Source organism: Phycodurus eques, chromosome 15, assembly GCF_024500275.1.
Source record: "Phycodurus eques isolate BA_2022a chromosome 15, UOR_Pequ_1.1, whole genome shotgun sequence".
NCBI lineage: Eukaryota > Metazoa > Chordata > Actinopteri > Syngnathiformes > Syngnathidae > Phycodurus > Phycodurus eques.
The window spans coordinates 11129552-11201640 of NC_084539.1; the positions used below are offsets into that span (position 1 = coordinate 11129552).

At 41.5% G+C, this 72089-nt stretch overlaps 1 protein-coding gene across 5 annotated transcripts; it reads left to right on the plus strand.

Moving 5' to 3' along the window:
* Positions 1-2468: 2468 nt before the first annotated feature.
* Positions 2469-49411, plus strand: rai14 (retinoic acid induced 14). 5 transcript variants are annotated; one of them, XM_061698698.1, is made up of 21 exons: positions 2469-2697; positions 5193-5269; positions 26036-26166; positions 28384-28472; positions 29058-29122; positions 29240-29297; positions 29676-29746; positions 34773-34879; positions 35818-35999; positions 36222-36247; positions 37421-37501; positions 37760-37846; positions 38743-38847; positions 39336-39437; positions 41000-41683; positions 42693-43159; positions 44602-44770; positions 44911-45078; positions 45156-45314; positions 45394-45459; positions 48112-49411. In XM_061698698.1, exons 2-21 carry the CDS (start codon positions 5234-5236, stop codon positions 48196-48198), a joined length of 2940 nt encoding a protein of 979 aa, XP_061554682.1. In that variant the 5' UTR covers positions 2469-2697; positions 5193-5233; the 3' UTR covers positions 48199-49411. The 5 variants fall into 5 exon arrangements, with proteins under 5 accessions (XP_061554682.1, XP_061554679.1, XP_061554681.1 ...); XM_061698695.1 differs by lacking the exon at positions 2469-2697 and adding an exon at positions 2706-3564; XM_061698697.1 differs by lacking the exon at positions 2469-2697 and adding an exon at positions 2706-3564 and having other exon boundaries at positions 41090-41683.
* The last annotated feature ends 22678 nt before the right edge of the window (positions 49412-72089 follow it).

Here is a 72089-nt window from a genome sequence, read left to right on the forward strand (position 1 = left end):
GCTATCTGTGGATTTCGGAGTATTACATGACTTTGGCCCAAGACTACGGTGGCCCTGAAGTGCAAAACACAAAACAATAAGGACGCACAATAGCAAATTAAAAAAACTCCCGATGATCCTACGCCCATGGCGCCCAAAACAGGGCCGAGTTGAGTGACCAGACAAAGACGGCTCACACCAATGGACCGAGGTTTCTCTTGCCCAGATGTGGGACACCGGGGCCCCCTTCTGGAGCCAGGCCTGAGGGTTGGTGCTTGAAGGCGAGCGCCTGGTGGCTGGGACCGCACCCATGGGGCCCGGCCGGGCACAGCCCGAAAAGGCAACGTAGGTCCCCCTTCCCCTGTGGGAGGGGCCAAAGGGTACGGGTCGGTACCGAGCTGGGTGGCGGCTGAAGGCAGGGACCTTGGCGGTCTGATCCCCGGCTACAGAAGCTGGCTCTAGAGACGTGGAATGTCATCTCTCTGGCAGGGAAAAAACGCCCGAGCTGCTGTGTGAGGTTGAGAAGTTCCGACTTGATATAGTCGGGATCACCTCCACGCACAGTTTGTACTCCGGTAACAGTTCTCTTGAGAGGGGTTGGACTCTTTTCCACTCTGGAGTGACCCACGGTGCTGCTGGGGGACTTCAAAGCTCCCGTGGACAATGACAGTGAGACCTGGAGGGGCATGAGCGGGAAGAACGGCCACCGACCAGAACTGGAGTGGTGTTCTGTTATTGGACTTCTCTGCTTGCCATGGATTATTCATAACGAACACCATGTTCGGACATAAGGGTGTCCACATGTGCAATTGACACCAGGACACCATAGGCCGCAGTTCAGTGATCGACTTTGTGATCCTATCATCGGACTTGAGGTCATGTCTTGTTACACTCAGGTGAAGAGAGTGGTGGCGCTGTCAACCGATCACCACCTGGTGGTGAGTGAGCGCCTTTGGTGGGGGAAGATGCCGGTCCGACCTGGGAGACCCAAACTTATTGGAAGGGCCTGTTGGGAACGTCTGGCAGAGTCTCCTGTCAGAAGGAGCTTCACCTCCCAACTCCGACAGAACTTTGCCGATGTCCCTGGGGAGGCGGGGTACATTGAGTCCGAGTGGACCATGTTCAGTGTCTCCATTGTTGACGCTGTTGATTGGAGCTGTGGCTGTAAGGTTGTCGGTGCCTGTCATGGCGGCAATTCCAAACCCGTTGGTGGACACCAACAGTGAGGGATGCCGTCAAGCTGAAGAAGGGGTCCTATCGGGCCGTTTTGGCCGTGGGACTCCGGAGGCAGCTAATGGGTACCGGCTGGACAAGCAGAACGCAGCTTTGGTGAAACAACGGGCATGGGAAGAGTTCGGCGAGGCCATAGAGAACGACTTCTGGACGGCTTCGAGGAAATTCTGGTCCACCATCCGGCATCTCAGGAGGGGAAAGCACCGTCAACACTGTGTATAGTGGGGGCGCTGCTGAACTCAACTCAGGACGTTGTGGGTGGGTGGGCCGAATACTTCAAAGACCTCCTCAATTCCACCTACATGCCTTCCCATGAGGAAGCAGAGTCCGGGGACTAATTCTGGACACAGCCACATCCCCACTTATAAGAGGGGCATGCACCCTTGTGCAACCACATTATCCCAGTTAGTTCTACTTCCCCTCTCGATATTCCCCCCCGCCCCCCAAATGATTTGTACAGGATATATGTCAAATTATGGAGGAAAAAGTTTTGTTGTTTTATCATGGTCTAATTTTTTATGTATCACCAAAACTTGGCATTTCAACAGTGTTGTGTAGACTTTTATTTTCACTGTACAGCTACGGGCATGATCGCGGAAGGAATTAAACGCTGAAGTCAAGGTACCATATTACAGTGTAGACCACTGGTGTCAAGCTCAAGGCCTAGCCAGATATGGCCCACTACATCATTTTACCCGATGTGGCCCGTGAAAGCAAATCATGTGTGTCAACTTTCATGATTCTTGCTAAAATCTCTATCAACATTTGTAACTTTCATATTTAATACATATTGTTGAGACAGCTGAACAAACTAATAATTGTCCTTGAATTCTGATTTCAATTATTGCATTATATGATGAAGCGATTTACCATTTATATGGTTTCACAGTCGTAACGACCCACTGAAGGCAACCGGTAACTCCAATGTGGCCGGTGAAAGAAAATGAGTTTGACGCAGCTGGTATGTACTTTTTTGTGACATTCTGTTTGTTTGGTGATGTGCCATATTTTTCTACAGTGTATCATGTAAAATATGTGCCTTGGCTCAATAAAGGTTGGGGAAACTCCGTTGTAAAGCGAAGCAGCAAATTCCCCTCAAGCAGAACGTGAATGGAGCACAATGGAGGGCACGAACGCCCCCCAGCCACCGGGCCCGCCCACGCCCCCCCACTCCTCGGTCACGAGAGCCCGTGTGACGTCACACTACAGAGGCGGCCAGCAGCCTTGTGTGTGGAGGGAGGGAGGGGGAGGGGGAGGGGGAGGGGGGCGCCAACAGCCCCAACAGCCCCAACTTTGAATGTATGCCGGCCCAGTGTGTCGCTCGGTCCGCCCGCACTGTTTTCGTCTGCTTTCTCTGCATCCTCCCACTCGAGCGGCGGCAGAACAACGACTCGCTGTTCGCTCGCTAATCCGCCTTTTGGCTCCTAAAAAGAGAATTCCGCGACTCCATAAAAAAAAAAAAAAAAAAAAAGAAAACAAGAAAGGGTAAGTAGATGCATTGAATCGTGAATGAAATGAATCGCACGGAATTCGGACGTTCGTTCAAATTGTTTGCTGCAGTCTCGTACTCGTCAAGTGGTTCGGTCGCGGAGATGCACGCTACTTTAGTCTTATTCGCCTTCCAATGGGAAACTCTTCGTTTACAACTCTTAGCTGGCAGAATACAAAAGGAAGTTAACTTTAACCGGCTTGTGGATTCTTGGGAGTACATAGATCTGCAAATATGTTCATAATCAGATAAGAGGGTCAAACGATCGGTGTGCAGTCTGTTTCGAGTAACATTGTTACATTATCAATTGTCACACAAGTACAAGACGTTAACCGGTGAAGTAAAGCAATCCATCTTTGTGTATGCACTGCTAACATCAACTTGATGCATAGTTCCCTTTAGCATTCTTAACTGTCATACAAGTTTAAAAAGAAGTTAACCTCTTTATATTAATAGGTAATAAGCAAATTGACTTAATGCATATTGCTTTTAATCTAGGGATGCAAACGGGTGGAAAATTCCTTGTAAATTTCTGTAAAGTTTTAATTTCAATGGAAAGTCAAGCTGGGGAATTTTGGAAATATTCCAAATTGGAAACTTTCCATAGGAACTATGACATTTTAGGAATTCATTCCCTTAAAGTCCCATTCATTCCCACAGCTAAATTAGAACTCTGAATTTTGCAATTCTAGTTTGAATATGGCGGCGCAGTGGACAACTAGTCAGCACATCTATCTGCCTCACAGTTCTGAGGACCCAGGTTCAAATCCGGCCTCCCTCGTGTGGAGTTTGCATGTTCTCCCCGTGCCTGTGTGGGTTTTCTCCAGGTGCTCCGGTTTCCTCCCAAATCCCAAAAACGTGTGGTAGGTTAATTGAAGACTAACTTGCCCGTAGGTGTGAATGTGAGTGCAAATGGTTGTTTGTCTATGTGTCCCCTGCGATTGGCTGGCGACCAGTACAAGGTGTACCCCGCCTCCCACCCAAAGATAGCTGGGATAGGCTCCAGCACGCCCGCGATCCTAGTGAGGATGAGCGGTACGGAAAATGGATGGATGGTTTGAACATTGTGTACAAAGAAGTCACCAGGTGAAGTACAGCAATTCATTTGTGTACTCACCGCTAACGTTGATTTCATTCGTAGTGTGTTTTAGCATACACATCTGTCAAACAAGTGTAAAAAGTAAAAGGTGAAAGCAAGTCGACTTTATGCATAGTGCGTTTAAACTTTCATAACTGTCACACAAGTGCTATACAGTCAAAAGTTCTCCAGTGAAGTAAAGCAATACATTGTGTACACTTCATTATTATTATTTACTTACTGTTGCCATATTGTATTGAGATGCATGCACTCACTTTCGAACATTGCAACTATTTTTTCCCAAAAAGTTTAATTGCCGCTAAGAAACAGACAATAAGCAGAATCCTTTTCACGTTGTTTCCCAAATGACAAGAAAGGAGTGCAGTGGAAGGCAATCACAGAGTCAATCGTGCGGAACATTTCCAAAACATGGTGCCCATGTATACGCTGGAGAAGCAGAGACATGACAAACCTTTGACCTGATGTATGTGGTTCCAAGCTGCAAATATTTTGCCAAGGTCGCCTTGCCTCACCTGTAAAACGCTACATAAGCGCGTGAGAAAGCTGGGGTGCAGAGTTACTGTCGTACATATGGACTAGCCGAGCCATGCAGTTTGACATTTCATTTATGATGTTAAATTATTTAAAATGTTAATTCATCAAGAGTCCTGTTTACACACATTACATGTTTTGAGTAAAGGGAAGAATTTCCAAGAGGAAGTATTCTTTATTTTTCTTGATTTTATTATAAGGGCATATCACCCAGCTTTACTTTACAGCCATATTTTTCCATATAAAACCTCTAATATATAAAAATATGTGGTCCCCAACATCAATGTGTGTCTGCTCCTCTAATACGCAATAAAATGCGACCATATTCTCCCCCAGCATTAATTTAAAGAGCCAAACACTGGCAGGTAACTTACATTCAAATAGCCGAGCATTGCACACATGCTTGAAATACAAGCAGCTGCAGGAGAGCCTGGAAACATAATGAAGTAGCCTCGTTACAAGGATGCAATGCTCACCGGGATACTTTCAGAGGTAAATCATGGACAAGGTCATCTCGGCCAAGAAAAAAATGGCGCTTGCTTGAGGGAACTCAGGCAGAAATACAGTTGCCAGACATCCTGAAGGGTTTGGAGGTGATTTAAAACATCGGAGGAAACCATAGAAAGCTGGAAACCATTTGCAGGGAGGTTCAAATTAGAATAGCATGTGCTTTGTCTACTTCGGAATTGCCTGTTGCTTGGGGAATAAGTCAAATGTAAAAGTGGGATCAAATTTAAAATGTTGATTTACTTCGGTGCTGCTGGACACCTCAAATTAAAAGATATGTTCGAGAAACAACCTTTCAAACGAGTCGGTGCTTCAACATCTGTGTGTCCCCCCAACCCCTCTCCCTTCTTCCAGCTGGAAGTGAGCAAGCAACTACATGGACTACTAGACCGAACATGAAGAGCCTTAAAGCCAAGTTCAGGAAAACCGATGTAAGTAGTAAAACACATGCTCGTGACTAAGAAAGAAGTGCGCGTACACGCGTGCCCACATGGCGGAGGTCTTTGGTGCACGTCTTTGGCAGCTGTGGATGATTTATGGCAGCCTCTCTTGACCTCTGAGCTGCACAAATGATTGATATTTAAGAAAAACAAAAGTAAACCAAACAGTTTTGAATCATAGTATGAGTATAATCCATTTAGCCCCCCCCCCCCACATCCCTAGCCCCTTGTGTGCTTCTTGAAAACAGAAAACACATGGGAAAAGCTCAGTGTGACATGGTATGCTTTGACATCTTTAATTGGCAGTGCCATGAGAAAGGTAGCTCTTCGAGAAAAATAAGGTCACAGTCAGGAGATGAGGTCGAGAAGCCATGATTGATGGCGTTGGAGCGGTGTGAAACAAAAACGCAGCAGAAACCATACTTCTCTGATAGTTACTCACTTAAGAGGACCACAGTGTGGGAATGCTGGGCTAAATTCCAGCAAAGGCCACAATTCCGCAGTTCTCTACTTGCACATTTCACCCTGCAGATGATTAATCCATCTTTTGGCAAGAATGCATCTGTCTCTGCCTCGCAGTCTAACTTATTGAACACTCACAGGAAGTGAGGCGTCTCCACTTGTCTGACTCATCCGCTGTCATCGTGGTGTTGACGGCAACAGTGCTAAACAGCAAACAGGAAAAGTCTGGAAGTTCCTGGTTAACTTGGATTCTCAAAGGAAGTTTACGAAGTAGAGGATTGGTGAATGGAGTCAAGAATGTTTACAGCGTGTGGTTGGGTAATGTGATGAGCACAATAGAAATGAAGAGTCATCTTTTCTAGGGTTGTCCTATTCGGTGGAGTAATTTTCCACCTTGACTTAGTCATGACCAGAGGTGGGTAAAGTAGCCAAATATTGTACTCAAGTACTATTAATTTATAATAATAAGACTCAAGTAAAAGTCAAAAGTAGTCCTCCAAATATTTACTTGAGTAAGAAAGTACTTAGTGAAAAAACTACTCAACTAAAGAATAACTAATGAGTAACTTCCATTCATCCATCCATTTCCTACGCCGCTTATCCTCACTAGGGTCGCGGGTATGCTGGAGCCTATCCCAGCTAACTGCCGCCAGGAGGCGGGTTATACCCTGAACTGGTTTCCAGCCAATAGCATGGCACTTATAAAGAAACAACCATTCACACTGACATACCTACCGAGAATTTAGAGTCTTCAATCAACCTACTATGCATGTTTTTGGGATGTGGGAGGAAACCGGAGTACCCGGAGAAAACCCACGCAGGCACGCTCCTCAGAACTGTGAGGCAGATGTGCTAACCAGTCAGCTACCGTGCCACTATTTATTTATTTGTTTGTTTGTTTATTTATATTGGAGTCCACACAGGTGGAACGGTGGACGACTGGTTAGAGTGTCTGCCTCACAGTTCTGAGGAGCAGGGTTCAATCCCCGGCCCCGCCTGTGTGGAGTTTGCATGTTCTCCCCGTGACTGTGTGTGTTTTCTCCGGGCACTGCGGTTTCCTCCCACATCTCAAAAACATGCATGCTAGGTTAATTGACAACTCTAAATTGCCTGTAGGTGTGACTGTGAGTGTGAATGGTTGTTTGTTTGTATGTGCCCTGCGATTGGCTGGCAACCAGTTCAGGGTGTACCCCGCCTCCTGCCCGATGATAGCTGGGATAGGCTCCAGCACGCCCGCGACCCTAGTGAGGAGAAGCGGCTCAGAAAATGGATGGATGGATGGAGTCCACACACACTTGGCACTGTCCAAAAACCAAACCGAAAAGCCCTACAGAAACTTTATTTGCTTTATTCACTTAAATGACTGAATGAAGAAGCTGGTTTCTGACTTATTGATAGTGTGTGTGTGTGTGTGTGTGTGTGTGTGAGAGCGAGAGAGCGTGTGCCAGAGAGAGAGAGAGAGAGAGAGAGAGAGAGCAACTACTTACCGCAAGGTGTTTTGTTTTCTCAAATTAGAAGTGGGCTGAAGTATCCATGTTTGGGCAGTCATAATTTAAGACTACACTGCATGACAAAGCTGTTGTTTTTCGGAGTCTGCAACGTAAACACTCGCATGGCTTTTTTCCCCCCAAAATGAGTGACTTTGATTGTCCCACGAAGGCTTTGTGTACGGTCATGTGACTGCCTTGTGCCGTCTGATTGGTGAGTTGGAGTCTAATGACACTAGTAATCACGTTGGATTGGCGTAACGACACGATGATGAAGTCTAAAAATATATCGCACACGCAATAATGAACAAATAAAAGTAGCGAGCGGCATGTCGATCATTGTAATGGAGTAAAAGTATCGATTCTTCTTCACATAAATCCATCCATCCATTTTCTGAGCCGCTTCTCCTCACTAGGGTCGCGGGCGTGCTGGAGCCTATCCCAGCTGTCATCGGGCAGGAGGCGGGGTACACCCCGAACTGGTTGCCAGCCAATCGCAGGGCACATACAAACAAACAACCATTCGCACTCACAGTCATGCCTACGGGCAATTTAGAGTCTCCAATTAATGCATGTTTTTGGGAAGTGGGAGGAAACCGGAGTGCCCGGAGAAAACCCACGCAGGCACGGGGAGAACATGCAAACTCCACCAAGGCGGGGCCGGGGATGGAACCCGGGTCCTCAGAACTGTGAGACTGACGCTCTAACCAGTCGTCCACCGTGCCGCCCTTCACATAAATACTCAAGTAAAACTAAAATGTATGTTACATTCAAACTACTATGATAAGTACAATTTATCCAAAATGTTACTTGAGTAAATGTAACAAAGTAAATGTAGCGCGTTACTACCCACCTCTGGTCATGACATCCATTTCAAAACTCCTCTGTGGAATATCTAATGTACAGCGGAGGTATTCCCATACTGCAAATAATCCAAATGACGTTCTCTCAATCCCCTCCGGTCTAGATAAACATGAGCTCCATAACGGTGGAACCCGCCAAGGTTGAAGGCAAGCTGTTTGTCAAAACCTCTGATTTGTTCAGATTCATTTCCAGTATTTTCTCATAGGAAATCATGTAAATGAAATTCATCCATTGCACCGTTAAAGACTGGCTATAAAGGAAGGGATGCACCGAAACTGGTGCCAATACTGTACATCTGTACTCTTACTCTGACTCATAAAAATGCATGTCATATACATTATATAGTATTCTGTCGACCCTGAGTATACAGTTTACAGTTGAGCAAATGGTAAACAGTTCTTCAAAAAGAGTCAAAGTGTGTTTGCTTCGTGCTGTTTATAGACACTCCTGTTGAAGTTTACTGTAAAACTAAACACACAATAAATAGAATTACACACGTCGTATATTCAAACAAGCACATATTTCTTCTTACAAATGGCTTCATCTCCGCTCCCTTAATACTATAACACATTAGGCAAAACAAAGTATAAACCTTTAAAGGTCCCCTTCCAGTCATTTCTTTCTTTTTATGTGTTGGACGACTGGTTAGCACATCTGCTTCAAAGTTCTAAGGACACGGGTTAAAAACTGGCCTCGCCTATGTGAAGTTTGCATGTTCTCCCTGTGCCTGCGTGGGTTTTCTCTGGGTACTCCGGTTTCCTTCCACATCCCCAAAACTTGCATGGTAGGTGGATTGAAGACTCTTAAGTTGTCCAAAGGTGTGAATAGGAGTGTAAATGGTTGTTGGTTTATATGTGTCCTGCGATTGGCTGGCGACCAGTTCAGGGTGTACCCCAACTCTCGCTCAAAGATAGCTGGGATAGGCTCCAGCACGCCCGCAACCCTAGTGAAGATAAGCGGTATGGAAAATGAATGAATTAATCTTTAATGCCCTTTCATCAGGTTTGCAAGATTATTTGGATTGGAAATGCCCAGAATGTCCCTTTTCAAGATATTCTTGTTGGTAGAGTTTTAACATAAAAATACATTTTTTATTGAAATTTTAACATAAAACACAATAATAACAATAATAATATCAAGTGTTATACTTATTGAAATTAAATTTATTCTGTATATAATATTAAATGTTTTTTTTTAAACACAATATTTGATTGCATGGAAAAGGTGTGTTACATTTGATTAAAACTTTTGTCATGTTCAATAAAAGTTTGTATTTTTGAACAATAGTTGAGTAAAATAAAAGACATTTTCATCAAAATTGCAAGGCATAGTCTTGTGTCAGTATGCAGCAACGGCATGTACCGTAATTTCTCTTGTAAAATGGGCATTTTTTTTCCCCCCAAAAATTGTCAAGTGCGCATTAGGGTAAAATGAAAAACATATGAGCACAACTGTGTTTTCTCATTTACTAAATAAAAGTAGGGCTGTCAATTTCAAAACAAGAGCAAGTCAACAACAAGAAAGTATTCAAATAACTTCAGAATAATTCTATGAAAAAAAACTAACAAAATACAGATAATACTTCATGTTTTGATCATATGGGTAGAAGCAAAATCATGCATTGTAAAAATCCATTATACATAGATAGAAGGGTTTTTCCAGAATTTTGAGGTCAATTTTGGGGGTGCGTATTATACACGAGAAATTACGGTGCTCAAATATAAGTACTTGGACACATACAGTATCAATACATAAAACTTTATGAACTGTACAGATAATGTTAATTTAAAAAAAAGTACTACTCAACATTTGCTGACGCATAGCATGCCGAGCAGTGGAAAGTGATGCTTGCTATCAATCGATTGATCGCTTGATACAGAATATAATTTTTTTTTAAACATTATTAAGAGTCTTAAGTATAAAAAGCTAATTGCTTTGTAAGAAACCTAAAACTACACACCCTCAGATGAGATGTGACAGACTGTGTAGACAAGAGGGAGGATGGTGGAATGAAGTCAACTTTGTGCGTCATGCTTTTTAACATTCTTAACTGTCATGCAATTATAAAAAATAATTTAACCGCCCTACAGCTAAAGTTGTTTGCTCATCCTTAAATTTGACAATGTGTGGCAGAGGGTGCATTACTGCTTGTGCTTGCGAGGTGAACCTCTTCATTAGGACTAAACACAGCTCGTGTTTATTCCATTTTACTTTTATTGATATCAACTTGTTTATTCATATTGTATTGAGCAGCCTAGACATAGATTTGTCATTCTCACTGGCAAAACACGTGAAGTTAACATTTAGTTGCTCACCGAGCTGAAGCCTCGAGATATGTTGATGCTTTGCTTGAGGGTGGTTCTGAAGACTTTAGATGCCTATTTTTCCGGAAATATTTGGGTCAAATTCCACATTGCATGATTTTAGGGGCATTTGAATTTGGGGGCTCCACTGTACAATGGTCCATTCAGAAGCACCATTTTCCTAGCAGTCATGTTTTTTTGTGTGTGTAGCAATAGTTGATCTTAAGTCATGGATAAGCTAATGAAGGGAAACTATCAGAGCGGCCTCTGCTTTCTTTACAAGATACATTTCCAATTAAAATGATTTTAGTTCATAAATATTTTTAAATTCCATTACTGTAAAATTAAATAAATTGAGGTACAATGCCCTAAAGGTTAGCACATCTGCCTCATAGTTCTGGGGTTTGGGGTTCAAACCTTGGCACTGGCCTTCCTGTTTACAGTTTTCATGTTCTTCCCATGCTCGTGTGGGTTTTCCGCAGGTACTGCAGCTTCCTACCATATTCCAAAAATATGCATGTTAGGTTTATTGAAGACTAAATTGTTCATAGGCATGAATGTGAGTGTGAGTGCTTGTTTGTCTATATGTGCAATGCAATTAGCTGCTAACCAGTCCAGGGTGTAACAACACCATAGAAACACCATACCCACATTGAAGCATCAGCATCATGCGTTGGGGCATTTTCTATTAAAGTGGAACTGCGGCTTTGGTCAAGGTGGAGGGAATGATGAACAATTCAAAAGACTAGTCAGTGTTAGCACAAAACCTGGAGGCCTCTGCTAGAAAGCAAAAAGTCAAGGAAAGCCTACTAGAACAACTGAAAAAATATTTGGACTTATTCAAAGGCACTTTAAATGATGACAGGTATGTGCTGACTCCAATTTAACATGAATTTGAAAGTGATTGATTCATTCTGAACATACCGACATACCAGTTAGTAGAGGGTGTGCACAGTTAGATTTTATAAAAAAAAAAAAAAACTGCAAAAAAGAAACAAAAATCTATTATATTTCAATTGGGTTATACAGGTTATACGTCACATTTGAAATGATATATCTTACTGTAATTTTTTTACATTACAAAAACCTGGCATTAGAGCAGAGGTGTGTAGAATGTTTATATCTACTGTTCATCTTCCTGATCAAATGAGATTCTATACAAAATAAGAATGTCAACTTTTTTTCTTAACATTTTTTGTATTGATTATTGTGACTGTAGTTTGCAATAGTGTGATGCAGTGGAGTTCTACGAGACTAGTTTTGTGTGTTCTTGTAAATTACATTCCACATGATGTTACAAAGTATGTGGAAACAGAGCTCTAGGGGAATGGAATCGATATAAAATTTGACAGACGTCCTTGGTATTTCTTGCAAACCCAAATATGAATCACTGTGATTTTGGCTGGGCATACAGCCCGATGCAAGTAAATGATTGCTAATTCAGTCTGCTATGTGGGAGAGAACAACCACGTTCATTGTTCAGAAAAACGTCGCGTTTGGTGTTGAGCTCTGCGAGGTCTCAGCAGTGGACTGTGTCAATCTGACCTTTTTGTACCAGCCTTAAAAAAAACTGTATTTACAAGAAGAGGTGTACATTGTCTGAGATGGATGCTTTGTAAGCATGTTGCCCATCTTCACTGCTACGTCAGCCAGTTGTAGGCACTGAGAGGAGAAAAAGACGAGTCGGGATTTTAAGGTTGCTTAGAAACACGAGCAAAGCCGTTTGCACTTGTGTGTGTCTTTGCACACATCACTCCCACATTCTATTGAGCACTTTGATTGGCCTACTTTCGTTCTTCCTTTCACACTCTGTATCACTGTCCATTGCTTTGCATTCAATTAAAAGAAACGCAAAGATGAAAACTTTTCCCCCTCCAACTGTTAGCATGCTTTGCACAACTGTTGGATTAAAACAAATGGTGGTCATTAAGTTATGTCAAAAAGAATGTTACATTGTTTAAACCATGCAGCCAAAAGTCATTCCATTGCTCCTCATACCGACCACAATAGAATTAAAATACCTCCCTGGTTCTATTTTGGGTTTTGGTTGTCAGTGACAGTTTACCAAGGAATGTTCTCCCCCAAAGCCAGTCCTTTATTTTCAGTTTTATGATTTAACACAAAGCTAATTCTTTTTTTTTTTTTTTTTTTTTACAAATGTTTTTTTTTTTTTTTTTTTTTACTTATGTTGCTTTATCATACTTGGTCATGCAAGGTCAACATGAGTCAGAGTCTGGTAGACTGTAATGTGTTTGTCTTTACGTTTGTGTGTGTGTGTACTACACTTTGTGTTTTTTTTTGTGTGGATTATGTGGGCTACTCAACTGTAAAATGTGTATAATAAGGTGTTTGTGTGTGTGCATGTGTGTGTATGTTAGGGCAACCAGACATGTAATCTGGGTTTATGGGAAAAAGGTTTGACAAACAGCCACAATGAGACAAACACATGAACAATCACACGGCAGAAATCATAATGGCAAATTGCTATTTTCTGGTAATACATTCTAAAAATGACTCTCATAGAGTCATGTTCACAAATATAGCGGAAGCTTTTAGGTCAAAGCCATTCTGGGATATTATATATATTTTTGGGGGGGTTGAAGCTATTTTTCTTTCCTCATGCAAACCTTTATTAACTAGAGAGGCAATGTCTCTAGTAATAGTTCAACATTCTTAACGTTCAGAAAAGTGTAATAAGAATTTAACATCTGTACAGCAAGAAAATCACTTACCCTTGTACCGCCACAATGTTGCATTGCTTTTCCTCCATCACAATAACCCACAATCAAGTGCATTTCTAGTGTGCTACTCTGTCAGAACTTGTCAACAGCAAGCTGTTCGGATTTTGATGCTACTGTGACATCACAGTCAAGTTAATTGAAATAATACCACCCTCACTCTGACCTTCTACAACTATGACTTGGCAGCTCGGACGGAGAAGATCTGCCTTTTTCTTTTTTCAGAATCGACAGCCGGACAACACGAAAACACTATCAGATGAGAGCCGAAGTGTTGTTGAATGAACAGATTAGCATTAGATTCTGAGACTCGGCACATAAACATACTACTTGTATGAAAGCCGGTAATTTTCATAGACTATAGCCTTCACATTCAGGCCCGTTATTCCTTTTAACATGAACTATTTTGCACACACTCGCGCGTAATACATGCAACTTTTTGTTGTATTCTGTGTATATGCTATTGTTGATAATAGTGCCTCGCACAGCCCTGCGTATATTGTCACGACTTAAAAACTGCTCCCACAGCTTCCAGTCTAGGTAGGATTAAACCCCCACTAAAAACCGCTCTAACTTCCATGTACAGTACATCATATCCACAATGTGCTTGCAGAGACACAAACACACATTTAATTGACGCACGGATTACATCTCCTCTCACTCCACACATCTGTTCCATGGCGTCAATTAATCCGGATGGAGGGGGGGTTGGACATAGCACGGGAACCTGATTGAACATGTCAAAATTTTTGCTGCGATTCCGCAATATACATCATCTAATTTTAGCTGTGTAAATATTGCAGGAATGGTGAGCTCCTTATCAGGCGTGGTGGAATGTCTGCTGTGTTAAATACAGCGGCACTGCCCAAGCACTCAGTCGCATGCTGTTCATCTGAAAACATTTCTACAGAATCCTTTGTGCACTGTGGGGATAAAAGCATTTAATTACACTGTTCACGGGGTATAGTACATTTTGTGGAACTATAGACCACATAGATTGAATTCCTTGCGAAGCAAAAAAATGTCAATCTTAACATTTTGGCGGCTTAATCCTTCAGATGTTGACGATTTCCTATACAGCTGAAGCGTCTCTCTGGTAGGGAATGTTTTATTTGGCCCAGTCTGACTCGATGTGGCCAGTCTGAGTTTATTCTGGCTGGGTGCAGCAAAAGGGTATTAATACTGGGCGTGACAGTAAAGCCTCAGGGAGAGACCCTTGTTAATCCGGGGGAGGAAGGGCGGGTGTCTGTGTTGACAAATCTGAGCCAGGGAGAGATGTCCTCATTCAAACATAAACTAGCCGGATACACTCAGTGTCAGCATTAAAGGCAATGCAATAGTAGTATGCAATAAATCCCCCATAACGAGCGCTGTGGGTGGGTTCGCTTAATGTGTGAGAATCCATGCCCTGCTAAAAAAAACATGTTTCTTATGCCCAGCCCTACTCGTTTGAGCTGTGGAACTATATCCGCTTCAAGCCTCCGGTGGTTAGAATATATCCCACCTCGTCGTCGCCGCGACGACAGGCGCAAGCCACCAGCTAGCTCACGAGCTAACGGACTTCCGGGGCTCCTCTTTGTCGGCGGACAGGCAAAGGGCTTATCCGCGGCGTCTCCTTGTCTTTTGGGAATTAAAATAATGACACAAGCTGTTCTGTAAATTGCAGAATCCAGGGAAGATGTATTTCTGGAGTGTAGGCGTAACTAGCTAGCCAACTGCACGCTGTAGTGATACAAAGGCCTAGTAATGATAACTAAGTAACTCAATTGCACCAGATAACCACTGATGCAAATGAAGGCGCTCAAGTTCTTATATAGTGGGGGAGGGGGACTCATGCAGGACGTTCAAGCGCGCGCGTCACTGGGCGGCGTTTTAGTCACGCCCCCCCAAAAAATCAGGAAAACAAATTGTGAAAAAACAGTTTAAAGCTTTATCTCCACAATTCAGTACTACATTGTACATAGTTCTCAGCTATAGCACATGCTTCAAACATGCATAATGTATTCAGAGGCAAATCATAAGGCATACTCACTAAGTAGTGTTTTTCATTTGATTGTTTTATATTTATGGCCTAGAAGTGCTTTCAGCGGCACGGTGGACGACTTGCTAGAGCGTCTGCCTCACAGTTCTGAGGACTGGGTTTCAATCCCCGGCCCCGCCTGTGTGGAGTTTGCATGTTCTCCCCGTGCCTGCGTGGGTTTTCTCCGGCCACTCCGGTTTCCTCCCACATCCGAAAAACATTTGTGGTAGGTTGATTGAAGACTCTAAAATTGCCTGAAGGTTAGAATGTGAGTATGAATGGTTGTTTGTTTATTTGTGCCCTGCGATTGGCTGGCAACCAGTCCAGGATGTACCCCGCCCCCTGCCCCATGATAGCTGGGATAGGCTCCAGCACTCCCATGACCCTTGTGAGGATAAGCGGCTCAGAAAATGGATGGAAGTGTTTTCATACAAATATTTGCTGTAATTATGTTTACTTAATACCTCCTAGGTTTTTTTTGTTTTTGTTTTGTTACCATGGGTGTTTTTGTTTGGGTGGGTATATTTATTTAATCAGCGCATTGTGCTAAATTCTGGCTCACAATGACAGCCTATATCTGATCTGTCCGCTTTCGTTGCTGTCTAATTGGAAGACATACGATTCATATTGGATTTTTATCCACATATAATCGAGACTTGATTTGCATGATTTGAGGCTATCCGATTCGTTGTGTTCTTTCAGTGCATATGGGAGAGAAAGTACTATCAGAGTCGTAACAGAAGTCTATTTCACAATGCGTATAAAAGGAATTTTCTGCCTTTTTCTCATGATACTGTTCTGTGAACTGCACAGACTCGTAATGGGAGTGTCAAAGCCACGGCTGTATGGGGGAATAGCAAAGTTGCAGGGAAAAGGGAGAGCCGGAACCGGGTTGTCACTTCTTCCTCACCTGACCTGATGTTGGCCACATTGCCCCGCATGTAGTTATGATTGCAGTCAGCAAAGTCACTGTAAAAAGTGCACCGTTTTGGGATTATCCCACCTTTGGATTCTGTGTATCAAGCAAAGGTGACAATGATAATTTTTTGCTACGTCTCTGATTCTGGCGTTTTGCAGGATACAGAGTGCGCAGTGGGATGTTCGTTTGCTAATAAGTGATAGAGCCACTGTGTCCCCTCTCCGGGAGGTCCCGGAGAGGGGACACAGTGTTATCACACAACAGTCCAAGAGACTTAGGGTTTAAGCATAGATCCAATTAAAGGGAGACAGGGATCTTCCTTCCAGTTATCCCTTTTTACCTCAACTCTAGAAAGCTCAGAATCGAAAAATTAACAAGACACTCTGCATTGTAAAATGATCATGTCTCTCTACTAGAGTTTTCACACTTTTATGAATTCATGTTTGTTGGATGTTTCTTATGAATGAATTCCCTCTTTAGCGCAACAAAATCAACTGTGGATTATGATAAATTATGAATCAATAAGGTTTTCATCTTAAACTCCTAAGGGAGGGCCACATCTCTGTCAATAGCCTCTTTTTCCATGTTGCTGTTTTGTATAAACAGCACTGATATGGAATGGAGGGCCATAATTGTCCCATGAATATTCTGCATTCGGCAATATCAGTACCGTAAGAGGCGGGACAATGCCTGTATTTTAGAGAATAAGGGGAAGGCAGGACAGAGTTTAGCACCAGACAGTCCCCTGCTGGACCTACTGTTAAGGTTCCGATGATGCTATTTTGCAGGACCTTTATGCAAATGAAGTTATTGAAGGAATTTAAGACATAACCATCGCTAACCTTTGGTCAGGTGCCATTTAGGCAGTGAACTAATTGGGCCGACATTTATTGCAACCTGGCTAGTAGTTGCCAAAGAGTGGATTCTATTGGGCCTTCATCGGTAAGGACGTAACATTTTCCCCAAATGTAATTTGATCAATAGATTATGCCCATCCCTTGTTCTGATCAAGGTCTGGTTGTAACGTGTCTGAACTATTGTTGAACAAAGTTTAATGGCACCGCAAGGAGTGAGCATGACTCGCTACTCTAACTCCATTGTGAGCATGAGGTCGTACTGGGAGCGGTACTAATCGTCTCTAGACAAAATGGCCAGGAGCAGATAAAGAGGCTGAGGGAAGTCAAAAGACAGCTTGTGGAGAGGGGATCGCAGCAAAGCGATGCCTAAGTAAAAATAGGAAATACCTTAAGTGGGGTGCATCCCACAAATAATTACGGGATATAAAAATGTGTGTGTGGTGTACTTTGAGATGACCAACAAAGCACCCCCCACTTAAGCGCATGTTCACCAAAAGGCAAGAGTCTCGTCCCCCAAAATAGAAGTCTCGCGCAATCAAACGTAACCTGAGGTAGTACCCGGCCTGACCTGAGAGACACAGAAAGGTCTTGCGCAGAATTCGGACTGCTGGAAAACACAAATAAGCAGCACCTTGGCTAGTTGTTAGCCTTCCTGCTGACTCTTCTCCTTGTTGTTTCAGTGGTGGAAGGCTTTGCCATAACTTGTTTGTTATGCATCTATCTGTTCAGTCAGCTCGATTACTGATCAGCTATATCGGTAGATCCGATTCACGTAACAATCACAAAGTTTGTGGCTTGTATGTTCTTGGCTTGTTGACTGGAAATCTCGAACATGTCTAATTTAGGTCAACATCTATTGTCTGGGAGGGTGAAGTCACTCTGACCATACCTCACACCATGGAATAATATCAGGATTATTCACAGCCATCAGATAATCAGACTTTTGCTGATTTGGTTGGCGAATCAGGCTAAAAAGCAGACGGATTATGTCTTTATTCTTTATTTACTTGAATCGGAGGAACAATCTGGCTCCCTGCTTTATGTTTGGTTCAAACATATTGTTGAGGTTGGCCTGTTTGGCCTAACTGGAACATTTTTATCAGGCTAGGATGTGGATGAAGGAAGGGTTCGTCTCAGTTCACCTGAAAAAAATGAGAAATTTCCTTCATGAGAGACTTTTGGCTGGGGACCGTTTTGATTTGTGGCTTGTAATGTTTTTGCTTCCCAGTAACCAGGCTGCGTATTTAGTTGAACCCTATGATTTAAGTACTAAAAAAATGATAGATTTACAGCTAAAGCATATCAAGTGACCAAACGAAGCCTGTTTCCTGTTTGTGCCCGACTGCTTTGAGTGTGTGTGCTGATGAATGTACAGTAAATGAAGCGTCAAAATAGCTTTGAGTCATAGTTGGTTTAATCAGCAAACCTTCTTAGTGATGCCGTTTCATTTCCAAGTCCAGCAGTGTTTTATTTATAGGGCAGGAATAGCTATTAGTAGCCCAAGGAAGTGTTGCATGATGACTATTTTTAACCCGGGGTTGTCTTGACTTGGAGCCACAATGCCGGACATGTGCTGTTATCTTCCGTTTTGCTGAAATGGAATGGTTTGTGACTCCAGTTGCAAATCACACATACAGTACATAGTTGCAGTAGTAAGATGAGAGACTTTATGAATTTTTGATAGATTTATGATGTTTGCGGCGGCACGAAGACTGGCTGGTTAGCACATCCGCCTCACAGTTCTGAGGACCGGGGTTCAAATCCCGGCCTCGCCTATGTGGAGTTTGTATGTTCTCCCCGTGCCTGTGTGGGTTTTCTCCGGGTACTCTGGTTTCCTCCCACATCCCAAAAACATGCATGGTAGGTTAATTGGAGACACTAAATTGCCCATAGGTGTGAATGTGAGTGTGAATGGTTGTTTGTTTATATATGCCCTGGAATTGGCTGGCGACCAGTTCAGGGTGTACCCCGCCTCTCGCCCGAAGATACCTGGGAAAGGCTCCAGCACGTCCGCGACCCTAGTGAGGAAAAGTGGTACGGACGATGAATGAATGAATCTTTAATGTAGTTTGCTACAAAGTTGCAATCTGAATGAGCACAAAAAGCTTGATGATTTGTTCCTGGAACTGCACCATTTTTTAAAATAAAACGTTTGGATGCTTAAAAATAAAAGCTTTGGCTGCTTAAAAATAGAGAATGGTTTTGTATAGTGAATGACTTAAGCTTAAAGTATGGTTTATGGTATAGATACTGTACAGTATACAGTCTATGTTATGTTAATACTTGGGGTCCAGATCATAATTATCCATTATGAGCCTCTGGATTCTGATTCCAGTATGTGCGTGCGTGGGTGTGTGTTTTTCTCACATTCATGTCTTTTTGCTCAATGAAGTTGTGGTAAGATCGTTTGTCTGTGCCTTGACAAAAAAAGGACGCATTGTTTGAAGACATTCGAGAACATCTGCTTTGTTGCAGATAAGGCGTTCGCTGTTACAACCCACGGAAGATCAAAGGCCAGGAATATTGTAAACGTGTCAGTGTCTGGCTTTACTTCTACATTTTTCCTTTTATTCTTCTGTAGATACACCCGTCCTGTCATCCTTTTCCTGTCTTTTCCAAACAAAGCAAATTCCTGTAAACTACAAGGTTAACCCCATTGGAGTTAGTGTTGTCTTAGAAGTCTGAGGGTTGTAGTCCGGTTCAGTGATATTGCTTTCACTTTTACATATAAGAGAAAGATATTATTGCAGTTTAGTACTTACTTAGATGCTATTTGTCTTCCAATCTAACCAGGTAGCATCACACGTCTGAACTCAACTGTTCACCGACAGGTTATTTCGGCCTTAATCAATAGATTTCCTGTGAAATCATTTGCAGTGACAGATATAGTTGATTCATCAATCAATGAAGATTGAAGATCTGTGTAAAGGCGTTAAAATATAACTTTAACAATTTCAGTTGGCTTTCCAACTGGTGTAAATAAGGTCCAAAGTCCCTAACTCGTCCACCTAAACACTTTTATCCATATATCAACAAAAACAGCTTTACCTATATTTTGTAGGGAAATGTCGAGTGTTTGGAAAGTAAATGTTTGCATGTCTAGCTCTGTCTGCTCTCAGTGACTGTGGCACTGTAAAAAAAAAAAAAAAAACACATCTACGCCGTAGGAAGTCCTGTTTCCAGATCAGTGTTTGTTTTTCCTTCATGGAGTAAAGGAAGTTCAAAGAAACAGAGAAATCACTCTTGGCGGACATGTTTGACCAAAAACCAGTCGGTAAACAAACATCCACGGATGCTTTACCAAGTGTGTGTTTTATTTGGAATGTAACATCAATGTGCGGTTTGTACATTAGGTGGAGAAAGAGTTAGAGAGGTGAAAAAGCTAATTTTTTTGTTATACCGTTCCACATTCCTTTTTCAACTTGCCTCTTCCTTGTTCCCTATCTCTTTAGTTCTTTTTCTCTCTTGTCCCTGCCGCCAAGCTCTGGCCTGGACAAACAGGAAACTCTTAGTGTTATCAGCAAACTCTCTGTGTGTCTTAATGAGCATCTGGCTAAAAACAGCGAGGGGAAGCTGGACCAGTGTCCACACCCTGTCGCATTTACTAAGTCAACTGAAAAAGAAAGAGTTTGAAACTGAGAGCTCCAGTTGGGTTGTTCGACTCCACTGAAAGTTAGAAGGGAAGTGAGGACTATTCCATTTCCCAGCACACACAGAAACAATGACGTGACCGGTTTACAGTATCATTGCGGGATTAGTGGCCTTTGACGCACTGCCTGTGCAAAGCAAAGTGGCTAAAGACCTTAAATGTGCCATCTAATACCGCAGAAAGTCATAGATAGATACAAATTATGAATCCCAAGAGGTAAAACAAACCAAGTCCATAATTCGACAGTATGACAATCAATGGCCCACAAGACAACCATTCAAAGCAAAGCTCGACCTTTTAATAGTCCGGCTCGCCATTGAATTTTTAGACAAAACAAAAATTTAACTAAAGTCTTGTTTTATTAGCCACAGATTAAAACTAAAATCAGTCAGTTACAAAAATATATATATTGTCCTCATGTGGACTATCAGAATAAGTCTCTCACATGAAATTTTCAACTTCATCTTTTTCAATAGAAAAAATAAAGCAAGGTAAAAAAAAAATATAAAAATAATGAATAACATTTATCTGCCAGGCATTATGCGCTATTCATACAGGTCTTAAACATGATCCTTGCTGCTGCACGTAAGCACTTGTACATACACTCAATAGTGCTGTTATAATGACTGACATGTCTCTTGTCCAATGACACATTTGCAGTAACTGAAAAGCCTGCTAGTGGGGCTATAGACAGGCAGCAGGACGGTGGGACTTGTTAGCTTAATATGACAGCAGGACATTTTATTTATAAGTGATGAGACATCGTCACAAGGTTAAATTGCAATGTTCTTGAGATAATACTATACTGTATTACCAAAACTAGGAGTGATGCCTTACATTACTGCAATACAGTGAAAAGTAATGGAGTTAGTCTTTTGTTGTTAGGAATGTATAATTGATGTAGTCGTTAGACCTACTTTGTCTTAAGATATGCTCTTAAAAGGCCCATGACATATTTCTGTTCCAGTGCCTTTAATGCCAACCAGTACACCTTAGTAGCACCACCATTTGTCTGCGTGGGACCACTTTGGTCACTTTTGTCAGGGGCTGAGTCATGCTCTCTGCGAGCACATGATTATTTCATCGGCCTCCCCACCATGACGCTACACGGGCCTGAAAGTAGAGCAGCGCATTCCGCTCCACTTCAACCTGTCTATGACAATGTCGTCTACGGCTATCGGTGTCACGCTGCTTTCACTTTTGTTTAGCCTATTAACAACCGAGCGGCCACCGGTCTGTGGATCAGTATTTTCTTCACAAATATCCTCTCCTCGAATGCTGCCATCTAATGTATGTAGGGAATGGTGCAAAATCCATTACATTCTCGTGTCCTATGTGAGGATACCTAAAAGAACCTTTGTCAACAGTATTATCACTTTGTAAAATGCTCAAATGTTGCACAATAAGCTCAACTAGGGTAATCCACTAACTATTTACCGTTAATCGACATCAAATGTGTGATCTTTCACAATCTTGTGTACTCACTGAACTTTGGCATCCAGCCTAATTCCCATCAACATCTCAAAACATTTACTAACAGGGTGCGACTTTGTGCATCACTTTGAAGTGTGACAACTTAACTTGGTTGTAAACAATCAAGAAACCTGCTGCACTAGCTGTTGTCGATAATGCCTAGAGCAGACTAGTAAGAAGCCTTACTTACATTTTGTCCATAGTTATACGTAAATCAACTGTACACATTACACTTCCTAGCCGTCATACAAGAGGCACTAACTGGCATTTGGATTTTTTTTGTTCCCTGCGGAGGTAAAGAAAATGAATGAAAGGAGCTCAATGAATACTGTATATGAACTCCTGAGAAACACACAAAAGTAAACAAAGTGCTTCGGTGGTTCGAAGCCTGGTTTGCCTGTCTTAAAAAACTTGATTAACAAGAGCTGGTACTGTAATAAGCAGTGCACTGTAAATATTTCTGTTTGATCAGGAAGCATATGGTAGCCTTTCTCCTGTAGACACATTCAGAGGTTCACATAAGGTGAAAGCTTTTCAAGTGAGTTACTGAAATGGTTGCCAGCAAGGCTGTTGTTCAAATCGTTGAGCCGTAACGTGTGTGTCTGTATACCTCTTTTACAAGGGTTGGGATATTCTGGTATCTACTGCACATTTCATCAGAAATCAAATGTTATGTTTATAAGCAGCATAACTGTACAAAAACCGAAGACTGTGTGATGTCATGCAAGACAACAAATCTCATTAGACTTCAACTCAGCAAGCAATATTAACCCCACAGTTTTGCTTCTTATAGCTACCACTATACAGTATCGCAACAAGCTATATAGTGGGCGTTATTGCGACGCTGAAGAACACAATTAATCTTAATGTGAAGTGTCAGTAAAATTGTGAATACAATAACACTTTTTAAGTACAGTGGCACCTTGACTTAAGAGTTTAATTCATTGGTCGACCAGACTCATAACGCAAAACACTCCTCTCACAAATCATCTTTCCCCATTGAAATGTAATCTGTTCCAGTCCTCGCGCTTCTTCTGGTGTGTACATGCAGTCATACGGACACAAACGAGAAGAGTTTCACAACTAAGTGACTCAGTAACTGCAGTCATGTTCGTCCTTTTAGTGCCATCATGTCATGAACCCGTAGTTATGCTACTTATTGCAGCATAGACGGGGGAGTCTGCTCCCTCTTTTCCGGGTTTGCTCACATGACGTTCGCAACGCAAGCGAGAGACTAGGTGTGACATTTATTTCGGTCGACAGCAGAGGGCCCCCTGAGATGGTTGAAAATAGATGACTAATCAGAATAGTGTGTGAATAGACTAATGGTGGCACATACAACGTGTTCTTGCAAAAAACAAATCTTGGGTTTAGTTCCCCTTTAAATGCTATTCTTGGTCATGCACCTTTAAATTTTTTGGGGGTCAGGTTCTTTTTACACTTGTAGGACAGCTCAACTAAAGCATTGGCTGTGCCGTTAAAAATGTTTTATTCTATTTGAACCCTGAACAGTTTATTTCCATGTTCCTAAATACAAACAAATAAGAGGTTGACGGGCACCCGGAACGGATTGTGTTTGACCTTTAAGGTTGAAGTGTAATGTGTTATAATAGCTCACGGCACACTTGGTAGAACACCTGGTGGCCATATATCTCCTCAAAATGTCTGTGTCTTAATATGCTGTCCGTTATTTTCGCTCTGTCATTGAAATAGTTCAGCTCACGTTTCCTTGGAAATAGTCTCTCACCTCTTCAGTGCTTTCAAGTCTTGTGTCTTAGCAACTAGATAAGGATCAACTTTCCCGTACATAAGGGCGGACAATGTCTGAGTCAGCATGTCTCCCATTTTTTCATTTCATTACGCTGGCTCACGTCGACTCTGTGGTCTGCACCGCAGTGCCTAGTTGTCATTCTATCTGTTTTAATGACAGCCGAGGGTTTTACTGCCAATTTTCCACCCGCTGTGCAAAATGTATCTTACTGATTACATTTGGGCCTTTGCCACAGAGGCTATTTTCACCGTCTATCTCTATACCGGCATACACATTCCCGACTTTGTGCAACACAACAATTTCTGGAGTCAAAGAGTTCACAACACTATTATGGTGCAGGTCAGTAGGCTATTAGGTCAGATTTAATCCTGTACAGTTTTGTCATATGTACAATTGCATGCATGGAATCACGTTTTAGGGATCCACCTTTATTCTCGCTCAAATTTGCAAGTTTTTGGCAACTTTGGTGGCAAGTATTGCAGGGGTCTTACGGTATGAGCTCATGCTTTTAGTTTTCAGATACTGGACTTCACAGCCTGCCAACAAAAGAAATCCGTCCAGTTTGTGTACATGTGTGTTTATGTGAGTGTCCAAACTGGAAATTGCTCATGAGAACAAATGTTTTCTTCGGGCTTGAGCTAAGCCAAAGTAACATTCTCTGCCTGTGAGAAGCATGACTCACATTAAGTATTGGCGCAAGGAGGACATTTTGAAACGTTTGTGTGTAAACACCTGACCATATTGAGAATCTATGCGGAATGAAAAGTGATGCACCGATTTTTTGGTTACCGAAAACTTTCAGCCGAAAATGTCCCTGAAAGTGCATTTTTTTGTTCCGGGCTTTTGTCACCGAAATGAAACGGCCGAAACAGGCTACTGTTATGACGCAAGCAAAAGTGTACACTACATTGTGAAGCAAAATAATGGCGCGTCCACAATGAACAGTCGCTCTACCTCCCTACTTTCCACTGTTGGGGTAATGCTTGTTGCATGCAGTCCCAGCTACCCATAAGCGCCAGCAAACCCGGCTAAACACGATGCCGAGGCGTGGAGGCGAAGAGACGCTTCGCGTCTGTTGTCAACGCAGCATAAGTCACTCATCATCGCCTCCATGGCAGCGAATAAGCTAGACGTCTGACAAGTATCATTATTACGTAGGACGAGGAGTAATTAACAGGAAAAAGATCAAAATGCCGTGCTAATTGCTAAGCTATCATGACATGAAGTCACAAAACACCAAAATAAGTGATTGGGTGAGAAAGTACACTTGTCATATAGGTCTGGCTGGAACCGCGTTATAGAGAAGAGTAACCAACTCTGAACAACAAAATAGTAGGCAAATGAATAAGTGTTGAGAGAGAAAGTACTGCATTACACACCAATGCTAAGCAGATAGGATGGGAACCGGAAACTGGAATTGAATTAGTACATACATCACTGCTAGTCTGCTATGTCACTTGAGACAATGCCCATTATATAATAAATATTTAAAATATAAGATAACCTTTATTAGTCCCACAATGGGTAAATTTGCATCATTTCAACAGCAATAGTGGATACAGGAAATACAAAAATAGCATCCAAGAGAAGACATTTGGCTGCAAATGCGTCCGGCATTACAAGGTTGTTGCAATAAATACATTAAAATAACAAATATTGAAGCATAATTTATTAATGATTACGAGTAAAGATTATGTTGTGTAGTATGCAAAATTATTTTTATTCTATTACACAATATTCTGCAATAACTGTCCCATGGTAATTTTCTTGCGATAATTTTAAAAGTATGGAAATTCAAACAAATTGTTCTGGAAGTGAATTTCTGTAGGTTGGCAGCGCTGCAGTCATAACCATGAATGCAATGCGGTTTTCGGCCTTAGGTTCCCATTTAAGAAAAAAAAAAAAAAAAAAAAATTTTGGGGGGGGGATTTTTGGTGTTGGCCCGGAATTTCCATTTCGGTGTGTCACTAGTTATGAACGGCATTGCATGAACACAAAAAAAGACAAAGAAAAAGCAACTGCTTCATGTAACTTCACATGTGGCATGAAGATGGTTCAAACTGTATTTTTGTGCGACTTTAGAGGGACATTTTCCTCTAAATCATATAACCTCGTGTGTTTTACTTTTTTCCCATCGCCATACCGTAGTACAGAAGATTATTTTTTTTTTCACTCCGCCATTGGCCAATTCACTTTCATTTTGTGGCTCCATAGGTCAACGAGTGGAACAAAAATGACGAGCGGTTGCTTGCTGCAGTGGAGCATGGTGAGGCGGAGAAGGTGGCATCCCTTGTCGCCAAGAAAGGTGCCAGCGCTGTGAAGCTGGACAGCGAAGGCAAATCAGCGTAAGTAAAAATACCGCAAAGTACTCTATAAGGCTGGATTTCCACTGTAGGACCAAGTGCCCACGGATCAATTTATAACTCGAATACGAATCAACTTTTCAAAAAAAAGCCTCGATGAGTGACAAAATATTGAATTTAATTTATTTAATTTAATTAAATTTAAAAAAAAAAATTTTTAATTTTTGAAAATGTCATTTATTCAATATGATGTATGGGCATTATATCGCTATTCTAATATACAATAATGTAGTGACAGTTCTATTTACAGAATGACACAGAAGAAATATCAGGTCTCGTGATATTTTAAGCGAGTTACTCGAGTACATTTCCAAGTCAATGAAAATACGATGCTCCAATGGTTTCTCACGTGGATTTTGCCTGGGTAATTTTATTTGGAATGGGTTGCTGCAGCATCCTTGACACGAAACTCTCTTGCCTAATAAAACGGCCACCGTTCATGTCAGAGCCTGGATCTGTATCTGTATATGAACTACATGAAACGGAGTGAATAGCGTTTATGCGGTGTGAAAAAGTGTAACTGAGCATTCTGTATTGATGCTGACATTTCTCCACGGGCCGTTGTCTGCAATTTCTCTGTTTTAATGATGATACAACTCCAATATTATGTAACAGAGTGGATATAAAAGGTCTACACAACCCTGTTCAAATACCAGGTTTCTGTGAGATGAACATGAGACCAAGATAAAGCATTAAAAAATATCTGCCTTTAATGTGACCTATAACCTCTGCAACTCAATTGTATTTTTGTATTATTTTAGAGAGATGTACAAATGAAAACTGAAATAATGTGCTTTCACGAGTGTGCACTCCGTCTTTCAGTACAACTGTGGATGTGGCTGTGTTCAGAATAAACCAATCCTGAAGCCTGAAAGTTTATACACATAAAGAAGATGGGTGATTGTTGTCACATGTACTAAGCAGCCAGTACTTGCCAGAATACTGGGGAATACTGGGGAAAAGATAATGAACACATCACATAGTGGGTCTGTCTAATAAATAAAATGGTTGCTTTGTTAGCCTTGTGGATTTTACATTTTGGCGGGAGCCAGCTTGAGATGGTTATAACATGCCGAAGCTCAGTGTTAATATTTGACCTTTCCTTTTCACTTGCAACACAACACCCGCTGACCTGCATGTGTTCAGCAGCCAGCAACATCACAAAGCAGGGAGAAACCGCTGTGCTGGCGAAACAAATGCGCCGGCGAAACAAATGCGCCACACATGTAGTTCACATCATTGACCTTTTCTCGCACACAAAAACACACTCAGGCTCGCAGATACTTTGTTCGTCATAAAGAATGTGGCAGTCCAGTCTTTGCAAGACTACCCCACAAAGGGGAGAGTCCATGGCATCTCCATGGGGATAAAAAGCTGATCGAAAGGCATGTGGGCATAGCTGTGGTTGGTGTGTGTGTGTGTCAATCTGCATGTGTGTAATTTGCTCAGTGGGCTGGAAACAGTTTCAACTGATTGCCTTCTGAACTCACGTACAAACAGACATCCACCATTAAAAGGGTGCTTCCCCCCCCCCCCCTATTATGGTATTGGTTGTTGCGCTCCTTTGCATCATTACTACTCTTTCCTACACTATACGTGTAGGAAAGAGGTATTATTTGCTTGTTGTTTAGTTTGTTGTGTTTATTAGTTAGTTGTGGTGCAGCACTTTATTTTTGGTAAATAAATCATAATCATTTGCCAGAGGATAACTGTTCAGGATCATCTTTCAGAGTCATCCAATAATTGGGCCTTTGTTGACTTGAATCACAAGGGAGGAAAATTCTCAAATTTGGCCCCATTGTCAGTATACAGTATGTGCACACCATTTACAGTAAGTCTCGCTTCCTCAGTTTTCTCTTTGAAACAGGAAGCAATCTGCTAAATAATGGACAAGCACAAATGTGACACTCAACAATTTTATGACTTAATTTTCTCTTGGGTCACAATGGAAGCATTCCCCCAGAATCCAAATGGTAGAGCCCTGCCTGTGTATTCCCAATGGCTGACGTCATTCGCCATGAATGTGAAAGTAGCCTGTTAACTAACAAACTGTCAAGCCCAAATGTTCTGTAAAGTGGACAAACGGTGCAACCTTGGCAGAGGTCGGTGCTCTATCGCATGGCATTGCAGCTGCATTTCCAGTGGTCAAATATACCTCTTCCAAACGTTTTCCTGTTTCTTTACTTTTGTTCTATTCAGTCTTCACGTAGCAGCGTCACGTGGTATCACCGACTGCCTAGCTGTGCTCCTCTCACACGGCTCTGACCCAACAGTGGCTGATGCTGCAGGTTTGTGTTGTACACAGTCTGTGCACTATATTGTGACAATAGCTGTACTGTACTTGCTTGGTCAGTTGGCTACACATACCACTAAAACAAATGTAGCTAAACCACATAAAATTCCATTACACATGCATGTAAAATAAAATACTGTATTAAGCGACTATGATAGTAGTTTTTTTTTTTAAATTCAAGATATGATGGTGGCAGTAAACGCAACTCAACTCACTTCACAACAAGAAGCAGTTTGGCATAGTCAGTGTTGGGAAAGTTCATTTTCTGTGTGAACTGCTTCAAAGTTCAGTTCACCATTCCAAGAATGAACTAGTTCGGTTCATAGTTCATAATTCAAACTTTCTAACTAAGTTCACCATTCCAAAAATGAACTAATTCATAGTTGTTTTTTTTGTGTGTTGTTTGTCTATTGTACTTTTATTTTATTTTTTAATTTAAGTTGTATTTTAAGAGGAAAAATAAAGTTTAAAAAAAGATGTAATATAACTTTCTGGTAGTATTTCTTCATATTTTCAATTTTTGCTTTGACCTAACTAACTTTTCTAATGGATATACTCTTACTGATTGATCAATCACCAGGTATGAACCCGTTACACCTAGCAGCCAAGAACAATCATGCTGAATGCTGCAAAAAGCTTATTCAGGTAACTTCCGATAGTTTGAGACACATTATTTGTTTAAAGCTATTCAGGCAACTAAAAACCGAGTCTGGAGCTTTTCCCTGCACAAAACATAACTCATACAATTTATTTCCCTTCCAGAGTAAATGTCCTGTTGATGCAGTTGACGGCTCAGGAAGGAGCGCTTTGCATCATGCTGGTAAGTGTTCAACAAATATAAAGTTCATTTTATTGATTTATTGAGGATGAATTGTTGGACCAGGTTGTGGGAAAATATCTCTTTTCATAAACCCACATCTCATATGGTCAAAATAATCTGCCGTTCTTGGAAGTAAGTGATTAAATGGAATTTAATTGCAATTCACTGAACACAAAAGTTGTGCCGTAGTAGTAAAATGATGACTGAATTATTCAACAAATTACTGGGCTTGCATCTTCTCTATTTAGGTGGATTATTGGAAGGAAGAATCCTCTTTTAATTGGTTTGGTCTGTCAGAAACCGTTGTAATCCGCTTCTGCAATCTCTACGGAACGCTGCTATTGTAAATACGTATTGTCTGTCTCATTTCATCCGCAGCTCTTGGTGGGAAGATCCAGACTGTCCAATTTCTGTGTGAAATGAAAAGTGCTATCAACCTCAAAGATGCCGTACGTAGCTTGTCATTTCTTCCTCCTATTTTATGGAAAGACAGACAAGGCTGTGGGACAGAATACCTCAGGACATATTTGTCATCCACTTCCACTATGTATTCTGGATCCGTTTGATGTTATTTATGTTTCTGCAGATAGAGTAAGTAAAAAGTACCAGCCAGTAAATCACAGTGCGCTGCAGCCATACTCATAAATTGATCTTTCATTTGTTTTTCTGTATTTTGAGTAAAATTAGTGCGTGCCTTGCATGTATGCATCTTTGCTAGAGGGGTCAATGTACTGTGAGAACTACTCTGAAGCCGCAGACGTGGTCTCCATTGCAGTGGCGCTCCATACTTGTGGTCTGATCTGAGTGGCTGGCATGATGTTTAGTGAATGTGTGTGTAGGTTATTTGAATTTCCAGCTTCAATCATCAACATACACGTGTGACATTCCCCCAATTTTAAATAAACACTCAGAAAGTTATTGAAATAAAAACAAGGTCATGTCTGAGGTCTTACATACAGTATGTCGGAAACAGAAGGATCTGTTGACATGAATGGAAACATAAATTCCTGCCGGAGACAACGTAACTGTGTGCTATTACACCTTCCTCAGGTTTTCAGTTGCATATTTTGAAATACAATGAAACCTTTGCAGGGCTATTTTTAATTTTATCAATTAAAACTGAATTCCATAGTCAAAGTGGCATGTCATGAAACCTTTATTAACTGTAAAGACAATGATTTCATATTGTAATATTTCTAACTGCCATACAAGAGACAAAATAGGTCTGCCGCTCTATCATAAAACAATTTAAAAGCAATTTGATCTAAATTATGTTTAAAAAAAGGTCTTTTAAATCTTGAAGATACCTTGAAGTTGCAATATTTTACCTCAATTTCATGTTTGTTTTTGTGTGTTTTTTATTCCTGAAAAGATGGGTCCGTTTTATTTATTTATTTTTTTTAATTATATGAATGTGCCACTGTATACTTTCTCTCAGTGGTTATGAACATGTGTTCTGTGAAAAGTAAGATTCCAGTTGAGGTTTTAAGTTTAGAATTAAAAAAATAATAATAAATCAAAAAATTGATAAAATATTGCTACTCATTTATCACATATGTACTTTATTAACCTCTATCCATCCATCCATTTTCTGTACCGCTTATCCTCACTAGGGTTTTTTTTTTCTTTTTTTTCATTCGCCACATTCACATTCACACCTACGGGCAATTTAGAGTCAGCAATCAACCTACCATGCATGTTTTTGGTATTTGGGAGGAAACCGGAGTACCCGGAGAAAACCCACGCAGGCACGGGGAGAACATGCAAACTCCACACAGGCGAGGCCGGGATTTGAACCCCGGCCCTCAGAACGGAGAGGCAGATGTGCCACCTTAACCTCTATCAATCAAGTAAAAAATTAACAGAGGCTTGTTGAGCAGCATAAGTGTCGAATCATATCTGTTTGCTTGTGTTAAATGGGGAAGAACAAAATGATTCAGCTCTGTAGATTACTGCCTAGAAACTGTTTTCGACAGAAATTGGAGCAGACACAGGCCTGCTAAAGTCTTTAACCGGGCTCCGAGGGTGCTACTACATAGTTTTCTACTCGCCGCATGGATGCGTGCGGAAGCCTTGTAATATAAAACACGACGCGGCTGTTGCGTGATACCCTTTTGCTCTTTGCAGCTGCACATGACTGTCAGCCTAATGTTTAATTGTAATCTGCTGTAGATCAAAGCTTCATGACATAATGTGATGTATTACACATGATATCTTTATTTTTTTACCACCTTTGTCCCTTTAATACTTGTACACTACAATTAGCAATAGTGCTAGCAAGGTTGAACAGGTGTTTCTGTCCCATAAAGGGATTATAACCTTTAGGCAGTGATTCTCAAAGTATGTAGCGCTACATGAAAGAATCACTGAATTAAATGTTCAGTGTGCATAATGTTACAGTGGCTTTAACTTTTTTTCTTACCCAGTACAGTGTATTTGTTGAAGTACAGTTCAGTTATATTTAACTTTTAAGAACAATGCATACATTGCATTTAATAGTTTGTTTTCAAACATTATTTGGGGAAAATGTTAAACCCACCCAACCCTATTACGTGCAAATACGTTTCACAAAATACTTTTAAGTTGTACATTTACTTGGTAGGGTGCTTGGTTCCAAATCATTTAAGAATAGTCCTTTAAATTGCATTCACTTTGGGCCTTGGTTTTGGCTTTGGCAAAGAGCTTTAATTACTACAATGCTCTTTGTTTGAAAAGTTTATGCCCTAATCCACTTTTGCAGGACAGTGAAGTTGACACTCTTAGTCATAAGCTCCTCTCAGCATGTTCATTGGCATTCATACATCCCGGGGTCACAGTCAAAGGTTTGTGGTGCATTTGGTGCATCTGAATTTAAGGTTAAAGGCCTGCCATTCCTGGGGGGAAAAAATACATTCATACTGCTGCAGCTGCCACGTTCTGAGTAAGAAATGCGACAGAGGCCATTCACAGAGAAGTGTAAATGCACTGCAACACAACCATTCTGTGACTGCTGGTGGACTACCAAGTAGTTCTGCTCAAATGTTCCAATGGCAAGTAATGTAAAGTATATTTGTTCCAGGCTCCAACTTTTGACATCATAAAAACATTAACTTTTCAGGCAATGTTTTCACGTTCCTAAATGGTCACCTAAGTATAAAAAGAAGCTAACAACGGTCGTTCATCCGTTGTGTATAGTGCTTGTCCTCATCAAGGTTGCGGATGAGTTGCCCTTAGGTGTGAATGTGAGTGCAAATGGTTGTCTGTTTATATGTGCCCTGCGATTGGCTGGCGACCAGTTCAGGGTTTACCCTGCCTCTCGCCCGAAGATAGCTGGGATAGGCTCCAGCACGTCCGCAACCCTAGTGAGGATGAGCGGTAAGGAAAAGGGATGGGTGGATGGATGAGCTGTGTTAGGGCGAGAGTTTCAAGTTTATTAGGATCCCCATTAAGACTATTCTTCCTGGAGTCCACGGTGCACCCTGGACTGGTCACCAGGCAATTGCAGGTAGGGGTGGGCGATTACAGGAAAAATAATAATCACAATTATTTTCACCGATATTGAAACCACGATTAATAAACGCGATTATTCACTGATTTCAAAACTTTATATTTTCAAACTACCAAAACTTTGCTTTAAACATAGGGAAACTTGAAAGAACAACCAAGGAATAAGTAAAAAGTAAAATAATATCACTCGTCCCCCCCTTAGCACAGTATAATAGAACTTAAATAAAGTAAAACTATTTAAACTTTTAGGTGCTTGACAAACGTAACAGAGAAGGAACAGGAAGATGCCAAACCTTATCCTTTGACAATAAATTCCATTGGATGATCTATGATTATCAGACTTTTTCTCTTTGCCGTTTGTCACTGGTGCCCTTCTATGGTGAAGTAGAGAAGGCCAAAGGAAAAAACTGAAAATGTTACCATCGCTACTAGGGTTGGGCATCGCTTGAATTTGACGATTCCGGTTCCGATTCCAGTTCCTCATTTTGATTCTGATTCCAAACGATTCTCGATTCCGATTCTTTTAGAAGGCTCGGTCCAAAAAAGTTTGCATGGTTTAAATAAGATGTGTCCAAATTATGAACATCCATTTTCTTAGCAGCCCGCAGCAGACTAAAATGAACATTTGACTCAAGGTTCTTTATAAGCAGTATCAATATGAAACCCATGAACTAAAAGGCAATGTGTGTGTAATTGTTTTAACTCAAAGTTAACTATATCATTGTTATAATAATTATTTGTGACTGTTTTATAATGTCAAATGGTTCATTTGTGCAAATTTTAACTTGATTTCCTGTTTTAAGCATGTAGGGTTTTATTTTGAAGGGTGTGCACCGGAATTCAACATTTTGGCACAAAGGTTAACGTCACACGACATCGGTGAAAACTAAAGTAAAATGAGAAATGAGACGACATGAAAATGAGTGATGAATGGAACTAAATGCTCTGTAAACGTTGACTCCTTTACCTACCCACCGACGAGGTGCAAGGTTAGTGTTTGTGATACTGTGACACAACGTTTATGTGAATTTTGTCCTATTTCATTGTGATGTAAAGTTGCTCGTTTGACCTTTGGTGAAGTTTAAGCTTGTAATGCGACTGGTTCCACTTTCTTTCCAGTATGGTAAAATAATTTATATGTTATTTTTTTGTGTCTGTCATCAGGTCTTATGTTGGTTTGAAGACAAAAATAAACGCTAAAAACCATTAGTGCCAGAGTGCAACCCACCGTTTAACTTGTTAGCTGCCTTAATGTTGGCATAGACGTATTTTAATGGATTTCACACTCACCCAATTGACTTCACTGAAGTTCCGTGCGGTGTCGGCTGTGGCTTGGAGCGGGAGAGAGGGAGCATGTCAGACTTATACACGTCACGAAAGCCTCCTTTGCACAATATAATCTGGTTTCCAAGTGTTGCACTGAGGCAAAAGGTCATTCATTTTAACAAAGTTAAGAAACGTTTTTGTTCACCGCCGCCGTTGGGGATAAGCACGTCTTCGTGCGCGTTCTTTTTCGTTTGGTTTTTGCCACTTTCTTCGTCTGGGTCGGCGGACTGTAGGCATCAAAACTGGGAACTGAAATTTTCTAATTTGAACGATTCCGGGAGAACCGGAATGTCCCGGTTCCAATCGTTTCCTGATGCCCAACCCTAATCACTACACTACATTTGGGGTCAACTTTGGAGGTTCCACTGTATTATCAATATTTTCATTGTAGGGATGAATGTTTTCTTTGCTCATCCCCACTTACACATTAGCGTTTGGTGCCATGACGCATTCACCCCTTTTTTCACATCATTCTGAGATTTCTCTCACCACACAGTCACTGAACATACCATTCATGTCTAATGGTAGTGTCTAATGTCCAAGTCCATGTCCTGATGTCACTCCACATGAGTTACAGTATATGTAGGGCTTGTGTTTGAATCCGGATGGTGGTTACTTCCTTTTCTGTATCTGATGTTGGTACTGCTGTTGTTTCCCCCAAAGGACGGGCACACCCCTTTGCTCCTGGCAGCCAAACACGGCCATGCTGAAGTGTGCCTCACTTTGCTGGACTGCGGCGCTGAAATCAGCACTTCTGACAACAGTGGCAGGTAGGGAGGAAAACAGCAGCCAATTCGCAAACAAGGACAAAAAGCAAGGTCTTGTGCACAGTGCTGTGTATACAAGGGGGGTTCTCACTTTAGGGTCCCAACATAAGACATTTCAAGGTTATGAACAGCATGTGCCGTAAGATTGTGTTCACGCGACACAAGAAGGCACGCTGTGTCACTGCTGTGCTCACTGTTTTTCATGAAAAGTGTTTTTTAATACAACTACTTAAAATATGACATTTCCAGGCTACAAACAGCACACAATTAACTAGTTTTGTCATGTTGCACAAAAAGACACACCGAGTTTACTGCTGTACTTATTTTTTTTTTCATTAAATAGTTTTATATTCAAAGCCTAGTAGCAGTTTTCATGCAAATATTTATTGTAATTATTAGTTAACTACTGCATTAGTGTAGGTTAGTCATCGCCAATAGTGGGTTGCAACTTACTGTATGTCCAAATTTGGATTACGTCACCACCGTAGAAACGGAATTTTGCTAAACCGAGGACCCGATGTACAGTAAACCCCCACTATTTACGGGGGCACGGGCACTGAGCCCTGCCGTGAAAATAGTGAAGGAATTGAAGCCCAGCTAAAAAGGTTTGTAATTTCCCATAGTTGCCACAAGAAGGCGGCAAAGCACGTTTTTCTATTAGGCAATGCTATGGCCTGACTAAATGAAGTTCCTCCCCTCACTTCAACATTGTTGCTTGGCACCAATATTCTACAAGCCTGCACCAAAGAAATATTTTTATATTAGACATGGCTTTGGCCTAAGGCACAAACACAGTGAAAATGTGGGTTTTTCAGCAAATAATGGATGATCGGTTCACCCCAAAACATTCATCAATAGGCGAATTAACGAATGCCGAACCGCACATTCAGACGCGGCGGTTCACTGGACAGTAAATACCCACTTTTGAATGTACGTTGCAGGACGGCGTTAATGCTCGCCACAGAGTCCCATGCGGTGGCTGTCGTCGAAGTTCTGGTCCACAGGGGGGCGCACCTGTCCCCAGTGGATTTGCACGGCCACGACGTCCTGCACTACGCCAAATTGTCCACCAACTGTGAGGTCAAAGCTGCACTCACTACTGCTCTGACCAGGCAGCTCCCTGGTGAGATACATACACGGGATCAATAAAGAATGCTAGATGGAATGTTCAGTTCATCCATTTAATTTGCACGACAGTATAGTATTTCTGTATAAGAATAATGCCTCTTTGGTGTCAATTCAGAGCAACACTGCCATCTGCTGGAGAGCCTCAGTCATGTTGCTTTTGGATGTGTGAATGAGTTGATGTTTAGTTAAATGTTTTTTCCTTTCACACAATTTACAGATCCCAAGTCTCCCGGAAGTCCCGTGGTAAGAACGTCACTAGACCTCCAAAACATTTTCCACAAATCAATCAGTGAACTGTGAGAAATAAAAGCTATTGTTTTGTCTACATTTCTAGATGTAATACTGATACTCATACAGTGGGGGTGTTCATTTACTCAAATGCAGAGTTAATTGGGTTAAGGTGTTTAAAGAGGGGAGGCCTTCAATTGTAATGTATTTGTTTAGAATTTTCACGTGGAGGACATCTCATTGCCCTGTTGGTTAGCGCGTCTGCCTCACAGTTCTGAGGTTCGGGATGCAAATCTCGGCTCTGGCTTTCCTTTGCGAGCTCTCTCCATGCTTGTGTGAGTTTTGGCCGGATACTCAGTCTTCCTTCCAGATCCTCAAAACATACTTCTTAAGTTAACTCAAGACTCTAAATTATCCATAGGTGTGAATCTGAGTGTGAATGCTTTTTTTGCCCTATGATTTGCTAACGATCAGTCCTCTTCCCCAAAGTCAGCTGGGATAGGCTCCAGCTCATTAATGAAATCCTATCAAAAAATTGATAGATACATTTTTTTCCACAAATAAATGATCTGTTTTGTCCCGCATGCAACAAATCCATTCTAAAAGCTTTCTCTCCAACTCCTCACTAACCTTCCCCCCCCCCAAATTCTTTTTGGGTCAAAGTTGAAATGTTTCCAGTGTTTTACTGCGGAATGCTGCGCGCTGCATACAGTAACACCCTTTAAACTGTAAACTTAAGCTTTACATATGCCATGTCTGCAGTGCAAGTTGTGTGTTTTGCTAAATGCCTTTATTGCGAATGTCGTGACATGATGGTATTAGTCATATATACATATATATATATATATATATATATATATATATATACATATATATATATATATATATATATATATATATATATATATATATATATATATATATATAGTCATATATATTATTTTATTTGTGCTGATTAAAGCAGAAGCCACCATTTGCGTAAATACCACATGTACATTCACAAAAAAAAAAATATTCTCATGGCCACATTTAGATGACCTCTACAGCTTTCTATATTCTATCTCAGCTCGTGTAAACCTGTTAGTTGTGATTAAAAGAAACGCAGTTCTTGTCACTCAGTCGTTGAAGCTCCTTGAACTAACCACCACTGATTCCACTTCTCTCTTCGCTCTTTGCTGACCCCTATAGCATGATCAAGTAGCTAAGCTAAGTGATGAACGGATCACAACTCCCAAAAAACGAAAAGCACCTCCACCTCCTATTAGCCCACTGCAGGTAAATGCATGTCTCTGTATGTTCGCATGTATCAATGTCCTGCACTCTGTATTAATACACATTTGTAAACTTATTACGGTAGTCTAGCCTATTTTCCGAGTGGTTCTAAAAAACTTTGAACAGCTGTTTCCCAAAAGCAAGGATCAAATGTTATTAGCGGATAAAACCATCTTAGTCTAAACAAGCTTTTGGGATTTGTTCTCCATACAAATGTAGTATTTTTTAGATAAACTCCCTTTTAACTTTGTCCACCTGCAGAAGTCTGTAACATCATCTCCTTCAGTTTCTGGGACCCCATCAGCCAACAAAAGTGAAACTCCAAAGCGATTCAACTACAAGGTAATGATCAAAAGCACCGGAAATTGGATGATTATTTACTCACTATCCATGACATTAGAGATATACTACAAGATTAAAAACACAGTGCAGTCCTACACCACTGCAAATGACAACCGATCACATCGTGGCCCATACTCTAAAAGACTGTGTCTAAATTAGTTGTCCACAAAAAAACAACACACTCATTCACTCATGTTGGTAATATTTGACCCGAGATATGTGCATATATTTTACCGACATCACTTTGCCACACTTGTCAAACTCTACATAAGTAAAGTGTGTGAGAGAGCTAGCGATGCTGTGAGAATGCAGAGATGTCAGATTTATAAGATATTCTTACTTGATGCCCAGAGGGGAAATGTAGCTGTTATAGCAGTACTACATGAATAAATTAACTAATAATAGGAATAATACAAGAATAAATCAATAACAAATATATAAAATATTCCTTCCTAACAAAAATATCAGTCTCAAATGCCTGGCAGAAAAGACCAACTAGAATAGCTTGAAAAATGACATTTTATGCATTTCCAACCAGAATTATCATGCATAACTCATAAAAGAACTGCAACAATTAAGTTTGAAAAACTGATTGAAGGGGACCTTTAAATTTGGATCTCATTAGATTGTAGTGTGATTGAAGTGTACTTAGGTAATGTTTGGTGAATGTTTGACACATACGACATCACAAGATTATCGTGAAGGTAAATTAAAAAGGTACCCAGTGAAATGTAATGCCGTTATTAATTAAGGAGAATACAAGAGAAGAGCACCACAAAATGTCAATGCACAACGAGGTCCCACCTCTACTCCCTCTTATCTTTTCCCAATCTCCACTCCCACTCCACTTTTTCTCGCACCCCCACTGCTCCCTCGCCTTTGTTCTTGTGTGGAAGGAGGATGAAGTCCGAGAGGACTTCGAGAGGCTGCGCAACAACCAGAGAACCATGTTGTCCGAGACAATGGACGACTCGAGGGACGCCGATGATGTGGATCCGAAGGTTATTAAAACACTACGTTAGCGTTTTAGACAAGACAGTAAGACAAACGTGGGGACACCTTCTCTGGCTTAGGAGTGACATCATATTTTTGTCTTGAAAAGTAGAGCATTAGTCAATACAGTGACAGAACATAGTATGAATTATGTCAAAGACTTTGTTAATCTTTCTACAGTACGTTAACTAAAATGTTTTCACATTGTCGATGTTCGAAATGAAAACATCTTTGTATAGATGTGTTTTATATGACCTTTTCAACGCGTTTGACAAGTTTAAAACTTCAAATCTAGATGGATATTTAGAGTTTAGTGCCAAGAGATATCTGTTTCGAGCTCAACTTGTTCACCTTCAGCATTCTTGGAGGAGGTCTAACCAAAGCCTACACGTCAGGACCTGTTTTGTTGTTCGCTGAATTGCGAGTGGTCCAGAGCTCATGCCTGCTCATGTGTCTTTACCTGGTAATGTATATGATGTGTTGTATGCACTGACAGGTAGAGCCCGGTGTTACGGTATCCGCCGCTCTTGTTTCAGCCCTTCAAGCTAAGATTACCGCTCTTACTCTGGAAAACCAGCAACTGGCCAGCAATTTTAAGGTAAGTGGCCTTTAGCACAATAAAAGGCTCATGCTGCTTTTACATTGCAACGTACTAGCTCGGCTCAGCTCTACATACCTTTCTTTTGGTTTTGGATTGGTAAATTTCCGCTAATACATGACAACAATTGAGCAGACGGATGCTGGTGCTGTATTTGCTCCTCGGTATGGCTGTTGACCATGTTAAAGAGACTTAACTTTATTCGAGAGGACACTCAGGGCAACACGAGAACAGACTGCTGCAGCAAATTGGAGACTGTGGATGCTGCCACCAAAGGATAAGCTTACACGGGATACACACATGCCAACAATCGGGCCAAGTTTGAGCATTTTCCCTCCCTTGCAGTCAAAGTCAGCAAGGGCCCGATTGTCAAAGATTATCCTGAGTGATTATCCTTTGGTCTGGGGTGTATTAAGAGTTTGTTTTTTTCCAAATCTAATCTAATTGGAAATGGTAGGGGCCGACAATCGTAAATGTTTGCAACTGAAATGTAGTTACGCTAAGATAACAGTGATTCTGTTGTCTTCCAATACTTCTTCAATGACTACTCTTTCTTCTTTGTATTTTCTGGCAATCTGTGAACCCATACCGTGCTACTTGCCGAAAAACTCACCGATTGCTATTCCAAGATGCCTCCACATTGCGCCAAAACCCTGGCTAATTGGAAAGTAATAATTGTGTGATACATCTTGATTGAGAGACCAACGTATGTCTGGGAGGAGCTAAGTTTAGCCTGTGTTGTTAGTGGAAGTTGTGAGTCTTCGCTGCATGCGCGTAATAATAATAGTGCATTCCACTTATAGAGCACTTTTCTAGGCACTCAAAGATGCTTTACAAGAGCATGCATTATTCATTCACTCCACAGTCACACCGAGTGGTGGTAAGCTATGTATGTAGCCACAGCTCCCCTCGGGCAGTCTGACAGAAGGGTGGCTGCCATTCTGCACCTACGGCCCCTCTGACTACCATGAAATATCCAACCACCTTCATTCATGGGCAATGTGGGTTAGGTGTCTCGCCTAGGCAGACAGCAACGACATGCGCTCATGCGGGATATGAATCGGCGACCCTCCGGTACTCTTATCCTCTGCGCCACACCTCCCACAGTGTATATGTTCATGTACACACATTCAAAATCAAATAATTTGTAAGCCAAACTTTTTAACAGTTTACTATATAGAATAGACAAGAAGAACATTAAGTACACACATGGCCTCGTCGTAGGTGGGCTCGCTCACATTTTAAAAATTGCTTAAGATTACTTTCGTTTGCAGCAATGTTATAGCATGTTGGGTTATTTTTGTTATTTATAGCAATGCATCCTCAAATGATGCTAAGATAATGAATCTGCTCAATGTCTAACTGGTGATTAACAGAGTACTAATCTGGAACCCTGGAAGACCAGGTGCTAGAAATAGTACCAGGTTTTGCAATTACAAAAATAAACAAATAGCAATTACAGTTATGCAGAGCCAAGTAGGTACCATGCACTGGGAAAAGAGGCAAACATGCACTTTTTTGTTCAGGATTGTTTATGTTCAGCCTCTGATTCTTGTTTGCAGAAACATCCATCACTCCAAGCAAACGAGGACCTGAAAGAAACCAGCCGTCCCGACAGCATGACCTCTAACTCCTCCTTCCATTCCACACAGGATGACTTAGAGCTAGCAGCAGCTGTACCTTCCACCGCCCACGCACCGCGGGAGGACGGAATCGAGGATGAAGGGATAAGGGGGAGCCAAGAGGAGACCCGACTGTTAAGACAGGCGCTCGAGAACGTCCAGATGAAGTTGCTGGAAACCAGAAAAGAGAACCGCTCGCTTCACGCTCTGATGAAACCTGAGAGGAGCACAGAAATGGGCCAGGGAGAGGAGGAAAGCGTGAGGGGCAAAGGAAAAGAGGAAGAGTTGATCGAGAGTCTGGCGGAGCTGCAGGCAAAGCTGACAGACACCCAGGAGAGATACCACCAAGCTGTGGAGGAGGTGGAAGAGTTGAGAGCGCAGATGGGAGGCGAGCTGGCCAATCAGCGGCAAGCGTCTGAGCTCGAGCAGGAAGTTAAGCAGTTGAAGGCGCAGCTCGTCCAGACGGACTGCGAGCATGAGAACGCGGCTCAGAGATTGAGACAGCTGGAGGAGGCGCTGAGGAGGGCTGAGGAGGAGGGACGCAGCGCTATAGAGAAACAGGGGAGGATGGCAAAAATGGAGGAGCTGTACAAGGAGGCACAGGAGGAGATTAGGATGCTCCAGGTACACATCTTGCACCATTTAGTCATCCATCCATCCATTTTTGATACCACTTATCCTCAAGAGGGTCGCGGGTGAGCTGGAGCCTACCCCAGCTGAGGGAGGGTGCACCTTAAATGGACACCTCCCTTTCACCATCAGGAAAGGAGTAATACAGGAATCCCTCACTATATCACGGTTCATTTATTGCGGACTCACTGCATCGCTGATTTTTTTTTTTTTTTTTTAAAGGTCAGTAGTGTAATTTCACCTGCACAGTCAGCTTTATAGGCCAATTGAATCAAACGTGGCAGCAACGACAAAAGGTTAACTAGGCTAATGTTTTTAGCAGGTAAAGAAACCTTACAACACAAGCCACAGACAGAGTTTTATGAAATCAATTCACAAATACCAACCTTATCCCGACGAATAGCTAATGCAAACACTCATAACAATATTGACAGGAACAAATGCATGTAAGCAGAACAATTTAACTAGATTTTCTACAACTACAGTACTGTAGTTTAAAACATCACCGCAATGAATTCTGGGTACCCATAATGCTTCTTACTGACTACATTACCAGGACCGTAAGTGTGAGTAGTGCAAATTTGCAAACACAGTGTAGTAGTGCAAATTTGTGTGTAGTAGTGCAAATTTGCAAACACACATTTGCAAACATGCAAAACGTGCAAACATGTATGGGCAATTTAGTGTCTTCAGTCAACCTACCATGCAGGTTTTTGGGGTGTGGGAGGAAACCGGAGTACCCTGCGAAAACCCACCCAGGCACGGGGAGAACATGCAAACTCCACACAGGCGGGGCCGGGATTTGAACCCCGGTCATCAGAACTGTGAGGCAGATGTGCTATCCAGTCGCTCACCGTGCCACCTACATGCCAACGTGACATCAAAAAATAGCAATGAAAAAACACATACAATAGTAAAAAAAAAAAATATGTCTACAAAGAGTATTTTTATTCATCCCCAACCTCACTGTATATTAATCCAACATATCATTGCGGTTCATTAGGAGGCTCTGAGGGGCACAGTTCCTGTGGAGGCTGCGGCCAAAGATTTTGAGGAAATGAAGTCTGACCTCAACGAGGTCATATGCGGACTCCAGCGTCGCCTGCTGGAGTTGTCGCACTCCTACAGCGAAACCCGGGCTCAGCTCGGCGCCGTGCAGAAGCAGCTGGCCGAGAGCAGCCGGGCGCCGTCTCCGCCCTTGGAGGAACTGCACCAGGAGATGCAGAACCGGCTGGAGGAGATGCAAACGCTGCTCACCGACATGGAAAAAAAGTACTCTGCAGCGCTGGAGGAGATCTCGCAGCTGAGGCAGGAAGCGGAGGTTCAGGCGCAGAGCTCTGTTGCCCTCGCTGACCACACTCAAGTGATTTCGTCTTTAGGAAATGCCATCAAAGAGCTAGAAAGCCAATCGGAAGAATTGAAAGAGCAGCTCTGCCAGAAGACCTTGCAACTGGATTCTCTCCAGAACAGGTGAGTGAAGCAGAACTCTTTACAATGGAACCTCCAAAGTCATAAAATGTTCTACAGGCGACAATTTAAGTTACATTTGCAAATAGCGAAAAACCTCAAGTGATTGAAGAACCCCTCAAAATGTCTATAATTGCCTTCATTAACAGTTAAAACTGTACCTATACCACAAACTATGATCCCAAAACACTTTAATCATATCAAACTCATCTTACATTACTCCAAAAAATAATAGATTACAACTGATTTGATGTTGGGAAAAAAATACACCGGACGTTTGTGTGTACATGGATCCACTTCCGGAGTCAAAGAGTCTCCATAACGTCCACTAACAAACCAGGCTAAACTTTGCAACTCCCTGACAAACAAAGATGTTAGTATCTCAATTGAGATGTATCACTTCAACATACAGTGGTGCCTTGAGATATGAGTTGAATTAGTTTTGTGACCACATTCCTAACTCAAAACAGTCTTGTCTCAAACATTTATCTTTCCCCATTGGAATGAATGACAATGCCATTCATTTGTTCCAGCCTCACAACAAAATATTTGTAATGTGTTTTTTAATAAGGAAAATAGCTCTCTATAATGAAGTGCTTTATAAAAATATACAGAAATGAATTAAATATAATGTAAATAATTAGTTTTCACTACATTTTTTGCTTCAATTCAACATTCAGTTGCGCTGCTCTTTCTGATGTGCGTGCCTTGGCCATTTGGGGAGTATATACGGGAATACAAGGAAGTGTTTCACAGCTGACTCAGTAAGCTGTAATATTAGTCATTATTCGCAAAGGATAGAGAATAAAAGCAGCCAAACCCTTGCCAATGTTGCAAACTTCAATTTCCTTGTTTATAGTTACTGGTCACTGGTACCCTTCTGTGGCGAAATCACATAAAAAGTGGGAGGAGAAAAAAAAGATCAAAGAAAAGCAAAATACTTTAATCATTTTGAGTCTCATATCGGAAGATGTTGAGGTTCGCTGTATGAGTGACCAGGTTGGATAAAATTAGAAATGAGCTCAGCAGAGGGACAGCCAACGTTGGATGTTTTGGAGACAAAGTTACTTCGATGGTTTGGACACGTCCAGAGGAGAGAGAGTGAGTATATTGGTAGAAGGATGAGGATGGAGCTGCCAGGCAAGAGAGCTAGAGGAAGACCAAAGAGAAGGTTGATGGATGTCGTGAGGGAAGACATGAGGGCAGTTGGTGTTCGAGAGGAGGATGCAGGAGATAGGCTTATACATGGAAAAGGATGACACGCTGTGGCGACCCCTGACGGGACACGCCGAAAGGAAAAGAAGATTTTGATTCTCACATCACACGTGATGGTTTCAAATCCAAATTTGACTTGAGTGAGACATACTTTTCCAGAAAATGTTGCTTAAACTCTCAATTCCACGGCATTTCATTCTATGTGTAAGCATGTGGTTGTTCACCTCAAGGCTGACGGTGGAGAAAGACACCACCTCGGAGGATTCAATCTCCGGCGAGGAGCACAATAAAATGCGAGAGCAGCTGGAGGGCAAGGTGAACCACCTAACGCAGCTCTTCCAGGAGGCCCTAAGGAAGCAAGACGAGATGGCTCTGGAGGCGGCTGATGCCTGGCAAAAGGTGAGGGGGGCTTCAAACTGTTGCCACAAAGTTGGAAGCATAGAATTGTGTAAAATGAAGCTTCCGTGGAGGGAATAGCCCAGGGGTGGACAACGTTTTGTGCTTGATTTTTATAATTGCCATTTTATTCCAATCCAAAGGCGCGGGACAATCGAGCAGAGCGGGAGGCCATACAGGAGGTTCTGACGTCAAGGGAGAAAGAGAACCAGAGCCTGAACTCCAGGTTGGCCGAGTCCCAGGACGCTGTGTGTCAGCTCAAGCAGCTGGTGGAGAACCACGTGGCCTCTGAGAGGGAAAAGAACAAGCGGGTCGGTCACTCTGTCAGACAAGGCTTGTCGTTGCTTTCTCCATGAACAAAGTCAAGCATCTCATTCATCCCACCCAGATAGACGACCTGTCCCGGGAAGTAGCCAAGCTAAAGGAGGCCTTAAATAGCCTATCACAGCTCTCGTACAGCTCGGGGTCACCCTCCAAGAGACAGCAGCAGAACCAGCAGCTGGAAGCATTGCAGCAACAAGTCAAACAACTGCAGTACCAGCTAGCCGTAAGATTTATTCTACATTTAATTTCATATGAAATTACACAATTCGTACTCCCTCACTCTTACCCTGTTTACATTACAGGAGTCCAAGAAGCAGCACAATGAGATCGTGTCAGTCTACAGGATGCACCTTCTCTATGCTGTTCAGGTACTGCCTCCTCTCATTTGTCTTCTTATGTTCGACGATGAATCACTCAACAGTGGTGATGTACAACGTTTTTGCAGTCAAAACGTTAACAGCATGTGAAAACATCCCGAAACATATCCACATTGTTCTATGTTCACTGTTCCCCTTATTTTTATTCTAAGTATAGTAAAGACCTAGACATCATTTTAAATTAACATACATTTCCACATCCATCTGGAACTCTTGACAATCTGAACTGACTCATCACACCACCTAAAATGGTTACTATTCGGAAAGAGACTACAGTGTTCCGCCTACCTTGTAAATGTATACATAAGAATACACGTTTTGGCAGTGCATGAAATTAACATAAAAGGCTTCCACAAAAACATCTCTTTTGAACTGAAGCTTGTGATTGACATGTTGCAATATTCTGTGTCTTCAGATATTTCTACAGTAGGCATTCATTTTAACAATACTATATTCTTCCCAGTGCAAAGGTGGCAGAGCATTTTATATGAAGTAGGCTTACTTTGCTCCTAGAACTTGGCATCTTTTAGCCTTCACAAGTGCATCAATATCAGGTGTGAAATCCTGAGTGGCACCCAATTTCAGAATGTCATTTAAGTGGTAAGTGGTCATTTTAGTGGTCAGTAGTGATATCTCCAATCGACAAAATTAGCAACAACAGTTACTTTCGTTGAAAAATTGCAGTTAATGTGAAAGAAATAGGGTTGGCTAATGGCTATGATAGCCCTCACCCATTCCTGTACATTGGCTAGTAGTGGAAAGTGGACCAGAAACACTACAAGTTTCTGATTAAAGGCGGAGTGATGCATTTAGGTTGAAACGCACACGCACCAATATTTTTCCAAAGAAAAAATGTGGTTCTGCAATGGCGTGCATTTCTACACAACAAAAGAGCCACACATAATAAAAACAACACGCTGTTAGCTCCCCAACTAACTGCCCATAACATGCCAAGTTATCAGCTAAACTTTACACAACAATGCAAATAGTGTGAAAACAAGTGCCCACAAGCCGTCCCCGGTGAACACACAGGCACAACCACTACGTAACATAGGTGCATTTTGAAAAATTGCAAAAATCCATACACGTGGCGTCAAGTATCTTAGTAAATAAAGTATCAATTAGTTAAAATACGGTAGTAACCGAACAGTACAGTGTTAATGTGTACATAATAACTAATAACCAGTGTTAGAAAGTAACTAATTAATGAATTACAAAGTGTATGTAATTGTAATCCATTCCATGACTGGGTGAAAATGTGTAATTTAATTACAGTTGCTTTTGGAAATTTCCATAATTACAATTTTAGTTACATTTTAAAGATAGCTGCTAAAGCTGAGATTTTTTTTCCATATCACTTCCTCCTTCTCAAGCCAACGCTTTTGATTGGCTCTCTCAGGTCATGTGCCATTCCACTATTGTTTCCAAATATGACCGAGAAGCGCCACATCTAGCCCCATCGCAATTAAAAAAAAATGTTAAACGACATATTTTCCCCAAAACTATCACGATAAATGATTATATCGTTGTTTTTTTATGCCTATGAAATCATGAAAAATAAGGCCCGCCCTTATTATTATTATCTTTTATACTTTTAAATCAGTATTTTTGTTATTATTATTATTGTAATTTAATTTCTTGTTTTTCCACTTTTTTTTTGTCTTTACTCTGTGATATGGATCCCCCTGGGTCAGAAATAAAGATAAAGAGCTGCAAGACTGTGTGGTTGGGCCGCTGAAAACGAGCCCTTCACCTGTCAATCGAATATAAGTTGACGTTCGTTCGCTGTAGTCAACCACTGGCTGAATAACGTGTGCCACTGAGGTTATGCTTAATAAACAGTTAACCTTCCCGTGTTTGTGTCAATTTGGGACTAACACACACAACAACTTAGAGAAAGGCGCTGACGTTTTAAACGACTCTGCCGCAGTGGAGCGAGCTGTTTAGCTCCTTAGCTCGCTAGCGCATTACCTCGAGGGCTAGCAAACATAATAAACAGTTAACTTTCCCGTGCGTGTTAACTGGGGACTAACAGACACAACAACTTGGAGCGAAGTGCTGACGTTTTAAACGACATCGCCACAGTCGAGCGAGCTGTTTAGCTCATCAACTCGCTAATCCTACACACAAACCAGCTCCTTTTTTGACAATGTGCTCTCTATTTCCATGGGCCAGATTGGACCCTCTGACGGGATGGTTGTAGCTCATGGCCCATACGTTTGACACCCCGGAGCTACGCTAACTGTTAACAAGACAGGTGACGAGATTGTGGTTGCAAACTCTTTTCCTTTGTCACATTTAATGCGGTGCACGACTTGGGAGACGTACAAACCGCTCAACGAGTACTTCTTGTATTTGTGTCCAGCAACAGCGGAAACTTCAGGTCGCTTCCGAATTGGCTGTCGTTCCGTCACAATCACAAAGCCTATGACTCGGCCCAACTCAGTATTGACCATTTACATTAGGATTTGCGATCGTAAATATCGAACAGGTTTAATATTAAGTGTTTTCTGAGCAGATCTGAGAAAAAAAAATCACTCTTAACACACTGCAAAGTAGGGAAAAATGCTCAAATTTGGCCCGATTGTCAGTTTGCGTGTACCCTGCTTTAGTTGATGGTTTGTGCTTCGTTATGTGCTTTAGGGCCAGATGGACGAGGATGTGCAAAAAGCCTTGAAGCAAATCTTGATGATGTGCAAGGTGCCAAGTCAAACCAAGGAGGCCTGCTGAGATGCACTGAGCACGCTCCAAAGCCAACAAACCCAAAACAAACACACTGAAGTCAAGTGCTGCTGCCAATGTCCTGCGAGGCTGCATCACAGCGTGCCTCTAGACTTACATGGTCTGCTTGCAATGTCTCAACTAGAAAATCATGGGAAACCAAGAGACCAAACATCAATCAACAACCCAACTTCCTATCTGTGCGTACACAAAGTACATTTTAAATATCACTTTGATGCACGAAAGCAACGACTGCAATCCTGCTCTGTTTCATTGTGTGTAAAAATAAAAGCCTTATTGGTGCTGCCATTTCTAGCATCTATTTTTACAATACAACTATGATATTTTTACTTGCTGTCCAATTGTATAACACTTTCCTTGGTACAATCTAAATTATTATTTTTGCCCTGATAGCAATGCATGAGATTGTGGCCACATTTGCATGACGATGTTTGTATGTTTTTTACGATACTAAAAATGTATTTTTGTCCAAGTTACTGTACGATAAGAGGAGGCTTGTGTTTGAATGTTATGCTTTTTGTCCTCCAATGTAACAATGCACTATTTGGTCTACTGACATGTTAACTCGAGTTTTTATTCGCGTCCTTTTTACATTGTAAAGGGTTGAATATTCAGTGTCATAAAAAGATGGGCTCATTTAGTAGATATTGTGCCTGCACTTATTGATAAGACAATTTAATGTGACTCTGACTCGTCTGCATCACAGTCTAAATGAGCTGTTAAATGCCATATTAGAGTAATTTGATGTCCCAGCTCCATCTCATCATGTTTAGTGTCTGCAGCACTTTTATGTAGTATATCTCCTAAAAAGTTCACTCCTCCACCCTCTTTTGCCTTAGTACTTTGCCAAGAGCCATAGAACTTAGCAGGTGGCTTTTTCTGGGGTGTTTTGACCGTTAGTATACAAAAAGAATATACAAATCTGCCCGATTGCATTATCATTTCTCATGTGTTGCTCAGGAAGAATGTTAACGACACTCCTGACAGACATATGTTGGGGTGTGAGAAGATTAGTCTTTTTGTTGTTGTTGCATGTTTTGCTTTGTTAAGTGTCGTAAAACCATCGTCCATCAGGGCCTCTGAAATATTTTGCAAGGGCAAGAAGGAAAAATGCAAGTTTGTTGTTTCTTTCCCAGCAATTTTGTGGGGATGTACAGTTGATTTTTGTGCCCTCTTTAATAAACTTAATACTAAAATATTATACTTGTGTTCATCTTTAACAATTCACATTGTGATTAACTGCATTATAACAAACGACAAATATAATATACATCGTCACTGTCAGGCAGAAACCTATGTCCAAATTTGGTCAATTACATATTTTTACACAAATCTATACTGTCGCCATGTGGGACTGTTATTTTTACAAATTGTAAATCAACTCAATCTAAAGTGTTGGGGGGGGGGGGGGGGGGGGGAAATGATTGATCTCTTTGACGATGCAATGTTAATGGCTTCACAAACGTGTTTTTTTGGGGGGGGGTTCCTGAAAAGGGATGGTTCTGGAGCTGCAAGGATTTTCTGCCCAACACCAGCGATATTTTGATATATTTGCCAGGGGCGATTCTAGGATCAGAGGTTTAGGGTCTAATATAATAGCCGTATGCCGTACTGCTACACAATGTGAAGGCAATGTCGCAAAATAATGGTTGTGATGTTAACAGATGTTGAGCTCAGTTAAAGTCCCGTTGGCCGTCAATGTACTTGTGTTATTACATAACACAGGGCACCTGAGCTCCCGGCCAGGCAAGGTAAAGTTCAGTTTTGTACATTTTAAGACAATTTCCTTTCCACCTTTCTAAAGGAAAAGCATATCACTTTTTTTCGGAAATTCTGTGACTAAACCGTCAAATGTGATGAACGTTATTTATATGTTGAGCAAAAGAGGAATGGATTGCAATCATAAACATACTGTAATCTTTATTTCTGGAAGATGACCAGGGGTGGGGTGGCAATTGGGAATTTCGGGACAACTCCCGACTTTTTTCTTTTTTTTTTTTTTTTTGGAATAAGATAATTCCTATATAATTTCCAATACACACAGCCCACTTTTAACAAAACATAATTACAAATTACTATTCAACAAATACAATACGACTTATAGGCTAGCCTTATGTCAGCAAAGACGTGCACGAGCGCACCGGTTGCGCGCACGCCAAGCCAAATGTCCCGGCCGCTTTATATACTTTAAATACTAATATGTGAACTTATTTATCTCTTTGATCCTCTCTCCATGTCCTAAAAAGGAATAACAATGTTAACGGGCTTCCAGTCAGTCTGCTATTCAGTAGCACACAGTCTTTAGTATTATCACATGACACAACAGGTAGCTTCTCTCATTCCCGTTCAAAAAGAGGACAGTGGTGCTATCACTGACCACCTGAAACGTTTCCTAGCTAGAATAACCGTGAACAGTATAGCTCTCCCAAATAAACATGCTCAACAGATACTTGTAATTTGGCAATTGTAAAAAAACAATATTGTTAAACTGGAAAGATAAACAAGCTACTAACATTGACCAATGGCAAAATCTTGTCATAGAGTATATAACACTAGAAAATATCTGTGCCAAACGTTATAACCTGGATCAGCTCTCCGTCTCTGGGTGCCAGGGAGGTGTCCGATGGCCCCATTCCGGGGGCCTCGTCCTAGTCTCCGGGTGGGCTGCTGCTCCCGGGGCCTGTGTCCTCCTCTTGCCTCTCCCCGTGGTCGCCACCCCCTCTCTTGCTCAGGCTGTGTGGGGTCACCGGCTGACTTGCGGGGGGCCTATGGTGAGGTGTCTGCGCATCCCGCTTTAGGCAGGGGAGGTGCTGTCCCCCTTTTCTCTGTGGTCTTCCAGCAGGTCAGGCCGGGCCCGCAGGAGTATAGCCTCTTACTTCATGCAGTCTACACATTTGTATTACTCACACTGTTCATACTTCACACCTTGGGCACATTCGCATCTCATTCGCAAGGCATGATGATGTGGACGGTGGGCCAATCGCTCCCCTTCTAAGTTCGGCCAGTCCTCCAGTTTTAATGCATCATACAGCCATAGGTAAAGGAAGGGCAGTGTCGGGGTGGGGAGGACACTCGGCCAGGTGTTCCGGCATTCCGGCCTGTTCCCTGGCCCGCCCCGCCTTGCCCCCGCTGATTTTTAATGCACCACATACATTCACATATCCTTTGGGGAGTTGGTTGATTTGGTAGTCTCCCCAATGCACGACACCCCACCACACGTGATCACGATTCAGGGACAATGGTTGCCAGTTGGGGACCTGGTAACGACAGTAATAGGGTGGGAGGTGGGTATTCATTCACATCTCTTGGCTGGACTCCTGGGGCCTGATCCACCGTTCTGCATGGCCATGCAGCTGAACGGGATGGGTAAATAAAAGAAAAAAAGAAAAACTGTCAGCTAACTCCTACCTGTAAAACGTGAACAGTGACCTACATTTAAATACAGGAAAAATGAGGACGGGGGATGATGGTATTCATTGACCACTAGGTGGCAACATTTACCAAATGCTGAATAATTGCCTGGCAGTCCGGGAGGTTGTGGTGAGCTCCTCTGCCTCTACATTTGAGATTCAGGGTTCAAATCTCGGCTCCAGCCTTCTGTGTGGAGTTCACATTGTCCCCGTGATTGTGTGGGTTTTCTCCGGGCGCTCTGACTTCCTTCCGCATTCCAAAAGCATGCCTGCTGGGCTCACTGAAAACTAAACTGTCCATAAGTGTGAATGCTTGTTTGTCTCTTCGTGCCCTGGCTGCAGCTCGCCCGTGACCCTAATGAGGACCAGCTATACAGAAAATTGATGGATGGTTGCACACTTACCAATTATTCTCCGCTACTTGTGACAAACTGACAAAAGTAAATTCTACAGATTGAATCGATATACTTGGCGTGCTTCCATACACTCCTGAAAACAAACATTGTTGAACTTCTTTTGCATCAAGAAGCATACTAAAGGGTACAATGAACTAGCTGTGTTAGTCAGCAGGTTTCCCATGCCATCAAGTCCCCGCCACACCGACTGAGGATCATTTATCTTGTCCTCTGTTTCCGTTAACAAGTGGCACAAAACCACTTGGTTTCCTGTCCCGGCACTGTGTCCTGCCCGCTGGGCAAAGAGACTAAAAATTAAATACTGCAAATAATGAAGTCGTGAAAATACAAAAATTTAGCCATATCATCTCAGGAGAATAAAGTCAGATTTGTTCAAGAAAAGCTTTTGTGTAATGTTACGACCGGTGTTGGGGAGTAACTAATCACATGTAATGAGATTACGTAATTAAATTACAAAATGTATGTAAATGTAATCCATTTCTTTACTGGGTGAAAATGTGTCATCAAATTACAGATGCTTTGGGAAATGCCCATGATTACAATTGTATTTACATGTGAAAAATAGCAGCAGAAGTTTTTTTTCATATCACTTCCCACTACCATTTTGTCGTAAAGTAATCCCCCTCAATCGCTCGGGTTACATTCCAGACCACCCTCGCAATAAGTCAAATGTGCAATCTAGAAATACCAACCATCCATCCATCCATTTTCTGAACCAGGTGGCGGGTGTGCTGGCGAGAGGAGGGGTACACCCTGAACTAGTCGCCAGCCAATCGCAGGGCACATAGAAACAAACGATCATTCGCACTCACATTCACACCTATGGACAATTTAGAGTCGTCATTTAACCAGAGTACCCGAAGAAAACCCACGCAGGCACGAGGAGAACATACAAACTCCACACAGGGAGGCCAGATGGGAACTCGGGACCTAGATGTGTGAGACAGATGTGGTAACCAGTCGGCCACCGTGCAACAAAATAAAACAAAATAAATTCCACATAATGACAGTGTGATCACAGAGTGTTTTAACTGAAGCCTTTGGATACAAATAATTTCCCTCGTAATCTAGTTTGACAATTATGTACCAAAGAACACATTCACTCCCATTTACGCAGTGTCACTGAACGCACCTCGCGAACACTCGCACAAAGGCGATGCAAACGTGAACGACGGCCGCACAAATACGGTGTTTATCCCCGACATATGAAGGCTTGTATCGTGTTTTCAGCCAGGGTTGGTTCTGGAAGTCCCTAACATAACCTGGCACTCTTGAATGAAAATTAATTTTGGCCCGAAAACCGTTCACAGACGCCAGAATGATCTTGTTCTCAATTACGTCCATCAGGCAGACATAACCAAGTTCAGTTCACGTTCGCCCAAAGTGTGAACTCGTTCATGAACTTCCATTCATTGAAGTCGTTCAGGTACAACACTGGGTACTATACTATAAAGCGTCATATTTTATATATAGTTGGTGTCGAGTGGAATACCCCCACCTCCAAAATTACAACTTTTATAGGACCCCCCCCCACCTGAAAAAAAAATGGAAAGGACTGAAATATAATATAGTCAGTATTAACTCAGATTTTATATCTCGCTGCTGTTGGGCCGAATCCCCTCAGCTCCAAAATGACAACTTTACAGGAAATAAAAAAAGAATAATAGTAATTGACAGCTTGCTTGAGTATCCAAAAACTGGGCCCTGAGAACTGTGAGGCGGATGTGCTAACCAGTTGTTCACCATGCCGCATTAAAGGGCTACTCTAAGCCAATTTAGTTTTGACATTTTATGATTGCCACGTTCTTATCTGTGCTAAAACCGACATCTTCTCCCTATTTTAAACCTGAAAATCAAATGTTTTTTTTACCCCCAATTTTTGTCAAGTGAAGAGGAAGTGGCAGATAAAAGGTCAGTATTTTGGTTTGTTTTGAAGACCGAAACCACAACTTACTGTTGAGTTATCACGGCCGTCACCGAATCTTGCAGTTTGGCGGCCAACTTGTCACTTTAAGAATCAACTATTCTTCCTGTCGGCTAATCATTTGTTTATCTTGTGCATTTCTTAATAATGACATGATCCATGCTTGGTAAATATTGTTGTGCGATTCTCCCTAAGTGCGTCACAGTGTGACGTGTGCATCACCAGAAGTGAGCATCAGCTCCTTATGTGCTTAAGTGTTGTCCTCTAATGACGCTTGAAAGATGTGACACAATTTCCTCTAAATCCGGGACTGAAAATGAGACGTTGTTGTTTTGGAGCTTATGCAGGACATATTATGGAATACTGACTTTTGATTACTTGCATACAAATACCGTAGTTGGGTCTCTGGAGTGCCTGGCCATCATCAATTGTGAAATTAAACAACCAAACCTCACAAATCTTTCGTGAGCTGCCTGTTTCAGCTGAAGTACACCTCACTGTTACAGTACCTAACAGTGGAATCAATTTACATCATAAAAATGCTTTTCTTGTCTTAAAAAGGTCCCATGCCATCATATTTTATCCTTTTATTTATTATAATTTTTGATGACCTTTTTTCGGGTTTGCAAGAGAATTTTTGTTGAAAATGCCCAGGATGCCCTTTTTCAAGCTATTTTGGTTGGTCTATTTCACCTGGTAGTGGAGACGCACGGATTTCTCATTAATATTCAATATGTAAGACAGCGTTGCTCTGATTGCCCGTTGGCGGTATAACAGCAGTCAAGCGTTCATGGTAACGTCGCGTTTGGATCGTTCGATGTCAGGTCTTCCTTTCATTGTGAAGCAGACTTCACCAAGCATTGGATTGTTCACCTACTAACAGGGAGCATGAGGGGAAATGACTGTTGGCGACTCACAACCCTACAGAGGAGGCGCCGAGGGGGGAAATAAAAGAGATGAGGATATTTTGTGAGGCTGGTCCTGCGTTCCCATTAACTGCAATGTAACCGGTGCGCAAGGTTAACCGCTCGCGCACATTTTGGCGACAATGACCGTAAGCGTCGCCATTTAACCTACAGTTTCATTTGAAACTATAAATATAGTTCGGTATTGTTTTAAAACATAGCACATATATGCTTTTATATACCGTATTTGAATGGCGCGGCGGCGGCCGCCCGGCTGGGTCTCTAGCTCAAAAGGCACTTCCAGTAGTGTGTGTAAGCTTATGTTTACGAAGTCATCCTCCGCGAAATGGGCCCGACCCAAGCACAATTCCAGTTCCGAAATGCTCAGGATTTTCTCCGAAAACAAATTTAATCAATTTATTCCTCAACTTGGCAGCACGGTGGACGACTGGTTAGAGCGTCTGCTTCACAGTTCTGAGGACCGGGGTTTAATCGCCGGCCCCGCCTGTGTGGAGTTTGCATGTTCTCCTCGTGCCTGCGTGGGTTTTGTCCGGGCACTCCGGTTTCCTCCCACATCCCAAAAACATTCATGGTATATTAATTGACAACTCTAAATTGCCCGTAGGTGTGAATGTGAGTGCAAATGGTTGTTTGTTTCTATGTGCCCTGCGATTGGCTGGCAACCAGTTCAGGGTGTACCCCGCCTCCTGCCCAATGACAGCTGGGATAGGCTCCAGCACGCCCGCGACCCTAGTGAGGAGAAATGGCTCAGAAAATGGATGGATGGATATTCCTCAACTTCTCCTGAGTTTGGCAGGTGACGTAAAGTTTATGATTTGAACAAGATGCAGCCAGGTTGTCACTCAGTCATTTTTCCTGAGATGAGTGTAGCAACCACAAAATGGGCAGGTACTTGAAAATTAATTGGCTAAACAACTTCACAACGATGGCGATTTCAAATCCACTCATTTTAGAAGCGGTTTGGTAGTCAAAGGCTCTTGCACTCAACCGACATACCGCATACTGTAGAATCAAACTGTATCAAACTTAAATCAGGTCACAGACTCATTCAAACTCAGGAGAAGTTGAGGAATATCCATCCATCCATTTTCTGAGCCATTTCTCCTCACTAGGGTCGCGGGCGTGCTGGAGCCTATCCCAGCTGTCATCGGGCAGGAGGCGGGGTACACCCTGAGCTGGTTGCCAGCCAATCGCAGGGCACATAGAAACAAACAACCATTTGCACTCAGATTCACACCTACGGGCAATTTAGAGTTGTCAATTAATATACCATGATTGTTTTTGGGATGTGGGAGGAAACCGGAGTGCCCGGAGAAAACCCACGCAGGCACGGGGAGAACATGCAAACTCCACACAGGCGGGACTGGGGGATTGAACCCGGGTCCTCAGAACTGTGAAGCTGACGCTCTAACCAGTCGACCACCGTGCCGCCAGTATTAAGCAAAAATGCAATACAACAGCACGCAACTGTGGCATAGACATAATCTGGAGCAGTTCAGAATCAAAATTTCTTAATCACATGACAAAAACCTAAAATAAAAACAGACGTGATGGGTATTATTTAACGTACAAATGTGTGCAGATGGCTAGAGAGGTGTCTCTGACTAACTACGGTAATCAGAGAACTGAAAATGGTGTTACGCTGTGAGGCGAATTTAAAGAAGAAACAGTCCCGTTGCTAATATGGTTCAAATTACATCGGCCAGCACTGCTGATTCTGAATGGCCCACCGGGGCAGATTGACATTGCAGCACATAGTTAGCTGAAATCTGATTGGACAAAAATATCTAATATACACATACTGGAACCAGTGCAAGCAAGAGAAATACCACGAAATAAAGAGAATACAGTACACTGCCAGGAATATTGCTGGCAAATTCATACAATTTCATGAGACAATATAAATAATTTAGGTCGTAAATGCTTTTGATGTTGTTTAGGCCAGCAGAAGGCTTTGGGATGACCTTACAGCCCACCAATGCTCTGGGCTTTCCTTCGGCAAGTAGAAGCAAGCAGCCGGCCACAGCACACACTCGCCGGCCAAACGCCAGCCTGAACGTGCACACTTCCTGGCGGGATCCAGTCCACTGTTACGCATACACCTGATGCCGATATGACAAACGGCATCACGCAAATTTGCAAAGCTCAGGCTTCGCCCCTAGTCATCTGGTAATGAAGCCAGACTCTCCATTGGCCCAGAAGTATATGGGTCGGGATGAAGGCTGGCTGCTCACTTGTATGAGACAGCCCCTAAAAACGAGATGATTCCAGCATGACATGAAATATGATGTGCAAAGTGTCCGATCATATTTTATCCTTGGGATATTTGGATACAATCACAGAGATGTTAAGACACCTGGGAACTGTTTTAAATTCAGAAAAAAAATGAAAAATATGTTTCCTTTACAGCCAAGGAAAAATGGCAATTGTCAAAGAAATGATGTGTGAATGCTGAGAAATTCCATTGGCTAACCGAAAGGCCAAAGAAAGAAATGATTGATGACTATGATGCTTCACAATTTGGCAAAATAATTCCAAGATATCTCATTTGATGTAACAGCATTTCAGACCAGTATTTCATCCTTGAATAAAGAAATCCAATTCTTAAGAAGCAAAATGTAACGAGTTTACATGGAAACGAGGTTTTTAATAAACTCTTACAAATCAGTTTGGGGAAACACCAAGAGGCAATGATGTCCGTGTTGCTCTGGAAACATTTGTGTTAGCATACAGCTACAAATTGTTGGGCGACACCGCAGGGAAACTTTGCTTTTGGCATGCGGCCGCTGGGGAACGTTTGGGCATGTCAGTAATGTCAACTATGAGAACTACCGGTGTTATGTTCCAGTCAGGGAGCCCCGTAAGATTGATTTATTTATTTTACCGTAAGACATAATGAAATCTGTGGGACTTTTTCCATCATTACAGGTGATGTTTTAAGTGAGATTTTAGCATAGTTGAGTTAACATTAGGTTAGTTACACAAGCCATCCATTTTCTAGACTACGGTGCTTGTCCTCAATAGGTTCATTGGTAATCGGAGACTATCGTAGCTGACTTCGGGCAAGGTTATACACTCACAAAAAACAAAAGCCAAAGAAAACTCACTGCTTTGTCTAGTTTTGTTAAGTGCAGGTCTTCTTCAGAATTGGTCAATCAACCACCAAAATGATTAATGAATTATCATAGATAAATCTTTGCTAAGGCTCAGTTTTGTTATTTTATAATATTCGCCGCAGCTGCGCAGGTTGTATCTTTTTTTTTTTTTTTTTTTAAATTATTAGAGTTAGGATCCATCAAGTCTATTTTCAAGCAAGTTCAGTAGGATTTAATACCAAATCAATCATTGATGAGTATAAAAGTTGCGTTAACTTGAAGACACTTTCATGATTCTGACCCTCTTTGTCGTTTGCATTGTAAATGAGAAACTCTTCTCAATTCCTGATTAAACAAAGGACATTACAGGATTTCTCAATTCCTAAAATACAAAACCCTATTGTCTGAACCAAACGCTCAGTGCCCTGAGCCCATTTATTGAATCGGTCACTCTTTTGGTAGAACCCTAAGCACTTTTCACCTATTCAGATCCAACTTGCAAACATATTTTCACCCATTAAAACACATTTTGTACTATGATGCGTCATAGTAAGCACAGGTAGCAAAAGTTAAACTCAATTCAAGTTCAGGAGTCTCAACATAAACACAGCAACTCAAAACTGATCACACTTGTGGCTAATGATTTGGGGAAAAAAACATATGTGGCAGTTCAGCGAGCACTGGTTGTTGAAGTTTCACTACTGATAGAGACAATCCGAGAGTCAGAGCGAGTGCAAGAGTAAGGGACGGTCGAGGAGTAAGAGGAGAGAGAGGAGGTAGAGTATCCCTGTAAGACAAAGAACAATGATGTATTTCGGGTGAAATACGTGCAACTTTCCTAGACCGTGTTCTTGTCCATGGTTTGATAATGAGGGAAGCGGGAATGCAGCGAGCGCAGTCGAATCTAAGCATATTCACTGTGTCCACCATAGTCCAAAGAGTCAGAGATGTGAACGGGTAATTGCTTCTTTCATTGCGCACTGTACATGTTTATTAACAAATTCTAAATTTCAAAACCCATTATTTTAAAAATTCAGGAAGACATAGTACAAAATCAATTTGATGTGATAGCATAGATATATGTCGGAGAGCAAAGTAGTCGCATCTTGATGTCCTTTATGTTCAATTTCTCCATTTTGTTCTTTTGTACCATTTTAAGGAGTTGATTGCGTGTTGCATCATTGAAATTGGTGTTTTAAAAAATATCTTCAAAGCCTCTTCTGCCAAACATTTTATTGTATTGAGAACAAAAAATTTACAATTAGTAGAAAAATGACACAGTATGTATGCAGTATATTTTTGGTGTAAGTGAAAAGTTAAATTATTTGATTCAATTATATTATTTTATTCATCAATAACCAAGCATTTTTGTAGCTATCTAGCCTGTCTGATATAGTTTTATTTTTTGTGTTTGTTTTTTTTATGAAGTATACAATACATACATACTTACATATTATATCACAGTACATCGCCTTATGAAAGTATAGTTTGGCTTTTTTAACAACTCCCTAAAAAATTCTCATGAGAACATGTGGGCCCTTCATCACTTCCCCACACTGCCCACATCAGTGGTTTACAAACATTACTAACACATTTACGTTCCATCTAATACGACCACACTTTATTGTGAAGTGATTAAGTACATGATTTGTACGACATGCTGTTGCTATGTTGGTCCTTCCCACCTTGACCGCCAAGCAGTCAAACGTCTTCGGTTTTTATACAGCGTGCAGGCCTTGAAACAGGAGCCTGGTCGAGGTACACACACAAGAGATGCATGTGGCTTAATTGCTGCAAGATGTAACCTGGCCTGCAGCCCGCCCGGGCCCACGAATACACTCACAAACCTTTAAGTGTTACTAAAAAGCAAAGGGGGTGGATGTGTACCCCACATGGAGTCGACTCAAAAACGTCACAGACTTTTGTTTATTTGCTGGCAAAAGACAGATTTGTAATGGAGAATGTGCTCTTAATCAAACCAAATCAAAATATATGTGCAGCGTTTCCTTGAGGGTTTCAAAGACAACTGAACAACAGACTCATGGAGCAGATGATATTAATGCAAACATTCCCGATTGATCTACATTTGGCCCGTGGTAGAAGCTGATGAAGTGTTACAAAACAGACATGATGAGAGGGACCACAGGGGATGGAGGTTTTGGCCTAGTCTGAAGCCGCAAAAAAAAAAAAAAAAAAGAAAAAAAAACACCTTAGTGAAGTTTAAGTGGGATTTATTTTCAGTCCTAAAACAAAGTACACAGGATCAGGAATATTGCCAATTATAAAGGTGAGATGGCAAAAGGTATTCCTTTGATTGCAGTTCATTAGTAAACAGAATTATGCAAAAATCTACACAATCAATCTTCATCACACTTATTGAAGGCACAAGAAAGAATACATTCAATTTTGGCGAGGAAAGAAGTACAACAAGAATATACTGTATTTTGAGTTCTCTGTGTTACAGTCCACTTGCATTGAGGCTAGATCCAGCTGACGGAGCTGCACCGACGGGGCGACAGGCGGACATACACGACTATATTGCCAAAAGTATTTGCTCACCTGCCTTGACTCACATATGATTTAAAGTGATATCCCATTCTAAATCCATAAGGTTTAATATATGTTGTTGGTATACCCTTTGCAGCTAGAACAGCGTCAACTATTGTGCGAAGACTTTCAACAAGGTTTAGGAGTGAGTTTATGGGACTTTTTGCTCATTTTTCCCAAAGCACATTTGTGAGGTTACACACTGATGTTAGACGAGAAGGTCTGGCTCAGTGTCCCCTCGAAATCAACCCAAAGGTGTTCTGTTTGGTTGAGGGCAGGAATTTGTGCAAGTAAATCAAGTTCATCCAGACCAAAATCTCTCATCCATGTCTTTATGGCCCTTGCTTCGTGCACTGGTGCACAGACATGTTGGAGCAGGAAGGGGTAATCCCTAAACTGTCCAAAATCTCTTGGCATGCTGAAGCATTCAGAGTTCCTTTCAGTGGAGCTCAGGAGCTAATACAATATTTGTGGGGGTGTGCCCACAGGTGCACAACAATTAATTGACACCTCGTAAATTACGCTTTCTGTCTCTGATTAGTTGCTTTTTCTCGGGCGAAGTGCTTTATTGTATATCACATTAGAAGCAGAAGATATGGCCAGAGATGGCTGATTTTTTTCAGAGATCTTTTTTATCATGTAGTACTGTCAAGTAAACATAACTGTTTTAACAAATATGACGCAGATTTTTTTTTTAATTGCAAAATTCCCCTTTGACTTGAAAGCAGCCCACAAGCTCTAGAATCAAAAATGCTTTAGTCATATTCATCTCCTCTGTACTAAGTTATGATTTATTATTGAGTTTTACTTACAAAATCTTTTGTTGCACCAAGAGTAAACAGTTTCCTGTTTATTAATGTTGTGTCGCTGACCATTCATTGTCATCGACTGCTTAACTCTTGTCAGAGCACTCACTGGTGATTACAGAAATTGCTGCCACCGGAGTGTGATCTGACAAACATAAAATAGGCTCTCTCAATGAAATCTTTTCCCCACTTTGGGCTCAATCCTGGAAAAGGTCTGGATGTTTCTGGAGAATAACAACGTAGATCGTTGGCATCTTCGGTTTCTTTGGAAGTGGTTCTGTAGGGATTGGACGGAGCCACTGCGATGATAGCAGATTTCCTAAACGGACCTGCATTCCTGTGCAGCCATGCACGCTGTGATGTCATAGAGCCTTGTTGGCAGCCTTTCTGATCAGTTTTCTTCTCGTCTTTTCATCAATTTTGGAGGGATGTCAAGTTCTTGTAATGTACAGTAACTGCAGTGCCATAGTTTCCTCCACTTGATTATGACTTATGTCTTGATTCATTCTGGTATATTTAATGCTTTGGAAATTGTTTTACACCCTTCTCCTGACTGATACATTTTGAACAATGATACTCTGCTGATGTTGTGGAAGCTTTCAGCAAACCATGACTTGTACTGTAAAATGGGACTACAGACATGTCAGGAAAAGCCTACTACATCTGAACTTTATTCATGGTTAACCAAAGGCACTTTAAATGTTGGCAGGTGTCTGCTGACTCCCATTTAAAATGAGTTTTAATGCAATTGGTTAATCCTGAAGAAAACCACAGCTCCAGTTATGAGGGTGTGCACAATTTTGCAACCACATTATCTAAGTTCTTTATTTTAACTTCCTGTCTCAATTCTTTCTCTCTCCATAGAGTTGTACAAGTTATACCAATGGTGGAAAAAGTTGGGAAACTATTTATCTAGGTTGATATTTTTACATCTCACAAACCTGGCTTTTGAACAGCTGTGTGTAGACCTATTATATCCACTGTACACCACAAACAGAATAGACAAAAGTATTAGGACAGCTGGCCATGACAACGACAGGAAATGAAAGTGTCAGAAAATATGGACATCGACTCACCCTCTTTGCAGCTATAAGACTTTCTACTTTCACATAATGTTGATATATTAATATTGAACAGGTTTGTCATTTACGAATGCCAGCCACGACAGTTTTCAGAGCAGATTGGGGAGGAAAAATATCACTTTCGACACACCCAACATCACATCTCTTTTAGAGACATCTGGGAATCAGCACTTTGCTGAGACAAGGGAGGGAAAATGCTTAAATGTGGCCCAATTATATGTATGTGAGTAAGACTTTGTACAAAATTTAGGAATGTGTCTGTGGGAATTTTTGCCTATTTCTGATGTCAGAGGTGATTGATGTTGGACCTGAGAGAGGGCTCTCTCACAATCTATGATCACCCTAATGGCGTTTGAAAGGGCTGTACATGAATATACATCAAAGAATTCCATTTTGGAAACATTAGCAGTTTGAATCTCAATTTCTTTATGTTCTTGTTGATGTTGCATCGAATATCTTACTGTCAGACTTGATTTATTTATAGTCGTATTGTCCTCCTAAAAGCCTTCAAAGATGCAGAAGGGGCTGAATGGCAACTGTGGTCCACACCCTTGAGATGTTTGTTTATGCATGTAATTTAGAGCAGAATAGTTGTCGTCTGGAGAAGTCATGGCAATTGGAAAACAAGAGTCTTTGATCAACCTATTTTTTTCTTAGTTTGTGTTATACATTACGGCATATGGCATATATTTAGTTGGTGCTGTTGTCATATATAGTTATATACGGTATCACAATGCTTAAATCTTTAAAAAAAAATGTGATCTGATTGGAAGCCGTCGGATTCATCTGCAAGGGGGAAAAGCACAGGAATGTGTAATCGTTAACGACCACAATTTAGCCCGCAGGTCCAATTGTTGATGACACTGTATATACCCAGATGTACTGTATACACCATAGAAGTTGTTCAATGAAGCAATTATAGTAGAATATATAGTGGAACCTCGGTTTTTGTGATGAATCCGTTCCGTGGTTCCAGAAAGCTTGACTAAACATGAATCGAAAACCAAAGCAATATTTCCCATGGAAAATAATGTCAATCCAAATAACCTGTTCCAGAGTCTGAAATCTAGACATCTAAATATATTAACAAAAAAAATACATTATTTTAAGAATAGGTAGAGATATAGATCTAGAAAACGAGTAAAAGATGAAATGAATAAGAAGTTACTAGTGAAGTGGACAAATAAACATTTAACACACACGTTTACCTTTGTTGAAGACTTTAGATGGTATATGGAAGACGGCAATGAGGAGATAAGAAGGAGCCAAGCGCAAAATCCAGCGTGGGATTCTGGTTAAAGTAAGCCATTTTAAACAAAGAGCAAATTGAATTTTTCATTTGGACTATTATTTCGGAATAGTAGAATGAGCAACGATTTGATTCTGATTCGGCAGTCATTCATTACTGTCAATATAAATAGCAAATGGGGATTTAGAGGGCGAGTCCGAGCCGGAGCCCCAGTTATTATGCTAAATAGACAATACATTATGGCCAGACGTACACCAGGTCATTACAACTACAGATAATAAAAATGGAGGAAAAATATGGAGCTGTCCAAAATCCCTCACTCATAACTCAAGTTTAGCAGGGATACAGAAAAGGACATTCCCCAAGTTCTCAAAAAGTCTTGATAATATAAAGATTTAAGGTTCAGGTCTAGCATAACCCAGGATTAATTGATGAGTAGGGTTGGGCATCGAGAATCGAGAACCGATTGGAACCGGGACTAATGTCCTCCAGCTGCGAAGAAGAAGTGGCGAAAAGCAACAAAGAAGCAGCGTAAACCAACAAAGAAGAACGCGCACGATGCAGTACTTGTGCTCAACGGTGGTGGCGGCGAACAAAAGTGTGTCTTAACTTTGTTCAAATGAATGACCAGTCGCCTCAGTGCGACACTTGGAATAAGATTATATTGTACAATGGAGGCTTTCACGATGTGTATCGTCTGACGCGCTCCGAGCCTCAGCCTGCACCGCGCGGAGCTTCCGTCAAGTCAACTCTCAGTCAACTGAAACAATAAAATACGTCTATGCCAACATTGAGACAGCTAACAAGATAAACGGTTGCTTGCCCTTTTGCACTGATAATTTTTTGGCATTAATTGTGGTCAAATAAAAAAATAGAAAAAGCTTAACATTGGGCTAAAACTTCACCGTAACAACTTTATACATCACAATGAATTGGGACAAGTCACATAAACGCTGTCTCACAGTATCACACACACTAACCTTGTGCCTCATCGGTGGGTAGGAAAAGGAATCAGTGTTTTATTGCATTTGGGTCCATCCATTTAAAAAATAATAATAAATAAATAAATAAAAACAATTTAAATCATCGCCGGTGCTGTGGGAAGTTACTTTTCTTGCCAAAATGCTGAGTTCCAGTCCATACTCTTCAAAATAAAAGGCTACAAGCTTAAAACAAGAAGTCAAGACTTTAAAACTTGCACATATAAACCATTTGACGTGATGAAACAGAATACAGGGGCAGCTATATCGCATTGTTAAAATAACTATTTGAACAATGCTATATCTAACTTTTAGCCGAAACATAAATGAATGAATAACAAGTCAATTGGTTTAGTTCCACACTCGTTGCCTTTTAGTTCATGGGTTTTATATTGATACTGGTTATAAAGGACTTCGAGTCAAATGTTCATTTTAGTCCATGCTGCAGGCTGCTAAGAAAATGGATGTTCATAATTTGAACACCCTTTATTTAAATCACGCAAACTTGAGAATCGTTTGGAAGCGGAATCGAACTAAGGAACCGGAATCGGAAGCGGAATCGCTAAAAATTCAAACGATGCCCAACCCTATGATGAGTTGGTAATTCATTAGCCTCTATGCTGCTGACCCCAAACTTTTGTACTTATTTTCCACGTTATCGCTCCCACTTTTATTCCAAACAGACTACATGTTCATCACTGCACATGTACATCACTCAGTGATATACCTGAGGACTGAAATAGCGGAAGGCCCTGTGATTTAATTAGCTGGCTCCCACTGGGGGCCAAGAAACCTATAGTTCCAGACCCTCCCTCGTTCACTGCGGCCTCCCGACGTCTGATGAGGCTAACTGGAACCATGTGGCTCCATGATGGCTTGCCAGACCCATGGGACAATATTGTGTTATTAATGACTGAACAAAAGGAAAGGAAACTCATCCCTTCTCAAAAGGCTCAGCTGCTTCTGAAGAAGTTATTAAGAGACCGTAGTATGCCTGTGTTTGAATTTTGAACATCACCTCAATCTCCAAGGACTGAGCCGCATTTCGCTCAGTTTATAAGGCATAACTTTTTGTTTGTGAATGTCAGAAATAGTGTTTACGTTCCTTAGGATTTGCAGGTTTAGTCTCTCGGTTTTTGGGGAGAACCACTGATGTTTAAATGAGTGCCAATGACTTCTTTATGACAGCTTGACTAGAACCCAAAGCCACTCTAGGGCACATGCACTTGAACCCTGATCTCCAATGCATCTAACACCACTGACAGGCTGTCAGAACCCCACGGATGAAAGCTTTAAATGTTTGATCCACCACTTTATTTCCAATTCATGAACAAGAACTCTGCCAAGGTCAAATAATTCTAATTTCTGTTAGTGACATACATAAAGGTAACAAAGGGTAGGGGACCGTTTTTAAATATAAAGAGACAAAAATCCATTCTGGCTACTCACTTGTCAATGCATTTTTGAGAAAAAAAACAGGGCTCAAAGTAGAAGCTTTTGTAAACACCGGTGTTGTTGTAAACAGTGACAGATGCATCTTTTCAAATACTGAAGACGTGCAACGTCTTCACATTCATTGAGAGCCGGCTCTAAACAATGTGGTGCCCAAAGTGGGATTTTATATGGTGCCCCCTAAGGCTGCAGAATTTATTGAATTTTAATCGTGATCACGATTTTGGGTGCCACGATTAAATGAGCCTGAACGTCAGAGATTTTCTTTATATTTAAAGTCTGGGCACCGCTGCATATGAAAAGCGCTTGCTTCATTTGTAGCAGTGCCCGTAACCTAGTCAGTCAGTCACCAGGGGGCGAACGTATGGTTAAGGCTTCATCACCACACTCCGTGACCAACTACAAAATAAAAGCTTAAAATGGCATTGATGACCAATGTCGTAATTTATGAAGCTTGTATTTTGAAGTTGGCCCTCTCAGCACGTTGGTGGAGAGGCACCAAGTCACAGTAAGACACTTTTAACAATTGTTGTAGCGTCTGCCTTGACTTTAACTCTCGGCTGACCTGACTGCAGTGAAAAACGCCAAAGTAAATAGAGAGGAAAATCACAACTACCGAGTTCTTTGCAGTTTGTGACTGTGCACGACTGACCAATGGTCAAGCACAACAACAGAGACGTACCCGTCCTTGACAATTCACTAGATAGACGAGGATTTTCAAATGAAAAGTGGATGCTTACAGCCTAATGTTATTGCATGTTATTCATTAACTGTATTTGCTTCCATTATGTTGCAATTAGGGATTGCACATTGTAATAACATATTTATTCCGTTAGCCCTTGGTAAAGTAGAATTTTTTTTGGGGGGGGGTAAATACTTTTTTTTATTATTATCTTTCCTTTATTCATATTTAAAGATTCATTTTGCACTGAAAACGGTTAGATATTGTTTGTTGAAAAGTCATGATTAATAGTGATTACAATATTGATCAAAATAAATGTGGTTATTATTTTGGCCATAATCATGCAGCTCCAGCCCCCATCAGTGATTTACATACGCTTACAAAACATTGAATAGCATTGTTTACCATTCTCTTTCATTTTTAAGATTTAAAATACAAAATAAAATAAAGAAAATAATTTATTAATAAAACCAAGCCAGCACGGTGGACGACTGCTTAGCACATCTGCCTCACAGTTCTGGGGACTGGGGTTCAAATCCCGGCCCCGCCTGTGTGGAGTTTGCATGGTCTCCCCATGCCTGGGTGGGTTTTCTCCGGGCACTCCGGTTTCCTCCCACATCCCAAAAACATGTGCGGTAGGTTGATTGAAGACTCTAAATTGCCCGTAGGTGTGAATGTGAGTGCGAATCGTTGTTTCTTTCTATGTGCCCTGTGATTGGCTGGCGACCGGTTCAGGGTGTACCCCGCCTCCCGCAAGTTGATAGCTGGGATATGCTCCGGCAGCCCACGACCCTTGTGAGGATAAGCGGTAAAGAAAATGGATGGGTAATAAAACCTAATAGATACATGTTGTCTAGTATGCATAAGTAGGGTTCTGATATTTATATTAGAACCGTGTCATGACAGTGAATTGCTTATTAGCAGATGCAAAACAGCAGTCGTGGGAATGCTAAATTATGGAGTATTATTAATACTTTCAATGTGTACTTTAACACTGATTCTGATCATTTACTGATTAGTTTACCATGTTGAGGCTATCAATTTAACAGTCCAGTATGCTAATTGACTGGGTTTTTTTCCCCTTTGGTTTTATCATTTGTTTTAATCATTTCAACATTAATTGGGCATTGCTTTACTTGAAAACTGCTATTGTTTCCATTTTAAGAGTTAATCATAATAACTGGTTTTAATTTAAATTACAGTCTATTAAAGGTGATTTTGTGGTACCCCCTGGAGGCCACAGCATCTTCAGTATTTGCCTATATTGCGTAATAGGTAAGCCGGCTCTGCGTTCATTCATCAATGACAGAACAAAGGGCTGTTGTGTGTATGTAAGCTACTACAAGCAAAATGTACATTTATTTATTTTAGGAATGGAAAGAAGTCAAGGACCCCTTCTATTTTTAATAACTTTTGTACACAGAACGTTTCAAATATAAGAAATCAAAACCTTGTGCAAATGTACGCTCAAGTCATGGTCTACCACTCAATCTCCCTGTGCTGTCTTTTAGGGACTTAACCTAAAACTAATTTATATTTTGCCATGTTTCTCACCCGTGCAGAAAAACACAACAATGGCAGAGTTCCGAGTAAAGATGGAAAAAACATACTACATTTTATTTTGTGCAGGCTGTTGACTAACACACCAAGTCATTTATATTGAGTCCCACTGAACAGACATGAAGAGCGGCATATACTGAGCAACATTTCGGTAGACTCCTGTTCTAATGGTTTCCTTTACTCCCCTTCTCCCCTACCCACCTGCATCAACCCCCCCCACTCCCCCCGGTCACCTATTATTCACTCTGCATCAAAGTAACGGAAGCGACATTCCCAGTGAGTCAAAGCACCAGAAAAGCCTCTGCCTTTACTTTATTTGTCCTTGCTCATTCTCACCACACACACATACGCACACACACAAACACACACACGCGCACATGTGTACAGGACCACACGAAAGGGTCCCTCAGTTTGCAGCCGAGTGACAAAGAATTTACAGGCGCGTTATTAGGACTAGTGTGTGTGTGAGTGCGAAAGAAAGGAAAAAAAGGTGTGACACTTGTCTCTGAGTGCCTTATTAAAAAGGTGAGAAGTGAGTGCGGTGTCTGGAGGAGGGGGTTCTTTGGGCTCTTAAAAGTGCACTTCAAAGCGAGGCCAGTGTCAGACCTGAGGGGTACGAGAGTGGGAAAGAAGGATGAAGAGGAGGAGGACTAAAAGATACAGATGACGATGAAGGCTCAGGGGAAGCCTGTAGCGCAGCTACACTCCACCAGCGATGACTGGATGTTGAGAAAATTGAGGAACGAGACCACATGAGAGGGCCGACACAGGAAGGATGTGTGGGACAAATTAGCAGCATTGATGGAGCACAAAACAAGAGACCAGAGCAGAGAAGCTACAGGAAATATTTACGACATGCGCCATCCATCATTGGAACTTTCAACATTGTAAAACACTCACCGGCCACAACATTAGGAACACCTGCACACACTAATGAGATCCAAATACACGAGCCCCATCAAAAATTCAGCCTTTAAAAGGGTCACTCTTAAGGCACCCGACATGTTTCCATTTAGAGATGTCATCAGAAAATTTTAAAGTATCTCATACCACTTGTATGCAGATGACCTCCAGATTTATTTTTCTTTTAATCTTGATAGCGCAGATGAGATAAGTGCACTGCATTATTGCTTGACTGCAATTAATAGCTGGATGGCTCACAACTCGCTTCAGCTGAATGCGGCGAAAACTGAACTATTAATTGTTGCCCCCGACAGCTTGACTCCTAAAGTTGACAGCTGTTTGGAATCTCTTTCTAAAAATGTGCGCCCCAGCGTAAGGAAACTTGGGGTCATATTAATTCAGGCCATGATTTTTGATGAACATATTAACAGTGTAACCCATTCCTGCTTTTTCCTCCTAAAACATAATTCTAAACTTACAGTAAAAACATGTGCAAAGACTGAACAATTTAGGAGTGAATTATTGAGATCTAGTGTTTTAGACTTGTTGTGTGTCTTTTGACGTAGTACTGTAAATATCTGACGGCCCATAAAGTTATATAAAAAAAACAAACATGGGCAGTGTGGGACAGACAACACGTCGGAAACAGGCAACACATAATACCCGGATCAGACGACAAGATAAATTAGCTTTTTCAGATTGCACTATGTCAGACTACTGCAATAAAATATTGTATTCCGATATCACCGCATCCCGTTTTTTTACGATCATTGGGTTTTATCTTGTCAACTCAAATGTGACCGGATACACTCGTTAACGTGGCGACGACAACAAGAGTGGATCGTGCCGACAAAAAGGGGAAAAACGTGTGTTGGTGGTCACCGGTGCTCAGGACAGGAGAGGACATTCGTTTAAGGCTCGGTTGAGGTATGTTCACATACTTTTAATACAATACGGGTCGCAAGCAGGCAACAAAAACGTTATGTAGCCTAGCACCCCCCGAACCCTGCACCACACGGGTACCAAAGCTCCCCATATGACACCCTCCAGAGGTAGTCCCCGGGCCCAGAGACAACTCGCTGACCCCACCATGCAGGACAATGTTAATGGGGCATCAAGTAAGATCGCGGGAGGATTTCTACTGCACGAAAGTCAGTTATGTGAACTTCTACACTACCAACAGTCCTACTTACATATGTTAAATACATTGAAATCAAGTTGGTTTTTCATAAGCCCCAGGGTGAGCAGGTGGTGAGCATCGTATTATTTAAAAACTGACAACTACTACTGGTGACATTAGCTCATCTGTAAGGACTTTGGCGATGAAATCTGAGGGTCACAGGGTCTTGCTGTAGACAAACATAAGATGGCAAGTAGTTGTTGGAGACGTACAGGTAATTTGTGCGAGGTGCGAGTCTGCTTCCTGACTTCTGCCGAGGTGCCCTTGACCAAGGACGAGTCCCCACCCTGGGTGCAGCACTGTTTTCATGCCGTTTCGCTCTGACATCTCCCCTTACATCTCTACATGTGCGTGATACGTTTATCTGGCCGATTTGTGCAACACAACTATATAGCAGAGTGTGAGTTGGAAATTCCCCCATGAGGGATTTTAATGCGCATAAAAATATTTTTAAATATTGTTACCTATTTTGATTAGATTTGTGTGTGTTTGAATGTTTGACAACGGTGTGGGTCTGAAACTTGTCCTTGATATGTAAAACACGAATACCTATTATATTATATAGTAAATAGTAAGTGTTTTTGTGCTTATTTGTCGAAATCTTTGTCATATTTGTTGTATTTCCACCGATGTAGTTTAGCATTCTGTAATACCGTTGTACTTTTTCCGCGACGCGCTTGCCTTGTCTTACTTAAACTTACGAAAACTAAAGTAGTTCAAAAAAACAGATGTGAAGGACGGTGGAGGAGATTCGATTTCAGGTACATTCAAGGCTTTTTTTTTTTTTTCCCCAACGGCTAGCTTCGCATGTAGCTTCTATCTCAGCAACTTGGTCTGAATGAATGCGGGAGGGGCAGTTTAGTGGATCTGCTGCTCCACAATGAGTAGTCGAGCATAGAGCCTCACCATCAGAAGTTGATAAAGTAAATACTGTATAAAATTGCGTATTGTTCGATACAGTGATCTCGGTCGGTACAAATGAAAATAAGATCCCATCACATATTAAAACTTCATAGAACAGAGCTGTCCATAGCATTGCTTAATATTTCCAAAACAGTTACTTCAGCCACAGTTTTTTTAGTTTTTTTCGCCTCGTTGATTCATTGTCGATCCGCATTGATTCACCTGACACTGATTGCTTTCTTGCTTTTCCCACCAGGTTTTAGGCATGTTTATCCAATCACAGCAGCAAAAAAAATGAGAATACAACTTAATGGATCAACTTGGATTCCAGTCTTTTAGTATCTACAAAACGTGTTTCATCCATCCTAAGAACTACTTTTCTTACTTATGATAGGCAAACCATTAAATATTTAGTAACATTCCCGGGGAGTAATATCAGTGTAATTACTCACCAGTCTAGTCTGTTTTTGTTTTTTTACACCACTACCTCAAGCCTCTCACTTCTTTAACTGATTAAATATATCACAAAGTAAAGCTAAGCCCATGCTCCATGACACTTAAAGTGAGTCTCTGAGGTATTCCCTTCCAGCATCTGTATGAGAATAATTAAAATAACCGTTTTATCACACAACAGACTTGTCTTTTTGCGAGAGAATCTTTAATTATCAGCTCCAAACAAGCAACGCCGAATGCATATGTTCCGCTTTATTGCAACAAGACCACCATGAGAATCACGTCACTGCACAAAAATATCACAGAGGGCT

What these genes read in the sequence shown, in the direction of transcription:
- rai14 (XM_061698695.1), top strand. Translation starts at nt 3,495, where the DNA reads ATGTTCTCCCCGTGCCTGTGTGGGTTTTCTCCAGGTGCTCCGGTTTCC. An exon ending in CGGCTGATGCCTGGCAAAAG is followed by an intron (nt 44,771 to 44,910) that starts GTGAGGGGGGCT and finishes TCCAATCCAAAG; the next exon opens with GCGCGGGACAATCGAGCAGA. An exon ending in AACTGCAGTACCAGCTAGCC is followed by an intron (nt 45,315 to 45,393) that starts GTAAGATTTATT and finishes TTTACATTACAG; the next exon opens with GAGTCCAAGAAGCAGCACAA.